The sequence below is a fragment of the Pristis pectinata genome, chromosome 9 (assembly GCF_009764475.1).
Source record: "Pristis pectinata isolate sPriPec2 chromosome 9, sPriPec2.1.pri, whole genome shotgun sequence".
Lineage (NCBI taxonomy): Eukaryota > Metazoa > Chordata > Chondrichthyes > Rhinopristiformes > Pristidae > Pristis > Pristis pectinata.
In genome coordinates this window covers 25,880,213-25,941,160 of record NC_067413.1, presented here as the reverse complement: position 1 = coordinate 25,941,160, position 60,948 = coordinate 25,880,213, and the positions used below count along the sequence as shown (strand labels likewise).

Here is a 60,948-nt window from a genome sequence, read left to right as displayed (position 1 = left end):
GCCACATTTCACTGTTTTGAGTCTTCCTCCAGGATTTTGACGATATTGTTTCCCCTCAGGAATATTTCTATTTCATGTGCCAGGAAGCTGGCTGCACTGCACTTTCTCTGTAGCTGTAACACTTTACTCTGTACTGTTATTGTTTTTACTTGTACTACCTGAATGCACTCTGTACTAACTCAATGTAACTGCACTGTGTAATGAATTGACCTGTACAATCAGTATGCAAGACAAGTTTTTCACTGTACCTCGGTACAAGTGACAATAATAAACCAATACCAATACCAATAAATCTGCTCAGATCTCTTGTGCATGCCAAAGTTTCCACTCAGAGAATTCATTCGCAATCACATTAGATCAATGTCTGGCTACTGTCTCAAGTAGAAACATTGGATGCTTATGGCTAATGTAGTGTTTATAGACTCTTTAGTTCTGCTATTTGCAAAGACAAATAAAAGAAGTAGAGTTAAACAAAACATCCCTTATTGAAAGCAGTAAGCACTCAACTAACATAGTGTCATATGCATGGAAACAGACCCTTTGGCCCAACTGGTCTACGCTGATGGTGTTGCTCAGCCAGCTAGTCCTGTCTGCCTGTGTTTGTCCCATAGCCCTCTAAACCTCTCCTATCCATGTCTTTTAAGTATTGCTAATGTACCCACCTCAACCACTTTTTCTGGCAGCTCATTCCAAATATGCACCATCCTTTGTGTGAAGAAGCTGCCCCAATGTCCCTTTTAAATCTCTCGTCTCTGATGTTAAACCTATGCCCTCTTGTTTTTAGCACCCCCTCCCTGAGAAAAAGACTATGTGCTTTCACCCTGTCTATGCCCCTCATGATCTTATATATCTCCATCAGGTCACCCCTCAATCTCTTATGTTCCAGGGAATAAAGTCCTAGTCTATGCAACCTCTCCTTGTAACTCAGGCCCCCAAGCCCAGGCAACATTCTGGTTAATCTTTTTTGCACTCTTTCTAATTTAATAACATCTTTCCTATAACAGGGCGACCAAAACTGTACACAATACTCCAAGTGAGGCCTCACCAATGTCTTATATAACTGCAACATAACTTCCCAACTCCTATACTTAATGCCTTGATTGATGAAGGCCAGCGTTCCATCAAAAGCTATTTCACATAGTACACTTCCAGATGTGCATCACACTTGTACATCTCGAACATACAACAGTACAGCACAGTACGGGTCCTTTGGCCCACGATGTTGTACCGACCTAAATAAACCTACCCCATGATCAACCTAACCCTTCCCTCCTGCACAGCCCATAACCTTCCATTTTTCTTACATTCATGTGCCTATCTAAGAGTCTTTTAAATGTCTCTGTTGTATCAGCCTCAACCACCATCCCGGCAGTGCGTTCCAAGCACCCACCACTCTCTGTGTAAAAAACCTACCTCTGACATCTCCCCTAAACTTTCCTCATTCACCTCAAATGGATGTCCTTTGGTATTGGCCATTGCCACCCTGCGAAAAGGGTGCTGGCTGTCCACTCTATCTATCCCTCTCATAATCTTATACACCTCGATCAAGTCGCCTATCGTCCTCCGTTGCTCCAAAGAGAAAAGCCTGAGCTCGCTCAACCTTTCCTCATAGGACATGTTCTCTAATCCAGGCAGCATCCTGGTAAATCTCCTCTGCATGCTCTCCAAAGCTTCCACATCCTTCCTATAATGAGGCAACCAGAACTGAACACAGTAGTCTCAGTGTGGTCTAAGCAGAGTTTTGTAGAGCTGCAACATTAACTAGCAGCTCTTGAATTCAGTCCCCTGACTAATGAAGGCCAGTACACCAAATGTCTCCTTAACCACCCTATCAACTTGTGCGGCAACATCTGACTTAATTATGGGAACAGATGCATTTCAGATTACGTCTCACTACACACAATGCTCCTTTTGGAGCATTGCGGGGGAAATAAGACCATCCTGCCCTGGGAGGAACCATCTTTAGTTACTCCTGGGACAACTTTTGTGATGCAGCACTTGGCTGCAACCCTGCTAAGGTTAATCCCAAATTTGTCTTTTATCCTTTGGGCTCAGCATTCATGATCTACTCCACTCACTGATATCACAGATATCTTAACCCTCTGATCCTGCGAGACTTTCCAATGCAGGCCCTGATCTTCACTTCCTTCTCTGATATCCAACTCTGCTCTCTACCCCTACCTCCAGCCTACCTCCTTACTGATCACCATCCCAGGCTCTGATGCCAATAGAGAAACCTCTTCTCTCCCTTCATTCCAATCTTAATTTGCAATGAAACTCAACAGCAGTCTCTCCCAAACCCAATCATTTACCTAAATTCAAGTTCAAGTTTATTGTTATAGGCATACATTCACATGGTATAATTGCCATGAAAATTAGCTCTTTGCAGCAGCAGCATAGTACATTACGAACATGACAAACATAAGTTAAGAAAAACTTAAATTAACAAATAATACCTAAGATAAGATTTCTTTATTAGTCACATGTACATCGAAACACACAGTGAAATGCATCTTTTTGCGTAGAGTGTCCTGGGGGCAGCCTGCAAGTGTTTCCACGCTTCCGGTGCCAACATAGCATGCCCACAACTTCCTAACCCATACGTCTTTGGAATGTGGGAGGAAACTGGAGCACCCAGAGGAAACCCACGCAGACACGGGGAGAATGTACAAACTCCTTGCAGACAGCGGCGGGAATTGAACCCAGGTCACTTGCTCTGTAATAGCATTATGCTAACCACTACACCACCGTGTGTGCCCTAAAGGCTGCCACTGCGGTCAGGGTACATGACAAAAAAAAATGACATTCGTGCAAGTTGAGAGAGAGAAAAAGAAATATAGTCTAAGGTAGTGTTAGGGTTTTTCAAGTTGGTTGAAGAACCTGATGGCAGTGGTGAAGAAACTGTTGTTGAATCTTGAGGTGTGGGTCCTCAGACTCCTGTACCTCCTGCCTGATGGCAGCATCGAGAAGAGGGCATGGCCCGGATGGTGGGGGTTCCTAATGATGGATGTCGTCTTCCTGAGACATCACCTCTTGTACATGTCCTGAGTAGTGGGGAGAGCTGTGCCCATGATGGAACTGGCTGAGTCCACTACTCTCCAAAGCCTCTTGCACTCCTATGCATTGGATTTTCCATACCAGGCCATGATGCGACCAGTCAGAATGCTTTCCACTGTACATCTTTAGATGTTTGTCAGAGTCTTCGAATAACATGCTAAATCTTCTTAAACTTCAAAGAAAGTAGAGATGCTGGTGCACATTCTTCATGGTTCCATCTAACGTACTGGGCCTAGTAGTATCAATAGCATCCCAATCAAAAGCAGCCCAATCCCTCCACTTCCAAACCCCAACCCACTGAGATCTTCATGATGCTGAACGGTAGATTTGTGTGAGAAAGTGCAACCCATTAGGTTTCACAAGATCTTTCAAATGCTGTTCTCCTATTGCAATGAATCTTTCACATTTTCCTTGCACCCTTCCCTCCACCAACAACAATCACTGCCACTCCCCCGTCACCACTCCACATGGACACATGCACATACACATATACCCACACACAGAATAACATCACTAACTATTCAAGGGACTGGACTAATGATTTTTTTTGCAGCGTGGCAACAGGCCCTTCCGGCCCAACGAGTCCGCACCACCCATTTTAAACCCATATTAACCTGCCCGTACGTCTTTGGAATGTGATTCTGAGACTGATTTCAAATCCCAATTTGTCAACAAGAACATTGAATTCAATTAATTAAATTAATCTGGAATTATGAAGCTAATGTTATTAATAATACTTAGAAAACTACAGCAGTTTTGTTAACGACCCATCTGATTCACTGATAACATACAATGCAGTCCTAGCCTGGTCTGAGTAATGTGCCTTCAAACTCACAGCCATGTGATTGATTCTTCATTGTCCTCTGAAGTGGCCAAAGAAGCCATTCAATTCAATGTCAGTTTGAGATGTTAATAAATGCTGGTCTTGCCATTAATATCCTGAACCCATGGAAGAATTGTTTTCAAAAACTGGGTTTAAAATAGTACAGATCCTCCCTGGGTTATGAATGCCTGATTTATCGACACCCAGTACGTATGGACGAGTGTTTGGGAGACTGGTGGGATGGATATAGATGTATTTGCCAGCTCCTGTGGGACTGCAGGCATCTTCTGCCAGATGGGAATAGGGCATTTTCACTGGAAATACTCAGCAAGTCAGGCAGCATCTGTGGAGATAGAAAACGAATTAACATTTCAGATTGATAACCTTTCCATGATATTTTTGAGTATGGTTAATTGTAGGAACAATTACTATAGAAATTTAGAAAAAAGTGCACAATCTAAAGTTTCCCCTGAATTATTATTTTGTAAAATTCCATGGTTTTAACAAAACCTCCTTACTAATTATTTTTTCCACATTAGAAATGTAAAATTCCAGGCTGAGGAATTTTTAGCATAATGGATTCATGTTTAAAAGGAATAAGACTACCTTTATAAATCACTTTCAATCTGCAGTGGACATCCCTCAATATCATTTTATAATAAATACCACATATGTTACGAATGTTATGTTTAGCCACAGAAACAAAAATATTGAAAAAGCTTTTTAAAAGATCATTGGAAGACTGCAAAGCAGTTTGAGGGCTAATCTAATTGAGGTTTGATCAAGCAGGTATGAAGAAATTATTTAATCTGATGCAAAGTAGTGAACGTACTGACATAACCTTAAAATTAGGGTTAGGATGACATCAGGATATATTTCTTCAAACAAAGCTTAGCAGAAATTTGGAAGTCTCTGTCCTAAAATAGCTATGAAAGCAAAAACAATTTAATCATTCATTTTGCTTGATGAAGTTGCTAAGGATATGGATGCTTTGACAGGAAAATGCGTTTGAGGCACAGATCAGCAGACCCAAAGCACTAAATAACCACATGGGACAGGACCTAGGAAAGTAAAAGAGGAAAAAGAGAAACAAAATCCATCATTCCTAAAATTGAACACAATATTCCAGGTGAGGTCGCGCCAAGGAGTCATGCATGTGGCCATATTGCTTTCTTAGTTAATTGTTTATTGAGATAAATTATTCCTATGTGATATCTTTAGAAAAGGAAGCATAAAGTGGAAAAAAAGGAAAACATTTATTGACTTCTGTTGCAGACACACCGGCCCTAACATTTTACCTGCATTTTCTTCTCTTATACAAGAAAGGGAGATAATGTGAGGTGAACATTGACAGAAACATGGAAATGTACCAAAGTAAAAAAAGTACTGGTACAGCTTTAAAAGCATTTAGAGTTTGCTGTGTGGAGAGTGTCAGAAGCCTGAGAATTAGTTACAAAGTTGTAACAGGTCATGTTAATCATCACAGCAGAAAACTGACTGATCTTGCAATGAGGAGCTGATTGGCTCCCCTGTTGTGTATTTGGGGTCTTCTTGGACTGTTTTGTAAGTTATTGCATCAAGTACTGTGGATAGAAGCATCAAGGAAACGTATCTATTTTTCGTGTCAGTCAACTCTCAGCTGAATCATACAATACTGCGACAGTTAACTGTGTAACATAATTGCTTAAGGTCTATAACAACCTTAGACTCTAGACACAAGAGACTGCAGACGCTGGATATGTCCAGATCCCATGCAGGAAGCTGACAAACAAAGTACGCTCCAAGGAATAAAATCCCAGCCTGCTCAATCTCTCCCAATAACTCAAGCCCTCGAGTCCTGGCAACATCCTCGTAAACATTTCTGCACTCTTCCCAGCTTAATGGCATCCTTTCTATAGCAGGGAGATGAAAACTGTGCACAATACCACTGTCAATAGCAGCTGGTGCAGCCTCACCAACACCTTGTACAACTGCAACATAATATCCCAACTCCTATACTCAGTCCTCAGACTGATGAAGGCCAGTGTGCCAAACACCTTCTTCACCACCCTGTCCACCTGTGACCCCATTTTCAGGCAATCATGTACCTGAACTCCAAGGTCCCTCTGTTCTACAACACTCCCCAGAGGCCTACTGTTCATTGTGAAAGTTCTACCCTCATTTGTCTTCCCAAAGTGCAACACCTCGCACTTATCCAAATTACACTCCAATTAATCATAGGTAAATGTTGGTAAGTGACAAAAGAGCCAATGGGCATGTGAGAGATCGTAAGAGGCAGGGGAAATGACACTGATGGGATCTACTCTACTGGAAGCTGGCATAAACAGAATGGGCTGAATAGATAAGTATGGCTGGTGTTGACAACAGGGTGCCTATAACCTCTGCATGGCTACAAATTGACTATAACTCTATGGTAATTGTCCAATGGTTGAATAACGATCCTTGGTGTTATCCTTCTTGGGCTAAGACCGATCCCCAGCATTTTATGGCCTTCAAGATCAGTGTGTGAAGATTTAAAACCAAAAATTCTCTTGTGTATGTCAGCTCTTTGGTCATGTACATTAGCTGTTAAGCCCAACTGTTAATTTACAATTGGTGGGGTTGCTACTAAGTTAAGCACCTGTGTCACCTGAAAATGTAGGTGCTCTGAGTAGTAAGTTTGCAGGTGACACAAAAATTGGCAGAGCTGTGGATAACAAGGAAGGTTTTCAAAGGATACAGCAGCATAGAGATCAGTTGGAAATTTGGGCTGAGAAGTAGCAGATGGAGTTTGTGAGGTGTTGCATTTTGGGAGGCCAAATTCAAGAGGAAAGTACACAGTAAATGGCAGGACCCTTAGGAGCATTGATGTACAGAGGGATCTCGGGATGCAAATCCATAACTCCCTGAAAGTGGCAACTCAAGTGGATAGGCTGGTAATGAAGCCATATAGTACACTTGCCTTCATTGATTGGGACATTGAGTATAAAAGTTGGCAACTCATTTTGCAGCTGTATAAAACATTGGTTAGGCCACATTTGGAGTATTGTGTGCAGTTCTGTTTGCCTCATTACAAGAAGGATGTGGAGGCTTTGCAGAGGGTGCAGAAGAGGTTCACCAGGACAAGATAAGATAAGATCTTTATTAGTCACATGTACATCGAAACACACAGTGAAATGCATCTTTTGCGTAGAGTGTTCTGGGGGCAGCCCACAAGTGTCGCCACGCTTCCGGCGCCAACATAGCATGCCCACAGCTTCCTAACCCATAACTCTTTGGAATGTGGGAGGAAACTGGAGCACTCAGAGGAGACCCACGCAGACACAGGGAGAACATACTTACAGACAGTGGGCGGAATTGAACCCGAGTCGCTGGCGCTGTAATAGCATTATGCTAACCGCTACACTACCGGATGTTGGCTGGATTAGAGAGTATTAGCTATAAAGAGAATTTGTACAAACTTGGATTGTTTTCTCTGGATCATCGGAGGCTGAGGAGCGACCTAATAGAAGTATATAAACTTATAATAGGCATAAGTAGGGTAGATAGTCAGAGTCTTTTTCCAAGAATAGAAATGTCAAATACTAGAGGGCATAAGTCTAAGGTTGGGGGGGGGTGGGGGAGGTTAAAGGAGATTTCTAAGGCAAGTTTTTTTACACAGAAAGTGGTATATGCTTGATATATGCTGCCAGGGGAGACGGTAGACACAAGTGCAATAGCAATGTTTAAGAGGCATTTAGACAGGCACGTGAACTGGTAGGGAATAAAAAGATATGGACTATGTGCAGGCAGATTGGATTACTTTAATTTAGCATCATGAATGGCTCAATGTGGTGGGTCAAAGAGTCTGTTTCTCTGCTGTACTTTTCTATATTTTAACTATTGCAGCATTGTATGAAACATCTTTCAGGAACAGTTGAGACTTGGCCAGAGCTAGCTGATGAGGCAGCATTGGTGGAGAGAAAGACAGTTAATCTCTCAGTTCATTGTCTAGATACCCTGAGAAGATGGTGATAGCCCTCCTAAGTGAGGTAATGCCGCACTATGTTAATGAGGCATAGACAATAAGACTAACATTTCAGAAGTATTTCTAATTCTTTTTTTGTGGGAGGCATCAGCCTAGAACTCTCGGGTTTTGTTATGATACATCCCTTAGCTGAGTAGTCATATGTTTGATTCTTAGATTATTGTGGGTTCAATCATTGCTGTATATTCAAACCATATGAGTTATTCTGACACTACTATGGAATATTGTGGGTGATGCAGAAATGTTGATGACACTCCACTAATCTGTTTACCTTGTTAGTCACAATGAGATCCTGTTGTCTCACGAGGGTGTAAACATACACAAGTTACTATTTTGGGACTAGACCTTTTTTCCCAATTTTATCCCTCAGCCAACCTATTATTTGCCATTGGTGGAACCTTGATGTGTGGAAATTGGCATCTGCATTTCCCTATGTCAAAAGTATTTCATGGCCTGGGAAGTATTTTGTAATGTCCCTAGATCAGACTCCATAATCCTTATGTTGTACATTTATGTAATACTATTAGTTGCCATGTTTCTATTATTAAGCAGCTTGATGGAGGACAACAATTGGAGCTGACAGAACTGTTCACTCCATTAATTCATTGCCTTTAAGACAGGTGGGAAGAAACGCACCGGGAGAATTTACTCTGTTGCTTGCTTGTTAAAGATTCTCCATTGGGGGGCGCTGAGTGCACAGATATTAAAGTCTAGTTTTTCCCCTTCATTGTATTCAATCTGTTGCAAGATTCAAAAGTTAGAAATTCTTGAATTTATAAACCCCTATCATGAATGACTTGAGAATGCCCCACTTTGAAGTGCAGTCACATTTAATATAGCCTACAACTAACATGCATAAAGCAGCTCCTACAAACTGCAATGAGATTATAAGAATAGACTATCTGTTAATTATGTTGATTGATGAATAGAAATTGACCAGGTCAGAGGATAGAACTTTAGTGCTCTACCTCCAAAAATGCAGTGGTATCTTATAAACCACTTAAAAGGGACGGCAGGACATTGGTTTACAGTCTTATCTGAAAGACCATACCTGCAGCATTTCCTTGGTACTGTTTTGAAGTTTTGGCCTAGAATTTGCATGTAGACACAGCCACTTACAAAGTTATACACAGAAAAGGACAAAGATATGTGCATTTGTTTTTAAGGAAATGTACATTCCCTTAAAAACAAACATGCACATGGCACGTAATTACATACAAGTACAAATCTGCACAAACAAATTCTCCTAAGGTCAAGGAAGAAAGAGGAGGGGAGAGGAGCAATTTAGAGAGCATCCTATAAAGTCAAATGGACACCTTCTATGCTGTACAATTCTATAATGTATCTGAATGAGCAGATGAACCAGTGACAAAATAACTTATAAAAGACAATATGTTCCAAAAGAAAAAAGGAATAGAAGATATTGCTCTGTCCTAATTGTTTATATTATCCTTCCAGACATATAAAAAAGACTTAGATTTATATCTGATCTCAACACGTGCCTTGAAATACCTCAATATGCTTTGCATACAAATTGAAATGCTGTGAAGATTGCTATGTAGAAAGCCTAATTAACCCATTGTGTTAAATTCCTAGGTCTTCCATTTCTTCCAGCTTTGATGTAGGGGAGTGATTAGCATATCCAGGAGCTTCTGGATTTAGTTAAATCTGAGGCTACTGAAAATTTTTTTTTAAATCTCTCCAATAATTTCTGTACTTAAGAAGGCATTTGAAGGAAGGTGACTGCAAAAAAGTCTGATATTTATATTATACTGGTGTGTAAGTTGTATTTGGTGCTGGTGAACATGTATTAATGCCTGCATTAAAAATGTACAGACTGGAAATTTGGCCTACTAAATGCCTGAATTAACAGCAGCATCTTATGAATAGTACTTGCCACAGCTTGCACTATTTCACAAAGGAAGCAGTGATTTCACTACACTATGAAAAGTTACTCTTAAATGTTACTGATCTCTGCATTTCCTCATAAAAAGTCCTGCAAACTTTATGACTAAGAGATATCAGAGGAATTTGTCCTTTGCCATATGCACTGGAGGTGCACATATAGTGATGGCTAGGCATTGTAGTATGCTCCCAAAATATTTCTATTTAGTGGAAACAAATTTCCAAGGCACTGTTTATATGTGTATGTGGCTATACTTGTAAGTTATACATGAATATAGTTGATATATAGTCTGTGCATTTAAAATAAGATAAAATAAGATACCTTTATTAGTCAAATGTACATCGAAACACAGTGAAATGCATCCTTTTGCATAGAGTGTTCTGGGGGCAGCCTGCAAGTGTCGCCACATTTCCAGCACCAACATAGCATCCTACGTCCTAACCCGTATGTCTTTAGAATGTGGGAGGAAAGTGGAGCACCCGGAGGAAACACACGCAGACACGGGGAGAACGTACATACTCCTTACAGACAGTGGCCGGAATTGAACCCGGGTCGCTGGCGCTGTAGTAGTGTTATACTAACCACTACATTTATGCCCTTCAGAAATTGTTTATATTAAGTTGCTGAGATCTGGTCTACAGCATCAGTTCCTGAGAAAACCTTTATTGAAGGCCTAGCTATTGAGCTGTCCACAAGGTAAATATTGGACCACATTGGGAAATTGAGTCTCTGCTTATTTATTGAACAAATGGGGTATCATGCACTCACTGAACTGGCATATTGTGGTGAGGCATAGTCAATGTGCCACATTGTAAACTCCAGCCTGGAATTTGCATATCATAGAGGGAATGAAGCTTAAGTGGCTTGGCTGACATTAATTTGCTATCAAGCTTCAACATAGTCTAAACATGCACCTGTTCTGACTTGGCTCAGCCAAACCTTATGTAAGCAGATGATGACTGCTAACTTCAAACATATTTACCTGTCTCTGGATACCCATGTGTATCTGACAAAATTTATGTGCATCCCACAATGTGCATCTGTTTGCTTATCTCTGCTTATCTGTACTTATGAATCTGTTTATGCAATCTGTGCTTACACGGTTGCCTGTATCTGTGTCTTACACAGATGTCTGTGTGTGCATCTCCATATGTATGCGTGTGTGTTTCAGAGAAAAGCATACCAAAAAAAAATTAAAGACGCATTCATGTAGCAGATCTCACAACCTCATCATCCCAAAGTACATTGCAAGCAATGAATGCGGTCTCTATTGACATTTCCTCAACTTTTTGCAGGCCCAAATATCCAGGAGGGAACTCTGAACTTTAGCTGCTAGTGGGAATTGGAGCATGCTGGGCAAAGCCCAAAATTATTGACACAAAATAACATGGTAACTGAAGAAAGCTATTTAGTCTCTCAAGCCTGTTCCATCATCTGATTAGAATTTGGCTGAAATGTGCCTCAGATGCATTTGACTGACTTTGTTCCATTTCTCTTGATTCCCTTATCTAAAACAAACAATCAGTCACAATCTTAAAACTTTTACATGATGCAGCATCCACTGCCTTTTGAGTGCATGAATCCTAGAATCTTGTTAGTCTTTTATGTCGAGAAATCCTTTCTTATTTCAGTTCTGACTGGCTTATCGCCAATTTTAAATTATGTCCCATTGTCCTTGATTTCCCCATCAAAGGATTATAGATTTCTTTTTAGGACTCTGTCTAATCCAATCCCTTTATTGTTACAAGTACAACAGAAGACTGCAGCAATTCCTTTGTTAATTCACTTTAGTAAAAATTCTTAATTAAATTATGCATCCAAAATAAAAACATAGGGAGACCATTACACAGGCCCTCACTTGGGAACTTCTAACATTCTGAAATGCTGGACATGTTTAAACTGAACAATTATCACTTACTTTATCTTCTTGTGTACTTACGTCTCAGAATGTAGACAACACTGCAAAATTCCTATTTGTTGCCAAGCGGTGAGTTCTCAGTATAAACTCGCCATTTGGCCTATCAAGTTTGCTGCAGTTCTTTCACAATCCAATTAGTCACATTACCCTGCCCTTTTTTATATCACCACACATTGTTCTCTTCTGAGTATTTATCTCACACCCTTTTGAAACACATTATTCAATCTCCATTCACCACCATTTCAGGTAACACATTGCAAATTGTAACCATTCTTTATGCAAGGAAAGTTTTTATGTTTATCCCGGTTCTTTTGTTACTCATAATAAAATTTGTTTCTTCTTGGTAGTGACTGCCTCCAGTGGACACTGTTTTCCTTTACTGTATTGTCAAAAGCCTTGATGATTTTAAACAACTTCATCCAATTCCCCCCTGAGCTCTTTGCTCCAAGATGGACAATGCAGAGCTAAACCAATGCAGTATTGAGTTTATAATCAGATCAGCCACGATCTTGCTGGAGGAACTCAGCAGGTCAGGCAGCTTCTATGGAGAGAAATAAACAGTTGACGTTTAGGTTTGAGACCCTTCACGTCGACTGTTTATTTCCCTCTATAGACCTGACCTGCTGAGTTGCTCCAGCATTTTGTGTCTGTTGCCCCAGATTCCAGCATCTGCAGAATCTCCTGTGTCAGCCACGATCTATTAGCCACTCCCTCAGGCAGTGTGTTCCAGGTTCCAACTGAAGGGTTGGAAGGGCTGTTTGACCTACTCTTTTCCCTGATCCCCATATTTGTATGTTTGTAACAATCCTGGCTTCACTAGTCTGTTCATGTAATTCTAATCTCTCAATCATGGAACCTTTCTATTCTAATCCTACAGTTGTCTCCCCAAAGTCCTCAAATCTTTCCTAATGAATAAAGTCCAGAATTCAGAGCATATATTTCCAGTTGAGGTTGCAATACACAGATTAAGAGGATATTGTGGATCGAGGCTTGCAAACAGCAGTTAACATAGAGGAGAAACAAAGGACTTCAGATGCTGGAATCTAGATGAAAAACTCTATGATACTGGAGGATATCAGTTGGCCAGGCAGCATCCGTGGAGAAAAGCAGGCGGTCAACATTTCGGGTCAGGACCCTTCTTCAGGACCTGGAAGAAGGACCTTCAGGGTCCTGAAGAAGGGTCCTGACCCGAAACGTCGACTGCCTGCTTTTCTCCACGGATGCTGCCTGGCCTGCTGAGTTCCTCCAGCATCATCGTGCTTTTCAGCAGTTAACATACAGGCAGTTTCCAGGTTACAACAGGGTTTTATTCCTGACGACTGTTCATAACCCGAACTGTTTGTAAATTGGAAATTAACAAAAACTGCGTCTTGGGGAGATCACTGAAACAGCTACAACGGGAGAAAGGGCAGGTGCAGGAACAACCTCAGCCCTTGGTGCTCCCAGCTCTGCTCAGCTTGACCCAGCCCCCATGTGTTGTGGCTCCGGGGAGGGATGTGGGGGGTGGGAGTGGGTGGGGGTGCAGGGGATGAAGGGTAGGGAGAGAGGTCATGTTGAAATTTGAGATGCCCCATTCGCACCCGGCAGAAGATGCCTGCAGCTGCACAGCAGCCGGCTAATCCATACCCATCCATCCTGCCGGTCTCCCAAATGACTGTTTGTATGTATGTGATGTCCATAAGTCAGGCGCTTATAACCTGGGAAGACCTATAGATGCAGAACTAAAAACAAAAAAAATGCTGGATGTACTCAGTGGGTCAGGCAGCATCTCTGGGAAGAAAGACAGTTAATGTTTGAGGATGTAGATCCTGTTTGACCAAGCATTAAGAATTCTTCGAGGAGGTCGGAGAAAAACTGGAAAGTAAAAAGCCTTTGAGGGGATATACCTAAACTTTCCAAAGGCATTGACAAAGTAATGCAAAATCTGTAAAACTTCAGAATAACTTCATCGAAATGCATTAGAATATCAAAGAATGGCCAAAGACAACAATGTTACAGCTTTATAAAACTTTGGTTAGGCTGCATGTGAAGTATTGCATTGGTCACCCCATTATGGAAAGGATGGAGCGGGTGCTTTGGAGAGGGTGCAGAAGAGGTTTACCAGGATGCTGCCTGAATTAGAGGGCATGTGCTATAAGGAGAGGTTGGACAAACTTGGGTTGTTTTCTCTGGAGCGGCGGAGGCTGAGGGGAGACCTGATAGAGGTTTATAACATTTTGAGAGGCATAGATAGAGTAGACAGCAAATATCTTTTTGCCAGGTTCAAAATATCTAATACTAAGAGTTTATGCATTCAAGATGAGAGGGAGTAAGTTCAAAGGAGATGTGCGGGGCAGGTTTTTTACACACAGAGCATGAGTGCCTAGAATGCGCTGCCAGGGGTTATAGTGGAGGCAAGTACAATAGAGATGTTTAACTTCCTCTTAGATAGGTACATGAATGTGCAGAGAATGGAGGGATATGGACATTGTGTAGGCAGAAGGGACTAGTTTAGATAGGTGTTTCATTACTACTTTAGTTAGTTCAGCACAACATCATGGGCCAAAGAGCCTGTTCCTGTGCTGTACTGTTCTATGTTTTAACAAATACTCACCGGATAAATTGCATCAAGGGGTTGAAATACCGAGTAGGGTAAGACATAACTCAGTATTTGGACTATTGCTGTTTCTAAAGTGGAATTCAGAAACAAAAACAGAAATTGCTGATAATAATTGAGGTCAAGTAACAGCTCCTGAAAGAACAGCAGAGTTAATATTTCAGGACTGTGAATATCTAGAAAATAGGCAATGTGTTAAAAGTTGCAGAGGAGTGATAGAGGAAGAGAGGGAGGAACAAAAGGAATGGTTATGATAGAATGGAGACCAAACGAGAATGGATGATACAGATTGATAGGTGAAGGAGACTTGCTAAAGGCATCTAATCTGTCAGGAGGAGGTGTAAAGAGAGGGAGGACAGGGGAAAGAGAAACAAACAGTAACAGCAAAAATCATATAGAACACAGCAGCTGCTGGAAATCTGAAATAAAAGGAAAGCCCAGCAGGTCAGGCATCATCCACAGAGGGAGAAAAATTGAGTTACATCACAACTGACCAGGGACTGGAAAATAAAAGACTGCCCATGCTGGAAACCTGAAACAGAAAATACTGGTTACACTCAGCAAACCAGGCAGCATTCATGGTGAGAGGAACAGAGCCAATGGCCCAGGTTAATGACAGCCCACTTAGAAAGTTCATCAAGCTGAAATGTCAACCCTGCCCGCCCCCCCTTCCCCACGGGCACTGTCTTACCCAACAGTTCAGAAATGCATTGCAACGTGAACAATTTGCAGATGAGGAGGGAGCTTTAAAATTGTTAAATGGTTTTGATGAAATATCGAATGATAGCAGATAAAACTCCTGCATGCCCTCCAGTGGTAATTTATACTCTTATTATTTCTAGCAGTAATTTATACCCTTGTTATCACTTCTATCCCTCTTGATCTTTCAATAATTTATACTCATACCATCTTTGAGTTTATTTCCTCTTGCTTCATTGTGGCATTTCCTATCTTGATTTTTCTAAGCAACTTACAACATAACTGATTCATGTTAATACTCACTCTCACACTTCTGTAAATTTTTTAAAATCACGAAAAAATTGTTTCCAAGTAATTAGTTCTATGTCATGTTACAGCAAACCCAGTTATGTTTTGTTCCTCTTGGTTGAAACTTGTTGGAACTAGTGTGAATTTAAATACGTACCTGGGATGTCTGTGTTTTACCAGGACCTGTTATAAGGCAGGGAGGTTAAAAGTTGAATGTCACATTTTTCCGTTACTGCTTGTTTGCAAATTTCTCATAATTCTTTTTAACCTGTCCCACTTGGCTATGTATTTAAACATATGATGCTGTTGCCCATGATATTAGTCAGACCCCAGAGGCTGAGAGCTTAAGAGCCATCATGGTTGTAAAATTGAATTCAATAAACCTGGTAATAACGGGTTGGCACCAGAAAATGACCATAAAATCTACATGAATACTGTTAATAATTCACTGATGTCCTTCAGGGAAGTGAACCTGCCCTTCCCATCAAGCCTGGCCTGTTTATACCTCTGATGCCATGGTGGCACAATGGTTAATTTACCCAGAGACCTGGACCCAGAGATTTAGGGATGTGAGTTCAAGTCCCATCATAGAGTCATAGAGAGAAATAGCCCACCATGTTTGCAACCATCAAGCATTTCTTTACACTAATTTTATCTCATTCTTTCCACATTTGGTTAGCGTAATGCTATATGGTGCCAGTGACCCAGGTTCGATTCCAGCTGCTGTCTGTAAGGAGTTTGTACGTTCTCCCCATGTCTGCGTGGGTTTCCTCCGGGTGCTCCGGTTTCCTCTCACATTCCAACAACGTACGGGTTAGGAAGTTGTGGGCATGCTATGTTGGCGCCGGGAGTGTGGTGACACTTGTGGGCTGCCCCAAGAACACTCTATGCAAAAAAGATGCATTTCACTGTGTGTTTCAATGTACATGTGACTAATAAAGATATCTTATCTTATTCTCTCACTCACCTCCACACCAGGGGCAAATTAGAGGCCAATTAGACTACCAACCTGTATTACTTTGGAATGAGGGTGGAAACTGCAGCACCCAGAGGAAACCCTCACTGTCAATGGGAGAACATGTAAACGACAGCACTGGAGATCAGGATTGACCTGGGTCACTGGAGTTTGAGGCAGGAGTTCTACCAGCTATGTCACTGTACGATGGGAAATTTAAATCAAGTTAATTAACAATCCAATTAAAAAAATTAATAAAAAATCCATTAGTCCACTTAATCTAGCCATGAGCAAAAATCAAATGGCTTGGCCTAGCAGCGCATTCAGTTGTATACTCAGTAAGATAAAACCAGACACACCGCCTGCCATTCACCATTGACTATGGCATTTTCTTTCACTTACAACAGAACCCAGTTTCCCTCACCAACAGCTGGAGATTGGGAATGGTGTCCAAATTTTGCCCATGGGCTGGTTGAGCAATTGTTGTACTTACAGATTTGTGCTTTACAGCCAGTGTCCCAGGCTTCTCCATCACAATGCTTGGGTATGCACTGTTCTACTGACTAGTCAAAGAATCACTAGGTAATGCTGAATTCATTACCTTCTCCGGCTGCTCTGTGACAGTGTTAGCTGGGTCTTCCTTTCAAATTCTTATGGTTTGGTACAACTGTGAGGTGCTAGGTCACTTCAAGTCATAGAAATTTAAGGAGGCCTTTCAGCCTGTTGTGTCAATGTTTTCTTAAAGGAAATAAGAAGAAAATTATTGAAATACATAGGTCTGGCAGGATCCATGAAGAGAGAAATTTCACATCTGTCACCTTTCATTACAGCTTTGAATAAGATGCTTAATCACATTTCAAAAGATTATTAAAAGTCAACTATCTAAGCGTGGGGTTGGAGTCACATACATTTGTTGACTTAGGTTGAAGCTACTATCTTGTACACCATTAATCTGATTCTTAATAGGCTGGTAAAGGTAAGATTGGTAATGTTGGATTACATAAACAGCTAAGTATTGAGGGGAAACAAAGGACTGCAGATGCTGGAATCTAGATGCAAAACATGATGATGCTGGAGGAACTCAGCAGGCCAGGCAGCATCTGTGGAGAATAGCAGGTGGTCAACATTTCGGTTCAGGACCTTTCTTCAGGACTGAAGATAGGAAAAGGGGAAGCCCAATATATAGGAGGGAAAAGCAGAGCAGTGAAAGGTGGAAAAAAGAGGGGAGGTGGGGTGGGCACAAGATGGTGATAGGTAGATGCAGGTAAGAGATAATGAAGAGAAGGTGTGGGTTAGGACGGGAGAGCAGATCCATCGGGGGATGGTTCAAAGGTAAGGAGAGAGAAAAAAAGGGCGGGTAGAAAAAAGAAATAGGCTAGGAAAGGGAAGAAAAAAGAGGCATGGTTGGGGGGGGTGTGGGGGGTGCGCAGGGAAAAGGGTGTGGGGATTACTTGAAGTGGGAGCATTCAATGTTCATGCCATTAGGCATGACGAAAAATGAGGTGCTGATCCTTCAGTTTGCACTTGGAATTCTCCTGGCAGTGGAAGAGGCCGAGGACTGTCATATCAGTGATAGTGTGGGAGGGGGAGTTGAAGTGACTGGCAACAGGGAGATCAGTGATAGTGTGGGAGGGGGAGTTGAAGTGAAGTCCCGTTGCCAGTCTCTTCAACTCCCCCTCCCACACTATCACTGATATGACGGTCCTCGGCCTCCTCCACTGCCAGGAGAATTCCAAGCGCAAACTGAAGGAACAGCACCTCATTTTCCATCTTGGAACCTTGAAGCCTAATGGCGTGAACATTGAATTCTCCCACTTTAAGTAATTTCCACACTCGTTTCCTGCTCCCCACACCTCCCCCAACTATGCCTCTTCTTCCCTTTCCTAGCCTATCTCTTTTTTCTACCCACCCTTTTTTTTCCTCTCTCCTTACCTTTGACCCATCCCCCAGTGGATCTGCTCTCCCCTCCTCCCCTGCACCTACCTATCACCACCTCCCATCTTTTGTTCTCTCTCTCTCTCATACACTCTCTCACCCTCTCTCTCTCTCTCTCCCCCCCCCCACCGCCCCCCATAATTGAGCGTCTTGCTGAGCCACTTGAAAAGTCATGAAGAGCCATCAACAGAGAGCTGTGGGTCATCTTGGAACATTTTCTCCAAAAATGTTGTTGCTCTTTATTCCTATGGAGCAACTACCAAGAAATACAACTTGTCTCTAAAATTCATCCTTTACCAATTAAGGTCAAAGTACCCAGTTAAGGTATACCGGATGAGATGTACCCCAGGTTGCTGTGGGAGGCGAGGGAGGAGATTGCGGAGCCTCTGACGATGATCCTTGTGTCGTCCATGGAGACGGGAGAGGTTCCGGAAGATTGGAGGGTTGCGGATGTTGCTCCCTTGTTCAAGAAGGTGAGTAGGGATAGCCCAGGAAATTATAGACCGGTGAGTCTTACCTCAGTGGTTGGTTAGCTGATGGAGAAGATCCTGAGAGGCAGGATTTATGAACATTTGGGGAGGTATAATATGATTAAGAATACTCAGCATGGCTTTGTTAAGGGCAGGTCCTGCCTTACGAGCCTGATTGAATTTTTTGAGGATGTGACTAAGCACATCGATGAAGGGAGAGCAGTAGGTGTAGCGTATATGGATTTCAGCAAGGCATTTGATAAGGTACCCCATGTGAGGCTTATGGAGAAGGTGAGGAGACATGGGATCCAAGGGGACATTGCAGTGTGGATCCAGAACTGCCTTGCCCACAGAAGTAAAAGAGTGGTTGTTGAAGGGCCATATTCTGCATGGAGGTCAGTGACCAGTGGTGTACCTCAGGGATCTGTAGTGGGACCCTTACTATTTGTGATTTTTATAAACGACCTGGATGAGGAAGTGGAGGGGTGGTTTAGTAAGTTTGCGGATGACACGAAGGTTGGGGGTGTTGTGGATAGTTTGGAGGGCTGTCAGAGGTTACAGAGGGACATAGATAGGATGCAGAGTTGGGCTGAGAAGTGGCAGATGCAATTCAACCCAGATAAGTGTGAAGTGGTTCATTTTGGTAGGTCAAATATGTTGGCAGAATATAGTCTTAATGGTAGGACTCTTGGCAGTGTGAAGGATCAGAGGGATCTTGGGGTCCGAGTCCATAGGACGCTCAAAGTGGCTGCACAGGTTGACTCTGTGGTTAAGCAGGCATATGGTGTATTGTCCTTCATCAATCGGGGAATTGAATTTAGGAGCTGTGAGGTATTGTTGCAGCTATATAGGTCCCTGGTCAGACCTCACTTGGAGTATTGTACTCAGTTCTGGTCGCCTCACTACAGGAAAGACGTGGAAACCGTAGAGAGGGTGCAGAGGAGATTTACAAGGATGCTGCCTGGGATGTGGAGCATGCCTTATGAAAGCAGGTTGAGGGAACTCAGCCTTTTCTCCTTGGAGAGACGGAGGATGAGGGGGGACCTGATTGAGGTGTATAAGATGATGAGAGGTATTGATAGGGTAGAAAGTCAGAGGCTTTTCCCCAGGGCTGAATTGGTGGCCACAAGAGGACATGGGTTTAAGGTGCTGGGGAGTAGATATAGAGGAGATGTCAGGGGTAAGTTTTTTACTCAGAGAGTGGTGAGTGCGTGGAATGGGCTGCCGGAAACGGTGGTGGAGGCTGATATGATAGGGTCTTTCAAGAGAGTGTTAGATAGGTACATGGAGCTGAGTAAAATAGAGGGCTATGGGTAAGCCTAGTAATTTCTAGGGTAGGGACATGTTCGGCACAGCTTTGTGGGCCAAAGGGCCTGAATTGTGCTGTAATTGTTCTATGTTCTATCTATGTTCTATGTTCTTTGTAGTTTTAACCAGTGTTTTAACCATCTTCCTTAAAAAAAAAGTGGACATTTTTTTCCCCCAAACATAATGGGACATTCTTTGTCCTAGTCCCTGGCCTCTGGAGACTTAATGGATTGTCTATCAAAATAACTTTGAAATTGCCCATATTTGGTGATGTAACTAGTGCTTCTCTAATGCAGATTTCTTTCTTTATGAAAAAAAAGGCATGTGTTGTACATAAACCAAAGCATGTTCTTTTTGCTCTCATGGCACTCTGGCAATGAGCAAAGGAGTGCTTCTCAGTTCATTATAACACTGGTGCTTCTTCTTACATTGCTTTACATTGGCAGGGATAAACTGCCAGTTTCCATTGTAGCCTTCAAGAAGGAATTGGATAAATATATAGAGCAAGGAAAAATTTGCAAAACCAAGGAGGAAGGGCCAGGGGTGGAATTAGCATGTTGCTCTCATAAAGAACCAGAGCTGCTATGATGGGCCAAATGGCCTTCTTGGTGCTATGACTATTCTAATTCGATGTGCAAATTGACTGTTGTGTTTTTCTTCAGTGTTTTACAGTGTTTTGCAATGTTCCCAGGTGGTGAAAAACAACATGGAAAGAATTGCAGTATTGGGGAAATCCTGTCCTTTAACTTTCTGCAGCTGCACCAATCGTTCTCCCGATAAACTTGGAAAAACTGGCGTCTCTTTTTTCTCATTGTATGGCCCACTTACCCTCATGTTTGCCAATCTTCACACGATCTTCCTTCAATAGGTTTGTAGCTGATTGCAGTTTGCAATTTCAATAATGGCATTAGTCATTATTAAACATGCTGATAATGGATAATCCTTTACAAAAGGATTCGACACTGATGCGATGACAGTGGTGGGGAGTGGGGAAAACGTGCTATCATAGTACCTAGATACAAATATCCCAAAGGTTCTGTGCTGTGCTGGTATCCAAAATGTTGAACAATCAAACAAAATGTTTGGAGCAATAAGTGAACTCTGCACCCTCTGACTGAGAACCAGGAATGAAAAAACAACAAGATGCTGAAGGAACTCAGCAGGCCAGGCAGCATCTGTGGAGAAAAACAGTCAACGGTTCAGGTCAGGACCCTTCTTCAGGACTGGAGATAGGAAAAGGAGAAGCCCAATATACAGGGGGGAGAAACAGAGCAGTGATAGGTGGACAAAAGAGGGGAAGTGGGGTGGGCACAAGGTGGTGATAGGTAGATGCAGGTAAAAGGTCGTGACAGGCAGGTGTGGAGGAGGAGGGGAGAGTAGATCTACTTTTACTAATGCTACCATTAAACAAAGGCCCTGCAGATGGACATGAAAATTCTAGAACATTACTTGAAGCTGTCTAAGATCTGGTCAAAGTTGGCCTAGCAAGAGCAAAAAGAAAATTCCATGGTTCTTACTACTGATCTTACAGGTCTGGTTCTTACTACTAATCATCCAGACCAGTAAGTTGTTCAGGCTCAACAGCTACCCTTACTTCCAAAGTAAACTGAGTCAGAATCAAAGAGAGATACCACACAGAAACTTGGCTCAGCTTCAAAGGGCAGGTTTACCAGTCTCAGAGCTGGAAAATCCAAGGGAGTCTGTGCTGCCCAACTAGATGTCATGAATCATCCACAGCCCCATGTGTTCTGGGGTTGGAGTAGGAAGCTACACTTTAGCCTGTGTCCAACAGTCTCAGACGTCTGTCTGGATAAGTGGCTGCAACTCTGCAGAGTCAAACAGATCTGCCCCTTGGTCCTTGGAAAGGCAAGGATTGATTAGGGATAGTCAGCATGACTTTGTGCTTGGAAAATTGTGTCTCACCAGTTTGATTATTTTTGAAGAGGTGCCCAAGAGGATTGACGAGGGCAGGGTAGTAGACACCATCTACATGGACTTTAGCAAGGCCTTTGACAAGGTCCCAAATGGTAGGCTGGTTCAGAAGGTGAGATCATATTGTAACCAGGGTGAGCTAGCACGCTGGATACAAAATTGTCTTGTTGGAAGGAGTCAGAGGGTGGTAATGGAGGGTTTTTCAGATCAGAGGTCTGTGACCAGTGATGTGCTGCAGAGATTGTTGCTTGGTCTGTTGTTGTTTGCCATCTATTATTAACACTTTGGATGAGCCTGTAGTTGGCATGGTTAGTAAGCTTGCAGATGACACAAAAAATTGTGGTAGACAGCGAAGAACGCTATCTCAGATTACAGAAGGATCTAGATCAACTGGGCAGGTGGGCCAAGAATTTAACTTGGACAAGTACAAAGTGACGTCACCAAAGGCTCTTGCAAATTTCTCTAGATGTACGGTGGAGAGCATTCTGACTGGTTGCATCACAGCCTGGCGTGGAGGGTCCAATGCACAGGATTGCAAGAGGCTGAAGACGGTTGTAGACTCAGCCAGCTCCATCACGGGCACAACCCTCCCCACCATCAAGGACGTCTTCAAGAGGCAGTGCCACAAGGTGGCAGCATCCATCACTAAGGACCCTCACCATCTGGGATATGCCCTCTTCTCGTTACAACCATCAGGGAGGAGGTACAGGAGCCTGAAGTCCCACATTCAATGATTCAGAAACAGTTTCTTCCCCTCCACCATCAGATTTCCAACTGGTCCATGAACACCATCGTTATTCCTTTTTTGCACTATTTATTTATTTTGTAATTTAGTGGTAATTTTGTCTCAGCACCGTAGTTCTGCTGCAAAACAACTGATTTCATCTTATATAAGACAGTGATAATATACTTGATTCTGAAGTGTTGCATTTTGGGAAGTTAAACCAGGGCAGGACTTGTATAGTAAATGACAGGGCCCTGCAGAGTGTTGTAGAACAGAGAGACCCAAGGATACAAGTACATAGCTCCCTTGAAGTGCAACATAAGTAGACAGGATGGTGGAGGTGTTTGGCACACTTGCCTTCATTAGTCAGGGCACTGAGTACAAAAATTGGGACATCATGTTACAGCTGTATGAAACATTGGTGAGACCACACTCGGAGTATTGTGTGCAGTTCTGGTTGCCTGGCTATTGGAAAAATGTCATTAAGCTGGAAAGGCTGCAGAACAGATTCACCAGGAAGTTACCAGGACTGGAAGAATTGAGTTACAAGGAGAGCATGGCAAGATTGTGGCTTTTTTTTCCCTAGAGCATAGGCAGCCGAGCGGGTGACCTTATAGAGGTACATCAAAATCATGAGGGCAGAGAAGATGAATGGTCACAGTCTTTTTCCCAGGGTAGTGGAGTCTAAAACTAGCGGGCATAGGTTGAAGGCAGGATTTAAAGGGGAACTGAGGGGCAGGTTTTTCCACCCAGGAAGTGGTGGATATATGGAATGAGCTGCCAGAGAAACAATTACAATGCTTAAAAGATATTTGGACAGGTACATGGATTGGAAATGTTTAGTGGGATATGGGACAAACACAGGCAAATGGGACTAGTTCAGGTAGGCAACTTGGTTGGCATGGATGATTTGGGCCAAAGGGCCTATTTCCCTACTGTACAACTCTATGACTCTATAAACAGGCCTTTTTGGTCGATCAAGTCCGCGATGACCATCAAGCACCCATTTAAGCTAATTTTACATTAATCCTATTTTGTTTCCCCTCCTCCCCCCCCCCCACCAATTCTCAACTCCCTACAGATTCTACTACCCCCCAGCACAATTTACAGTGGCCAAATAACCTACCTACGTGCACACAGTGTTGGAGGAACTCAGCAGGTCAGGCAACATCAATGGAGGGAAACAAACAGTCGACATTTCTGGCCGAGACTCTTCATCAGGACCCCTATCAGTCCTGATGAAGGGTCTTGGCCCAAAATGTCTATTCATTTCCCTCCAGAGATGCTGCCTGAGCTGCTGAGTTCCCCCAGCATTTTCTGTACATTGCTCCAGATTTCCAGCATCTGCACTCTCTCTTGTGAACCTACCTATGTGCATGTCTTTAGGATGTGGGAGGAAACCAGAGCATCCCTGGACTAAAATCTTCCTCTGGAAAGCTGTCTCAGCTGATTGTCAAGACCCAGCACAGAGCTCAAGAGGTCAGCTGCACACCCAAAGTACCTTTGATAGTGGATAAAACCCCACTCCCAGGCTCACTGACTGTCAAAGCTGTCCTGACATTTACTAACAAATAATGAAAACACACTCAGGAACCATTAAAAATTAACACACAAAAAAATTAAACAAATTAACTAAATGAAATCAAATAAGTCAACTTTGCTACCTCCTGGCAACCACTTATTCATTTCAATGGAACCATTGTTCTAACTTGGCTCAGCTTCAAAGGCTGGGTTTACCAGTCTCAGAGCTGGGAAATGCAAGGAAGTCCGTGCTGCACAGATGGACTCTGTGAATCATCCACTGGTCACATATGTGCTGGGGTTGGAGTGAGAAGCTGCACTTTAGCCTGCGTCTGGCTGTCTCAAACCTCTGCTGGGTAACTGGTTGCAACTCTGCAAAATCAAATAGTTCTGCCCCTTGGTCTTGTTGGGACCTGCTATTAACCAGGATTGGATTAGACTGTATCTACCTCTCCCAGTACACAAATTCCCCATGAAGATGTTCAAGAGTCAATCCCATCTCTAACCCAATGCTTTCTGAAGGGAAGATAAAATGGAAGGAAGAATCATTGTTTCTTGCATATACAGTTCTTTTATTATTTAAAAGTATGATGAAAATGGCTTCATACGGCTTGGATGAATAGCATGTAATTCACCAACATATTTTACAGATTAAGCTAAATGCATGTGTTCATTTAAAAATAATCATTGTACCATTCTGCAAAATTATTGAAGTCTAATATATAATTTACATATTGAAGGCAAATGGGAGATGTACAGACAAATCAATACATAACATTATCTCAGTCTTGTAATAAATACCAATTTTCATTTTTTTTCTATGTACAAACAAGCAAAAAAATGAATCATACAATGGAGTGACATTTAACTTATTTACAGATTTCTAGTGCCTTTGAGAAGGAACAGAATTGAATTTCTCAGACACATGCAAATGAAAAGAGAAACAAAAATAAATAGTTCTTTTTTTTAAGGGCAGTACAGCTGCATGTTGCGTGGTCCAGGATACTTATGCAGAGAAACTTTATGGGGGGGCAGGGGAAAATGTCATTGAGTTGGCCACAAAGCCCTCTTCTGACATTAGAACACTCCCTTCTCCTAAATGAACTGAAATGCCAAGGGAATATGGATGACTATTGTTGTAAATGAAATTACCTAGGAAATAAATAAGCTACTTTGCACAAGCATGTAGATGATTCCAACTCACCTACAAACTTTTTAATTAGTTTTTCCTAATGTTATCCATTATCCCTTTAAATGGGAAATTGAATATGTGTCCACTTTTAAGATGTCAATACAAGTTTTGTTTTAAGTAATTCAGAGTAAGTAAAGCTAAAAGACAAGAAAAATGGGAAAGAGAGCTAAAGTCATCACCTATGACCAATGAATAGGGAATTATTTAACTAAACTCTGCTGATTTTAATAGAAGTTAGGTAGAAATGACAAATGTGTTACTTGTTTATGAACAATTAACCCTATTGAACAATTCTTGCTACTTTGGTTAAAATAGAATACAGGGTGACTCTGTGGATATTCATAAAGCACTTGTAGTGGGAATGAGCCAATTGTTATCCCTACTCCACAAGTTAGCTTGTCACTTTCAAAATTTGAGAGAAGGTCTACTACACACACCACCAGTTAACTTTCAAACTGACTAGTCTATTAGTTTCAAAAGTACCAGGGAGACAGAGCATAGAAAAAAGGGAAAAATTGAACATTTAAGAATCCTATCAGGAGCGAGTTCTTTGGAAGATAATTCAGTAGCATTAATTTTAATAAATCCTTGCCAGCTTGGGTTGTTCCAACTTTTGGTTCTTATTGTTAGTATCCTAATTTTCCCCTCTGCTAATAAAATGTTTATAGTTCCTCTGCATATTTGGGCAGGGCTGAACCATGTATGCCACTTCCTCACAGAATTTCAATAAATTATATACTGTAAAGCTTAACAAAAAATTAGCTACTTCGCGGAATTTTTTTAAATAATTAAAGATTTTAAATCGCTAGCACCTTTAGAGCTACAAACTTCAAGCCAAAAAATACAGCCTAAAACACTAAATGTTTGAATGCAATCCACATAATTTTTCCTTAAAAAAATGACTTCCTACCAGAAGGTACTTTTCAAATCTTAAAACACCCTCATTTGTGGAGATCTTGGAGAAAAGCCGAGAACTCATGATAAGTATTTAGCTTGACTGGAGCAATACTGTCACTAGGATTTGGGAGGAAATGTTTGCACCAGAAGACACTCAGGCAACAGTAAAGGTTTTGCCTTTGTGAACTTGGCTTGTGTGTGGACACTATTAGGCTGTGGAAAACATTAGGAAGAAGTCTGGCCCTAATGACTACAGGACCATTTTGAGGTGATGAATTAAGGTGGTGTGGTAGAAAAAAAAGTGCATGGTCACAACTGCAACATGCAGCTGGTTATATGCAATTTTGTTCTCTTTTGCAGGTGGGACTCAAGACTAGTGACAGTGCTGCTCAAGCAAACACTTAGCTATTATAACAGTGTCATGATCAGAGGGATCAGTGCTACGGAAAGGCTGTATTGCACTTCCATTGTTTCATTATTAAACCACAGTGCTTCTTGCAGTACTGCATGTACAAAAATAAATAAATACAGAAGTACAAAATAAATAAAAACTGCACACGTAATACTCTAGGTCCAGTATTACAAAAAAAATTACTCATTAACCTCCTGTTATTTAAGACCTTGTCTCAGGTTGGCTTTATCAATGTACTTTGCACTTGCAAATCATGATTTGTTGGGCTCAGCTGTAGTTAAGACTTTGCATAGTAAGTCAGTTCATTTGTGAATTAACCCTTTGCCATTCAAAGTGTCTATCTTTTGCAGATATATAATAGAGGCTGTGAATATCGGAAAAACAGTACTAAAAACACAAAATGCTAAAAATGCAAAGCAGATCAATCAGTGTGTGTAAGTCAAGTCATTGTTAAACTGTGAAATCCTTCATTGAAGGCTTACATCTAAAATTCATGTCAACAGATCTCCAGTGCACTTTCAGCATTTTCTGTTTTCATGTGCTGGATCCGAAATATATAAATTAATTGTACTGCAATCTCTTCTCGTCTGAGAATGCAGAGGTTCAATCCTATTCCATTATGAAATGTGAAAAGAATCCACTTATTATATTTGTTTATTTCAAAAATATCCAAGTTCTATTCATCCAGTGAATGAGACAGGAGATGAGCAACCAACAGATTGCTGGCCAGAGAGAAGTTGCCTAAAACAATAAATTTGAAGGTTGGCACAGTTTCAGTGCTCTTGGCACTTGATGTAACCAGCATTATAGTAGAGGTATATATACACCACAGCATTAGATTTACAGTGAGAAGTTGCCACATCTATTTTTGGTAATGGTCTCTAACCATCTTGAAGTCAAATTGCAATCTTTACCTTTAATAGCTGGATTCAAATGTGTAGGGTTAGGAATTGTAGCCCTGAAGGGAAATCAAAACCTGATCAATAAAAATTTCTGCTATGCCCTTACACCTTAGTGTAATTTCTACTAGCACTGTAGTGAACCATGAATTTCTTAGTCCAGTTCTAACCATGCCAGCTCATCTAGCCTGTGGACCTCATTAAACCTTCCTATGTCCCCTTCACCAATTTGGATGGAGCTTAACACACACACATATCTCTTTTCACCAAGATATAGTTTATCTGCTCCATTTCTCCTTTTGAATCTCTGTCAAATTTTGACTCAATGCACCTGTGAAACACCTTTGATGTTTTCAATGTTGAAGGCACTACATAAATGCAAGTCGTGTCATTGGAACCACTTCAATCTATACTGTCACTGCACCATCTCAGTTACAGCTCTCACCATGAGATAAAAAGGAGTACTTTTTCACCTAGAAAAGTAATTTTTTCCTGGTCACTAATTACTAAATCCAAAGCAGGTGTGAGACAATGTATATGCATGAACAAGGCTTCTCTCAAACATCTATCTTTAAGTAGTATGATGGGAGATCCCAAAAAATAGTTTAGTGTACAAATGTATTGTTGCTGAATCAGACACACTGGAAATGTTCCAGGTTCAATAGCTGGTTTATTACATACCCAATCTCAGCCAGGGTGAGGGCAACTGCTCTGATGCTTCTATGGGCTTCAGACTCAGTGGTTGGTATGAAATCAGCCAAGGCACCCACTCCCAATGGTGACACCTTCACTGGAAAGAACAGTTGTGTAGCAGCAAGCATCAGGCTTGTCTAGCTAAACCACTTTCCATGATTTCATGAAACAGGCACTGGAATGAGATTACAAAGATCTAGCAGCAACATGGAACCATTGTCTAGAATGGGCCACTGACTTCAGAATCGAAAGCAGATGCAGGAGTAACAAAAGATGGCACATAGTTTAGGAAAGGTGAATGGGGCTGATGATAGCAATGGTGACACTTTGAACAGGGCTGGTCACAAAGACATTATTATTGTCCAAATAATTTTATCTGTCAGATAACCATTGATAAGAAGCCAAACAAGTAGACTTCTTCCATTTTTTCTTTAATTGTCACCTGCCTCATTCTTCACTAAAGTACCACTGATATTTGGCATTGATGAGTCACGATTCCAATGCCCAAATACCTTTCAGGTTTCAACAATATCTAGTTCTCTCAAAAAAAATTACCACCAACTGATGGTCAGGAGTCTTTCTCCCACTTGTCCAAGTTGAAAAATATTTTTGCCGTTTGTAGCCTCTCACATTCCAAGGTGAATATAATTGAGGGCTAATTAGTGGAGAAAGATTCCCTGACATTTTAATTGTGTCCCGTTCCCCCTCCCCACATCTGCCCCCAAATACATCAATTATTTCATTAAGATATCTTTCAGATATCTTTTAAAAGAACTGAAGGATTTTGGAACCAGTCATTTCCATAATTCAAAGTCAAACCTTCACAGTTTCCATGATGGAGGTTTTGATGGCTTCTTCAAGGTGCTGACTGTCAGGGAAAGGTTTAGGAGGCTCTGGGAATGAGTCTGCTGTGATTGGCTCAGCTAGACCAATAAGAGACTCCAGGAAACAGCTACCAGGGTCAGTAGCCTGGGAGAAACTAGGAAACCCAGGGAACTGAAATTGGAGTGTTGGACAATTATCTATACTTTCGTAGTCTTTCTGTGGGTTATGAAATGATCCGTAGTTGAATTCTGAGAATGACTGGAAAAACTCGAAAGAGTCAGTTGACAGGCTGAGGTCAGTGTAGCTTTTTGAGCCCTGCTCTGGGCAGTGAGGAGGAGGATAGACCTGGTTGTTGCCCTGCATTGGAGCTATATCACCCAGGGGGAAACTCCCCTCTTGATTGGCATTCTCATCCAAAGTGGACAAGTGATTAGTGTAAAACTCAGCATTGAACTTGCAGTTTTCCATGCCACTGTGTTGGTCACCAGTCTCACAGAAAAAATCAGAAGGGCTAAAGTAGGGAAATCCATCCCGGTTGTCGGTATCATTACCACACTCATTGTCAGAATCATTAAAGTGGAGTATCCGAGCTAGTCCGTCATCATCTATGTCTGCAGTTTGGTGAGACTGTGGTCCATTATCCAAGAAACGGTCATCAGCTCCCTCATCTGCCTCCTCACTGTAATTTGATGAAGTAAAGTCAGTCATGTCACTGCTACAGCTGTTTTCCTCGCTGTCATCAGACTCCTCGCTGTACTGAAAGGCTGGCGTTACAGAGGCACTTCTGTCTTGGAACACGTTTTTGTCTGCTGAGTAACCATAATGCTGAGAATTCTCCAAGAGCAGTGTCTCTGATTCTTCATTCTTATTTGCACTGTTTACTTGCCGTGTCTCCAAGTCCAGCTTCATGATGGTGTGGATGAAGTGCGTCTGTACTCTAGCAGAGTTGAACTCTATCCTACCCATCGTATTACCACAACCATCCTTTGTACATCCACAGGGAAAGGACATGCGATCCATCTGTTGCAACACAAAAGTACACAGAATTATTATTTAGAAACATCCACTGAGATAAAAACGAGAGTAGGCAATTCAGGCTCTCGAGTTTGTTTTGACATTCAGTAACCATTACTTATCTATACCTTAACGGTTCCATCTTGATTCATGCTAGACAAGGATAGAAATGGAGCCATCAAATTCTATTAAAACCAAATTCTAAATATGTTCTCTCATGTCCAATTCTTCCTTGAAGGTGCTGCATTAGTTTCCATGGTGCCTGTCCAATTAGATGTCTTCATAGAACAGTACAGCACAGGAACAGGCCCTTTAGCCCATGATGTCTGTGCTAAACATGATGACAATTTAAACCGCACAACTGCCTGAACATGATCTATATCTCTCCATTCCCTCTCTGTTCAGCTGCCTGTCCAAATGCCTCTTAACTACTGCTATTGTATCTACTTCCACTGCCTCTCATGGCGGAACGTTCCAGGCACTGACCACTCTCTGTGGGGGAAAAGAAACTTGCTTCATAGATATTCTTTAAAGTCTTCCCCTCTCACCTTAAAGGTATGCAATCTTGTACTTGATATTTCTACCCTGGGAAAAAGACTGAGTAACTACCTTATCTGTGCCTCTCTTCCTATCTATTCTCCCCAATGATACCTTTTCCTTCTCTTATTTTGTGAACTGTAGAACAGCTGATGCAATCTAATGCTCTTTTGGAGGAGACACCTGATGGGACCATGGTTGGTCATCTCAATGAAGCCAAGTATTTTAAACAAGTCAAGGAACACAGGAAGGTAGCATACAGGTAAAGGAAATAATTAGGAATACAAATAAATGGTCTTTATTGCAAGAAGGATGGAGTACAAAGGTGGGGGGGGGGGGGGGGTTCTTGCAACATACCTTGAGCACTGCATTTTGGTTTAGTTTCCTTATAGGGACAGACATAATTTCTTTGTAGCTGGTGCAGAAAAGATTTGCTAAATTGATTCCTGGGATGAAGGGTTGCCTTTTAAGGAAAGACTGGGCTAGATTAAAACTATACACCTTAGTTAGAAGAGGAGGAGTGATCTCATTGAAACATAAAAGATTTTGATGGGTGCTTGACCAGGATTGAAAGTTTCCTCTAGTGGGAGAATCTAGAACATTGCCCCAAACAGGGAAGAGGAAGATTTTTTTTTAAATCTTTGCGGATTTCACCTGTGTGGAATTCTCTACCCAGGACACCTCTGCAATATTCAGTGCAAGATTATTGGACACACAAGAGACTGCAGTTGCTGGAATCTGGAGCAATCTGTTGGAGGAACTCAGGGGGTTGAGCAGCATTTGTGGGGTGGGGGGGTGGAATTGTCAACGAAGATTTTTGGAATATCGAGGAATAAGGGGTTAAGGGGATCAGGTATGGGGAGCTGACACCAAGATCAAACCAACCATGATCTTACAAATGGCAGAGCAGGCTCAAGAGACCGAATAACCTTCTCCTGATCCTTCTACCAGTTCTTATGCTTTTAACTATCATCAAGCATCTTTGCTCCTGGAAGGCAAGGAAGGAAAAAGCTGAATCTGTAAAGAAAGAAACTGAGGAATAATGTTGCCAATTCCTCTCTGTATGACACACAAAAATATATGAATTGATTTGTGGGATATCTGAAGTAAAAATTCGAGTTAAAAGTCATCATTTTCAATGACTCATTATGACGGTTGTTACATGTTCTTGAAGCAGTGAATGGTAGGAGTAGAAATTGTACCTTGGTGTGATGCAGATTCATTACTTTGCTCTCTCTAAACCATATAGATGGAAAGGAAATTCAGACAATCCACCTTACCGTGGACAGTTGGTCTGTTCATTTATAATGACAAGGCACTGCAGAGGTGCACAACGCATTACCAGAAGCCATGAAGACTTCAAATTCAGAATAAAACTTTAGTCTATACAAAATATGTTACCCAGGTAACAGTAGTGTAGTGATTATTTACTGGCTCAATAATATGGAGAGTCTAAGATCAAACAGTAATTTAATAATTTGGACTCAGTTTAAAACAAATTATGGAAAAGGCTGGCATCAATAAAAGTGAGCAAAGACATGATCCTAATTGTTTCACTTATGTCCTTTAGGGAAGGAAAGTTCCTGTCCTTACCAGGTCTGGCCTGTGCGTCACTCCAGTTTCATTCCAACCTATTTGATTACTTACTAGTCTTTCAAGTGGTCAAATTAAGCACTCAGTGATATCACATTACTGTAAAGATATCAATCTTTTAGGAGACTTGTTAAAACACGAGGAGAACTATTTCACTGATAAACCAGTGGGTAAAGCTTTTACATTGGCCTTACCAATGAAAGTATAAGTATGCATGTGTACAACATGCGTCTAAGAATGGCTGTTAATGTTATTCTGCAGGAAAATGCAATTCATTTGCACTGAGCAAATTCAGACAACCACCAATAAGATGAATGGTCAATCTAGATTGAAGAAAATGATTGCACTGCTGGAAATCTGAAACAAAAACTCAGCAGATCAGGCGGCATCTTTAAAGAAAGAAGCAGAGTTAATAGAGGGTCATGTACCCAAAATGCTGACTCTGTTTCTCTTTATAGAAACTGCCTGAGCTGCTGAATGTTTCCATCATTTTCTGTTTCAGACCGGCCAATCTATTTTTGCTGTACCATGTTGGCTAAGGCAGCAGAATTCTTTACTCTCTTTTAAAAGTTGGGCCACAAAATCTTTTAGGAGACCCATTCAAACAGAAGGAGCACTGTTTCAGTTAAACACGTAGGCAACACACCCAGTAAGTACTATACACTATTAACAGCTCTGCACTGGGTTATTCCTCAGGCCTCTGGATTAGGGAGTGAAACCACAAACTTCCAAGTCAGAAGTAATGCTATTACTCAGGCAAGGCACTTAAATGCATTTTGAAATAGACCAAAACTCCCACTTCTGCAGGAAGCAACAGAAAACATTCTGTGCATGCTGTAAACACTTTGCTTAATGAAGAATTGTCTAATTTGAAAAGCTTTTGATTGTTCTCAATGGAAATCCATGAAGTTAGAATAATCAACATCACAGCTTGTTTGATTTGTCATAATGGATTTCAAACAGCAGAGGAAAAGAAAGTTTTTTTTAAATCCAATTTACAATCTCAGGTTTTGTGTTAGTTAAGCTTATTTTGCAGCATTCATCTCCATTTCAAAAATGGAAACATTATACTGGGATTGAATATGGTCAAGGCTGGCATTTCACTACAGTATTGTGAGGCGAGGAGCACTTTGCAAGAGACCTTATAATTCATTGTCTATTCAACTAATCATTAAAAGATCTCATGGCACTGTGGGAGTTGTACTTACTGAACAATCTTCACTTAAGATTGATTAGGCCAAAACAAGTCTACACAGACCTACATAGGAAGAGATAAGGCAGCAAATCTCTTCAGCACGTTCCACCAATCCATTAGATCACAGTTGATCTATACCTCAAGTGCAACTACATCTTACTATATCTTGTAGATTTTTGCTGTGTATAAAATTTGCTCAGGTAATCAATCTTCAGGTCATTGTATAAACAGTTTAAAACGTTTTAGAGGCTTGATGACATACACATAGTCACGGTCTTTTGCAAACCTATAATTGCGATGCAATTTACGTTCAAACCAACAGAGACATTTGCTACATAGTGGTAATAAATAAAAAAAACTTCCAAGCCACCAATAGTGAAATGGATTTTTTTTTAAAAACTGTCTATTAAAATAAAGAGCTACTGTTGCAAGCCATATAGTGTTCAGTAAACACCGGATATGTCTGATCTTCCACTCTTGTCTCCACAAAATTAAACATTTCAGATCTGGAACACAGAGGGACTGGTGTGCAGTTCAATAAAATATGCCAGACATTAACAGGAGAGGTCATGCATGTTGATAAATCTAGAGTATCATGGGCTATTTAATTTTATTCATGTCTTAATTGTTGGAAGTGAAGCTGACCCTACCCTGCCATTCAGGTTGTCTTTCTTAACACAAATTGTAAGAGTTACTATGAAATCAATGCCTGTTTTACAAGCACTGATTCCCATTTACTACCGCATAATTAAGATTCTGGCTTTATAGCAAGCGTAGGAAAGCTCAAATAGGTTTTTTTCTGGAGCCACCAAGTTTGCTGAGTTAGCAGTCTGACTCTCTACTGGGAATGAAAGGGGAAAAACAATACTAGTCTTTCTTGAAGGCCAAATATTGATGGATGCATTCAACAAAAATAATTCTAGGTGCACAATGGTGATGCCCCCCGTTAGATTGAGGTTGAACTTCACAGTTGAGCTTCTTTTTAGAGATGGTTGATAACAGTCAAGGAGATTGAAGTACCGCAAGAGCATTGTGACAGGTCAAGAGACAGACACTGAGTCAGGACAAGTGATTTGGTTGCCATCACAACCAAACGCAATAGTGTTCGGCTTTGATTTAAAAATGGATGGAACATGGGAGCAAAGCCTTAAAACAGCAGTTGATAACTGGCAATTCTATTGGAGGAAACCAAACAGTAATGCAACACAAGTAAACATACAGGGCTCTTGAGTACAAGGTAAGGAATTACAATCTGCCACTAACTTACTTGGCATTTAATTCCAGCCAGGCTACAGCTACAAGTCTCTGGCTCACAGAAACCCTTGCAGTCACAACCACAGTCCTCACGCGACATCCTGATTGCATTCAGCTCTCGCTTTTCCTCGCGGTCAATCTTCTTAACTCCAGCTGCTTTTAGCATTGTGTGCCGTTTCTTGGCTGGGTATGGCTGTGGAAAGAAACTGCTGTCTAGCTCCACCTCGCCGACATCGATATCATCATCCGAAATGTCATCAACAGTGAGCCGGTCAGCCTCTTCAGAGTCAGCAGTCCCATTCTTAGTCAACTGTCATGTGCAGGGAAGGAAAGTTCTGTTATTTTATAACATTTAAACAGTGAATTAACAATTTTCCTATAGTGGTACGTTACGACTGAGTATCAAAACTCACAGTGCAAGAGAGTACAGGTGACACCTGCGTTACAGTCATTAAGGAAATTCGCCCTTACAGAATTCACAACCCAAAAATTTGAAATACAGAAAAAAATTTGGTCTTAAGGAATGTGTGTGAAAAAAATAAACATATCAACAACACAAGTTTTATTTTTCTTCAACTTGTGTGTCTTGATGCATGTGCAGGCGATTATGTTACAGAAAAATCATGACATGGACTGTTTTCTAGGAATGCAACCACCAAAGCCCACACCCCTCCCCATAACATTGGGGGGGTGGGGGGGGGGGGTCGCCTGTACTTGGAGACATGTGGCTAGAGACAAATTCCAAAGCTCCATACACTATTTCCATCTAGCACTTTTGTGACAAGCGTCAGCTCTGAAGTAATTTGTACTGATATCAGAATTTCTACATACAAGAGATGGAGGGAGATGTATCAAGTGAAATTCAAATTCTCAAAGTGATGCGTGTTGTTGGGATTTGCAAGTACCTAACTTCTGGATTATTAATCCAAACCTCTACCTTACTAACCCACTTACAAAATCCCAATTTTTTTGTACCTGTAGCCTTAGTGAATTCAGCTTCTGTTCTTTCAAGAGTTCCTTGATTTTCTCAGAGCGAACTTGCTCCTGTTCTTTGGCAAACTCTGCCAGTGTGTACTGCTGGCATGAGCTGTGCTTGCTGGCCATGCCCAAGGTGCAGCCACCCTGGCTCGGAACGCTGGTGAACCCCTGACACCGTGCAAAATAGAACACAACGACACGATCAAATTGGACATGGTTCTTTCTTGTGCGTTTAGCTCTCTTCAGGATGGGGACTGCTGGAAAAATAAAGGGAAAAAGGAAGATGCAAAATTAATAAGGGTTTTATCATCCAATAGATCACAATATAAAAATACTCTCACTAACTTTACTTAGTGTACGAGAAGAAATAAGATCAAAGTGCATTTGAATCGTGACCCCTGGTGCAATGTAAGGAAACAAACTGGTCAATCTCTGCATTAGTAAGATCATTGCATAATAATCGACTAGATGATCTGTTTATTATGCTGGTCGAGAGATAACTGTTAGGCAGAAATCTGGGGAGGAAATGCCGAGAGCATCTGCAGCATCTTATGTCAACCCACGAGGGGAAATTGGTCTGTTGACTTGCGTAAGCTGGCATTTCTGATAGCAATGCACACCCACAGTGCTGCCCTGAAGTATTAGCCTCTTCTATGGAGGGGTACTTGAAGTGGTGTCCTACTGACACTCGGTGAGAATGCTATCTGAGGCAAAACTGAAAAACAATTTCCCCCACGGAAGTGCAAGTCTTTCCTGTCTCCTTAACTGTTAAGCTTGACAATGAGCTTGAGTGTCAGGATGTGGGAGTTGGGCGAGGTGGGTGGGGGGCAGTTATTGAATATATATATATATGTATTATGGCTGTGCTTTATTTCAAAACCTGCTCACTGTCATTGTCTGCTGTGAGAATGTGCCCATACATGTGCTTTCATAATCGGTGCTTGTTGATGCTCTACAAATGATGGTAGTTCACCAGGATAAGATAAAGAATAGTCATTTCCTATAATAAACCAATGGCAAGAAACAAAAATGAAAAACAAGAATCAACACAACAGAAAAACTTCGTGGTTTCAACATTTTCCTTTATTTAAAAAAAACACCAATGGGAAAGAAAAGGAAACAATTACCCTAGACATGAGGAGCCTCAGCACATGACTTAATGCTGAGAAAAAGCCAAACTGCAGTTACATTTCCTGACAGTTTTGTTTTAAGGAACTCTCACGCCATATTGTCTATTGAAAACGAATTGCACACATCAGTGCTATTTTAAGCAGATTATTAGGTTAAAGGCCCATCATTAAAAATGCCATTGGCACAACTACTTTTCTGTGGCACTAACACAACATGGTCCGTGACGTTTGTACACTGCTAGATTAACCATTGATTCTTACACTCTGATTCTACACAATACAGCATACAGAGGGCTCACAGCCCACACTACACACGGCACATACAGATCCTCCCCAGGTTACAGCAGAGTTCTGTTCCCTTGAACTGTTCGTAACCCGAACAGATTGCAGAATGCAGCCGTGACCACAGTTCCCACACGGCAGAAGACGCCTGCTGCCTCCTAGTAGCCAGCAAATCCATCCCGCCAGTCTCCCGAATGCTTGATCGTATGAGGCTGTATGCAAGTCTGGTGTTCGTAAACTGGGGAGGACTTGTATACTGTTGCTCCCTCTTCATCCTGATTGGCTAGGTTTTCAAGTGCAAGGCCAAATGCTTCAATCCTATCTTTAGCAACCTCACATTGAGTGCACCCTCATGTTTCTCCTGCTTAAACCAGTTAACAGTGCAGATTTTTCTACTAATCCATGGCCAAATTGTTTATTTACTTACTGGGAGTAATTGCCATAATGAATTTCTAACCTTGGATATACTAGCAGACACCTTCATAGAGGGAAGGAAACAGAACTGATGCACAGAACAAATTTCTACCATTTAAAGCGAGAGTAATACAGACAATATTCATCAGAAATCATGGGCTTTAACTGCTTGAAAAGTTGTATCAGCATACCTGCCCTGGTCTCACTGCTCATGGAGCAGTGAAGAACATCACCAAAATGGGAATCGTAGTATCTAACTGTGAATTATTTGGCGAGATATCCTCTAGTTCTCAGCCTTTCCAGCAACGGGAATGGTCTCTCTTTATATATTTTAGGCAATTCATGAATTTTAACACACATTAAATCAACCTTCCAATCTTCTCTGTTCCAAGGAGAACACTAGGGAAGCTAGATAAAGAGAAAAAGAACGTGATGGGGCGGAAGACAGGTGGGGAAAGGATCATGTGGTCTTGTTCTACTGGTGGCCGATTTCTGTGCCACGAGTATCACGTAAACTAATGTCTTCACAATCATTTCGTACGCTAAGCATTTTTATTATTTAATGCCACAACTCGTTAAGGTTGAAGTGGGTAGGAGATAATTTGATTTTATGATAATGCTGATCTGGAGGAGGAGAATTGTTAATGAGGTAAACAACTCAAGAGTTTAAAAGATCCCATGAATAGTTGAAGACATGATACAGAGGACATACAGTACAGTCCAGGATACAAATATTTTGCAATGAGCTCCCTAATATTGAATAGGAATTTACTTACGGGTAAAAGGTGTTGAGGGGAAAGCTGCAGTACGTCTAGTTGCCCATGTTTCACCACAACAGTTGTCATCATCAGAGTCCCAGCTCGAGGACGAAGAACAAGATGCTGCGGAGGATGAAGAAGAGGACGAGTTGGAGGTTGACGAAGGAGAAGATGAAGAGTAACAAGGATCACCCTCCACTTCTTCAAACTTTCGTTTCAGAAGTCCACTCATGGCAAAATGTGGTTTGGTCACACTTCTGCTTAAAAACAAAATCAAGAAAAGAAAAATGACATTCAAGTTCTTTTTACAATTTTATTTTAATGCTTTGGCAAAATTTGTATTTAAGAATAACCTTCTCAAAGACACTGTGTAGTGATCACTTGCACCATAAGACTTAAGATCTGAATTCAATGATGTATTCTATATTTAAGAACAGGCCTTTGAGGGACACTTTGACATTTAGCAATTTGTGCCTTTAAATGGGAAACCAAAGAGGGTGGGGAAGTGAATTAAGCAAAACATGGGAGGCAAGTTCTCATTCTGCTTTCACTGTTGAATAACCCTCTTCATTCAACAGAGGGGATAGTAGGTCATTGCTAATGTTATTAAATAAGTAAGCTAGTGGTCAGAACTAATAACCAAGAGAATGCCTGTTTAAATTCCACAAAGGCAGTTTGATAAAGTGCATTTTATAAAATACCAGGAGATGAAAAGCTGGTATCAGCCAAAAAGTGGATATCAATGCTATTGCACTGTTTACAACCCCAGTTGATTCACTAATTGCATTTAGGAAAGAAAACGTGCCAGTTTTACCTAGTCCTGTACACACGCGACTTCAATCCTGCGCAAACTCGCCCACAGCAACCCACTTAATGATATCAAATTGCTACTTTGAAAGATGGCTGGCTGACAGGATAGCAAGGCATGGGCACTAATTGCAGCTTCACCAACGGTGTTCATATCCACAAATGAATAAAAAAAACACTGCATAGCCATGAAGTAGCCAAGGTACAGTATTCTACATAGGAGAGATTGGGTATGGAATGAAAGGAGCAGGCTTCATACAGGCCCATTATCTTGAAGGCTGAAGGAAACAAAAAGCTAGCAGTAATATTATATCCATGATGAATTTTAAAATGCCTAATTTTTCTGGTAAGAAACTGTTTCTATTTGCTGAAAGAAAATTCCTATTGCTGACATGCCAGCAGATTTCAATATCATTCAAATTCCCTAATCCTAACAAAATAAAAATTACATTTTAAACCATTTTCTTTGCATTCACTAATTTCCCTGTTTTCCTGAGTGAAAGAATGCACTGTGTAAGGAGCTGTGGTACTGGCACAAGGTTCTATGTTCAATATAGTCAGATAGGGAAGCCCAAATTAGAGTAGCAACAAATTACAAATAATGGGGGACGTTGATTGAGGATGTTGGATTTAGCTGTTGCCTCCTCAATAAGGATGGGAAATGTTCGCAGATTTGTTTTAAAGCTCTCATCAGCCAAAAGGATGGTGAACTCAGCTCAAGTGTTCTATCCATGGCTGAGATCAGTCATGGACCATATCTGTGATCTTTGTTTTCATATCAGGCAGTAAGGCAGAGAATTTATATTTTTAGTTTTTTTTTAAATGATCTCAGAATGTGACAATGTGTCTTCCACTTAAAGTGTTACTTCTGAAGTTTTTGCAGTAAAATAGAATGCAGCATCTGATTCACACACAGCAATGTCCTACAAAGGAACAACCAGATAACATGGTGCATTTGACAGATAAATATCAGCCAGGCTAATGGTTCAAATAATACCTTGGGATATTTTCCATCCTTGGAAGGTGTTATGGAGCTTCATTTTATTTCATACAAAAAAATACTGCCCAGCAGTGCAGAATTTAGTACTACATCAAAGAGGCAGTCATGGTTGTGCATCCTAGTTACTGGACTGAGTCTTGAACCAAAGCCTTATTAAGCAGAGGCCAAGTGTTCACCACTGAGCTACAACCAATACCTTCCAAAACACCATTAGAGATGTTACTAAAATAAGAGTAAAATCTCATTTCAATTCCCAGCCAAATGAAATGGTGCTCAATATTTCTTTTGTCAGAATCTATATTAATTACACCATTGGCTCTCAGTAATGATCAAGAATGCAAATGGACCAATTAATAATAAAAAGAAAAATTAAACAGGCTGCTGTTTGAGAACTGAAGCAAAACATCTACTCAATCTGCAATCTCTATTATCCTGCTACATGCCTGACAGGGAAAGAAATCACAAGGCGGCACTAAGTCATTCAGACTAAAAGATCCCAGGGTCATTTTTTGATGTGTGCTGAATTAGTTCTCATCGGGAGAGGAGGGGAGGGATTGATGGCCAGAAGTTGAGGGCATGTACAACTGTCTTACTGTCTAAGAGTTTGGATAAGAAGAAAAAACAGCCCAAGGTCTTGGTCAGTTTATGGTGCTCAGTGGAATCATGGTTGATATGGCTGTGATTGTTCCCTGTAACTGAACAGCGAGGATTTAATGCACAGGTATCAAACAAGAACAGTTGATACTAACGTGAGTCAGCTTCCAAGAAGGGAACCAAGCAGATAAAGGAACTGAAGCCATAAAGAAGATTGGTAAACTGGTCATTTCAGATAAATCAGGTATGGCCTTCGCTTCAGGTTGTTTTGTTGATTTGTTGCAGAAAGAGAGGTAGCAGGTGTAAGGCAGCGAGATTGTGCCTGCATGCCTTTCATTACCCAAAGCATATTAACAGTTAATCACATAATGTAGACCTGTGAAATCTACAGGCCAAACGATCTGGGTGTGCAGCTTCCCTATCTCTTAATGGACAATGGTTACAGCCTTTCCACAATCAACTTTCCTTCTTGATACCAGCACACATTTGATCAGATTTATTGATTTCAGCTAGGTTACAGGCCTGTAACTAAATAACTGAGAGAAAGGGATGCTTCCTTATACCACTGTAGCCTATATGCTGAAAACTTTCTCAATACCATTAGATGGGAAAGTCTTGGATTTGACCATAAGTTTAGCAGTGCAGCAAGTCATATCATGGAAATGTATATTGGACTCTACAGGAACCTGGATGTGCAGAGGGTAATCTGAGAATCAGTACACATAAACACAGCTTACTCAGTGGAGTCACTGCGGGGCTAAGAATTTACTACACATGACTCAGTAGAGTACACTTGCAATAATGTAACCAGATGACTTGTATTCCCTTTACCAGAGTGATTCTGCAACCTTTGCAGCAAGCATGTGGGTGGAAATGCCTGTCAATGAAAGCACATCTAATCTATTACTGCAAGATCTTACTATGATTCATGCCCTGTGTATGTGACAAAATTTACTAAAGCAAAATTAAACACGAGCCTACTAATGATGTGATGATCACGACAGAAAGGGCTCAATGAATGTTCAGAGGGAAGTGTGATAAAAGTTGTGCATTCATATGAATGTCACAATATTCATGAAACACATGATATTCCTCTGAAAGTCAATGATCTTAAGATTTTTAATAGACTTCTGAAATGGCTCATTGAGTGCGAATGTCAAGAGACAATGATCCACCAATGTATCATATGCTTTGCACACACTAATCTCAATGTCATCCACACCAATGAGTAATAAGTACTTATGCCGTGGCAAAGGCAAATGACATTTCCCCTCCTTACAGAGCAAGCAGCAATTCAAAGCCCTAAGAGGTGATCCTGGGGATGCTTTAAATCTGTGGCTTAAGCAGCACCTTGGAAGCTTGCCTGATAAAACTATGGAACATGAACACTTGTGGAAATCAACTTCGGAGTCACACGAGTAGATAGAAACACTTACACAGTGGCGATGCCTGTTGGTCTACTCAGATGGCGTAGACTGGCCCGAAATTGGTCTGCCCTATGACACAATTAGTACATTGATACAATACGGCTCAAAAACCAAGACACCATTTGCTATGCTTATTACAATCACCGACACTGGAAATTGTACAATATAAATGTTCAGCACAGAATTCATCTGGTTTGGCAAAAAAACACAAGTGAATATTTTGCCAGTTCCAGTGCAAATAGTGCAAACTATTTCACACCTCTTTCAACGTGTTTACTGTAACATAATATATTTTGGCTAACTGGTAGCACTCTTAAATTGGACAAGAGATTGTAGCTTAGCAAGTAGAGCTGCTACCTACCGGGTCCAGCAACCCAGGTTGCTCTCCCCACCCCTCTTCCCGCTGCAGGTGTTTCAGTTTCCTCCTACAGATATGTGGGTTGGTTCACAGAACATAGAACAGTACAGCACAAGAACAGGGCCTTTGGCCCATGATGACTGTGCCAACCACAATGCCAATCCAAACTAATCTCATCTGCCTGCACATGGTCTATATCCCTCCATTCCCTGCCTGTTCATGAGCCTGCCTAAATGCCTCTTAAATGTTGGTAGGTTAATTAGGGACTGTAAATTGTCCATAACATGTTGGTGAGTGGTAGAACCTAGGGAGGAGCTGATGCAAATGTGGAGAGAATAAGTTACAGGGAGTATTATTGGGAAATGCGAGTGCTCTGTGAGCCAGTGTCAACTTGAAAGGCCAAAATAACCTCCTTCTACAACCTGAGGAAAAATGGAAGAAGATTAAACTGAGCCCCATTTGCCTATGTGGATACTTAGCATTAAGCAAGTATCTTGAACTATATTTAACCCCCAAACCAATACTACTGAACTTTATCCAGTTCTTTTTAAAAAATCACATTTCTGTTTATGAGAACACTCAGTGCACAATTAGCTGCTTATGTTGCCAACATTGTAACAGTGACCATATTTCAAAAGGACCTTATTAACTGTAAAATATTTAGTGAAGTATTAGTTGTGAAAGGCACTTTTTTTTAAATACAATTCCTTTCCTTCACTGTTATAGCTCATTTGTCATTGGCAGTGAGAATGGTTAATCACTGGAATCATTTTGTGCTTGACTGGCTATAGACGTCCCACTTACAAATCCCAGACAAAATACCCAGAACTGTTCCAGTACGTGTTATCATGCAGCTACTGGCAGCCTTTGCTGTTGCCTGGCAACACAAGGGCTGGGACAACCGGGAAAATTCACTCTGTCACTGATCAGTCATTACAGAGCTCAGCACGTGATTAGCATTCTACGAACAGTGCTGCTTTGGTGTTTTACAATAGTACTTGGGAGTTAATTGTACTCAAACACCTGGCCAGCTTCCAGAGTAATAAAGACAGGACTAGATTCAACAAGGTGATCTGCCTTATTGTTAATGCCTTAATGCAACCACTGCATCAGAATATTAAACCATAAAGATGTGGATGAATAAGTAAATGAAATCCTTCTGCAATTTTTGGGGCATCCATACTTAATAAAGCTATTCAAGGGCAAAACTGGCACTGTAAAATCTTCTTCCAACTGAAAGATTATTCTCTGCCACATGGGATCCAAGGACTGTGCACCAGATGTGGGTGTATGATCAAAGACTGAGCAGCTTTGGTTTTGCATTATCGCTCCCCTCAATAACTAATCCCCAACCTGACGCAATCCTGACGCAGCGTTTCGACCCAAACCGTCGATTTTCCTTTCCTCCCACAGATGCTGCTTGACCCACTGAGTTTCTCCAGCAGATAATTTGCTATTTTGAGAAGAGTCCTTTCTTGTAATGCCTTTATATTGTTCCTGTGACTACCCTAAGTGATAATAACTTACTAAAGAGCTCAAAATAGCCTCCAGTAAAAAGACAGAACTCACTTTAGTTTAGGAAGAACTGTCTTCCTGCTAGCTTCCTCCACCCACAACTTTCAGGTGGAGATAGTCTGAGAACTCACACTAACCAATGGAGTTTATTTTGTGGCAGCATAAGTGTAATGAAAGAGATTAAAGAAGGGTTTTGTTGGTGGAATAGACTTAAAAACTGACCAGCAAACATCGACCCAAACTACTGTCTGCATTTACATGTATGGCCACTTAAGTTCAGATGAGTCAGGATAAAAAAATTTGAATGCATATGGCAAATATACAAGATAATAGGCCATTCAGATGTTGTTGATTCCCTTCTTTGGAATTATTCCATTATTAAATATTTGCAGGATTTACAGGACATTGTTCTCTCTTTAATTTCTCAGAACTGATACAAATGGATTTGGAATGAGTTAATGTACGACATCAAGGATTAATTAACCTAGTAACAATCTCAGAAAGCAATAGGCAGCAAGATGTTGAGCTGACATCAAGCTAATATTTTATATGCTGCTTCAGAACAACTTTATTACTCTCATGTAACACAATTATGAATGTGGTAATTCCGTGGAAAAACAAAGGAAAAGCTTGCATATATACAGCAACTTTTATGACTACACGACTTCTCATAGGGCTTTTAGCTAAGGAAGAACATTTATTGTAGTTATGATTTTAATGTTGGAAAACATGGCAGGCAATCTGTACACAGAATGCAGTGAGATAGTGACAAAATAGCATTCCATTTTTTATTTTAAAGTAAAAAAAAGTGTTGATGGATAAACATTGGCCTTCACTAGGGGAAGCACCCCAACCTTCTAAAGCTGTGTCCCTTTGAAATAGCTAATTGGGTCTCATTTCAATCTTTCATTTGCAAGATAGCTCCTTCAAAAATGCAACACTTATTGCACAGGAGTGTCAGTGCAGGACTATGCTGTGGAAGATCAAGTGGAGATAGCTGGGACTTTTCTTGAAGACGATCACTGCTTGGCTAATTTGATGGAAACTCAGCCTGCCATTTGTCAGCCCAAATCTAAAATTTAAATAGGTCAAAGTGACATGAAAATGTTCACCGTCAGGGAACTTACAAATTTAGTATAACATCATAAAAATGAACAACAGCATTCTTACCTTTATGATGCAGGGAAAATTAATGAACAACTGATTGGAACAAGGATGCTGTCCTAAAAGAACATTAGCTGTACTAGCTGTCATGATGGGTTTTGATTGTAACTGCTGCCTTGTGAGTCAAACCTTTTGAACGTGACCACCAGCGTAGTTTTGTTTTACCTTGATTCAACTTAAGCCCCTTGGTGCTATACTTGCTTAAACACAGACTTTGTGCTGAGGTTACTCACTCTTGCCTGTTCTCTGTTCTTCAACTCTATGTTAGAATCAATGATGGAAAAATGGTGCAAATAGTTTTAGTGGAAACCAAAATGAATGTCAGCAAACAGATTTTGGGTGAGTAGTTGTTGATGACACCACTGATTATTCCTTTCATCACTGAAGATTGGTGGAAGGTGGTACAGTGCTAACTGTACTACTAGGCTTCGCTATGGGATTAAAGTCAGTCTTTGTGCAAGACACTAGCCTTCTAATAACCTAAAAGCATTTAACTCATTGCTCTTGTTCTATACAGAGCATATCTTAGGAGTCAGGAGCCAAGACAGAGAATCAATGTAAAATGTAGACTATCAATAGGAATTTTTTCCAGAGTATCATTTTTCCCTCTAAAAGAAATGCTAACATTTTTATGTTTTATTTGACACTAAGTTACAACTGGGATAGGGCAATTCCCTCTGGTAATGTTGGCAGTCAGTCTTTTCCTTCCTGGCCTTAATCCAAAACAGATGGAGCCTCTTGCTTCAGATTCTATGGCTTGTGGCATATAGGTACCTCACTGTGGAAAATAACAACTGACTGCCAGATCTGTACACAAATTTTCCATATGCAATCCCCAAATCAAAAATCTTTTCTAAAATAAGGGCTTCCCAACCTTAACAGTTAGATTAAATTCAGCACCCTTAAGTTACAAGATAGGCATAATAAATTGTTCCACAGACACTGCCCTCTGGTGGAATAAACTGCAACATCTGTAACCTAGCAAATACAGGACAAAAAAATTGCTTTCTACCCTGACTCGACTGCCAAAGAACATTCTGTTCCTTGGCTCCATTTAAACTGTCTGTTTTAGTAAAAATAAACAGTGGAACAGATAGAACCCACAGGAATTTTCTGCTGGCTCTATGACTCCCACTCAGCCTGGAACAGTGCATTACAAGTATTGCACCCAGATGGGTTTGATATTTCCTTTGTATGAAGGGGGAGGTGGCACAGCAAGGGAGAAGAGTACAAAGCAGTGAAACTTTAAAAGGCCATGACCAATTTGGATCTACTCTTGCTTTAACAAGGAAAGAGCACTGACTTTTATTATGAACTGCATCACACCCTCAAGACATCTCATAGCATAGTCAATAATTAGCTTGCTGAAGCCATCCACAACTATGTAAACAAACACTAAATGGCACAGTGAGATCCCACATACAGCCAATGAGATAAATGTCCTACAAATCAAATTTTTATGGTGGTGTTGGTTAAACCAAAAATTCGTGGAAATCTTCTTGCACATTTGCCAGCAACAGTCAAACAATGTCTTGGTTTAAAGTTGCTTCAGACACCTCCTCTGCCAAAACCTCAATTATGTACTTAAATCTCTGGGGTGGGCCTTAAAAATTAATTCATCAAGAGGGAAGGTGACTTAAAGGCCATTTCTGAGCAGCTACACCAATGAGATCATCTTCCCACTATTTTAGTGCAGGAAGCCACTTCAACTTTAAGTCTCACCAGTTCTGGTGAAAAGCAAGGTACAATTGTGTGTGGAATAGGTTCTCAGTCAGGGGTGGTGGTGGAAAACTGACAGCACCCCCGAATGAGGCAGAAAGCATACAAGGAATCAAAACATGGAAAACAGGAGTAGGAGTACGCCATTGGCCCTTTGAGCCAGCTCTACCACTGAATACGATCATGCTACTCATCCAAAATTCAGTCCTCTGTTCCTGAGTGTTCCAGCATCCGCAGAATCTAGTGTCTCTGTTCCTGCTTTCTCCCTATAACTCTAGAAGTGTGCATTTTTCTATGAGACCCCTCAGCCTTTACTATATATGCTTATCATGAAAATGGACAGGTATAAAAGAACCTGAAAGAATTCACTCTCGAAAGTAGTCAACTCATGGGCATCACATATGTGAAAGATTCTTCCAACAGAACATCTGGCTGCAACAGAAACCTTTCCTCTCAAATTACTGGATTATGAAGCTTAGAGGAAAGAAAATTGATTAACTCAAACCCAAAGTAATGGAAAAGGGTCAAGGAAATCTACTGCTTGCACATATTGTTCCAGAACAGTAATAAACCTTAGGGTTCTGAATGACAGTGATACACTGCTTGAAGTTATCCGTGTTCTAAGATACATTGCAGGCTTGAATTACAGTCCTTACCATATGTTTTCCAACATAAATGCCAACTACATTAGAAGTAATTAAGTGAAAAGCCTGTCTCTATTATAAAAATCCTTTGCAGTGTGTATGGGGAATAGCGAAGAGCAACCCTTAAAGAAACCCCTCCCAACTCTTCAGATCTAACCATGCCTTGCAACAAACACTCCTGCACCTCAGGGCGGTCTATCCTAGTGACAGCATTAAGAATAGCTCTTTTGCCTTCTCTCCTCATATCCTACCACCCCATCCTATAAACACAAGGCCTTTAAACAGTATTATTACAGTTAAGATAAAGCAGGGGTCCATCTTTCACATTTGTCAACGTACATTTCTTCTTTCCCACCTGATTCTATCCAATGCCGAGGAGACACCTTTCACCTTAAAGAAACTCCTCGTGTTTGGCTTTGATTGTAATTTGCATTAATTTCCTGACTGGAATTCAAAAGCATGCCCGGTGTAAAGCTACTTTTCTTTGTGTGCAATGCCTCAAATGAGCTTCAGCACAATTTAAGATTGTAAACTTGTACATATATGCATAAATCAAGCTGAGTTTATGCAGGTGTTTCTCCATTCCCCTCATTTTATCATACTTCCCTCTTTCCTTACTTGCTACAATTTGCCTTGACAGATTCCCCCTCGTAGCACACAATCATCAATCAGGAGGCAATAGACTACAGGGTTAAATCCAATAGTCTATCAGTTTCTGCTTACTTAAGCTTCTGTTCCATCCCAAGGTAAACCTGCTCCCCTCAAATGGAGAACCTCACATCCTTATAAATACGTTATCTATAAATGCACAACTTTACACTGTCTCTTCCTTCTCCCCTTCGTACTTCATTGTGCATAGACTGATGGAAACTTTTAATCTGTCTTCAGCTAATGCTCATATTTTCTAGAGGTGAGAGTTTGGAATTGCTAGTAGAGGAAGGAAGAATGGAAAACCAAAGCAACCATAAAAAGGAAATCTCATTGAACGTAGGGCAATAAAGTCAACCGGATTATAATTCTGTACAGCAATTAAGAAAATGATCCAGAATATACATCCTATACATCCTTCATTTCTTAATCCTCACCTTAACCTATCACCTGTCTGGCTCCTAAGATTTGGAGTTTCTGTCCCAACCCCAATGATACTGATTAAATCCTTCCTCTTTAACCAGCATTTGATCATCTGTCTTAATATTTTTGTCACTTTAATTTGTTCCTCTTGGGATAAACTACACTGGGAAACAGCTTGGGATAAACTACGCTGAAAACACAGTATAAACACAAAGTTGCTGTTAATCAGAAGAATACATTTAAAATGAACTGCATGCAAGCAGAGGGTAGAAACTGCCAACAACTGCACTTTTAAGATTAGAAGAGTGTGGTAGTTAATGAGGAGCTTTCCCAGTTATTGGATGTACCTGTAAATGTGAAACCAAACCATTACATTTATGGCATGATAGGAGATGTGCAAACTGAATAACACTAGAGTTATACCTGGTCTGTTAATCGCACAAGGCAGGACTATAATGAAAGGGTTACAACAGTCAGTCAGTCAATTAAGTCATGCTAGATCAAGGCAGAGAATGAAATTACTTAATAACAAAAGACATTTTAGTGTCCCAAGTGTCTAATAGGGAATTGGAACTGTAGAAGTATTTATTTGAGCATGGTGTCCAGAACCCTCAGCTCCACTCTTTCTGAAACCCGAGTTCCTATCAGCTGCAGAAGCTTTGTGAAGGTGTGGCTGTACAAGTAGATAAACCTGTTTCTCCCTGCACATGGAAGCTCACTGCCAGACAGCGATACATTTGCTGTCAGGTCTCAGAATTGAAATACTTGGTCAAAAGGAAAGCTGATTTTTATATCATGCACCTGCACTGTGTGACACAAAAATAAATGCCAGTCTGGAAAAAGATCCCCAAGTAGTAGAAAAATATACTTCTAGAGAGAGAAAAACAAAAATCTGTATGTCAGATGATTAATTTTATAGTTTACCACCTTCAAATAGCTTCATAAATCACCTGCCTTTATGGTACCTAGCATACATTTTTCATTAAAAAGAACACAATGGGAAAAGCACAGTAGCCTGCAAACATACCATGCCAAGGGCAATATGTTCTATTACTGTAAACACAATTACAGAACCATAAACCTGAAGTGGTTGGGAAATTTACTGTGGTTTTAATAAAACTGCAAATGATGCACAATGCATGTGCTACATCACAATTGAAAAACTTAGAATTCTCTGAATACTTCCGTGACATGCTGAGCCATACAGAGCAGGAAGGACTTGGATTCTATCTCCTAAGAATTTAGTGTGATGCAGAAATACTTTGGATCGTGTTGCTGGCACTGAGTTCACTGCATCAATGAAGATGGAAATAAAAATAATTGTAAAGCTATATGGACAAGATTGTACATCTGCAGATACTTTGAATTCACATCTTTCATACTAATCAAGCTCTCTCAGATGAATTCTTGTTGATCAGAGGGAAATGATCCTTCCGAATGTTTCTTAATGCTATTTCTAACGCCAATTAAAAACAGAGCTTCACAAAGCCAGAAGTGCTTGCTTAATACGGAACTTTCTTGTAACTCAGAAACTTTACACATAACAGGTCTCTTCCACTGGCAAGTAATCTTTACTCACATGTGGGCTGCTTACATTGCTAGCAATCTTGTCATTTAATGTCCATTCCCTAAAAGCTGTCTAAGAGTCGATGTTAGAGTAGGTCTGCAATCGCATGCAGCCCAGGTGGGCAAGGACAATAGGTTTCTTTACCTGAACAACATTTGAGTTTTCATAACTATCAGATAGCTTTAAATTTCCCAGCTTTTTAAACTTGTATTTAAAATAAAATGAACATGAATTACATTCATTGGAATATTAGTGGGATAACATTACCACTATACCACTTGTATTAACAAGCTCCCATTTTCTTTTGCACCTTATCTCAAAAAGGCAGCTAATACATGAAAGTGGTAACAAGTTACACATTGTTAAGCTACCATGTCATACAATGACGTTCTGAAAAAGAAAATGTGACAAGATCCTGGAATAAGCAACCAATAGCTTGATGCAGACCCAAATGCCTTTCAAAAAAAATGAACACACTTAGCAACAGAAGAGAACGTGAAAGGCAATTAAAAGGAAACTTTATGTTGTGCCTCCTATTGTTATGGTCAGCAGATTTCATCCCCTCGATCTCTGCCAAAAACTGCACACTTTCGTTCCTACTGCACAACAAAATGACTCTCTTGTTAAGGCAGCTGGCTCCGAACCAACCAGCACGAGACTTCAGTTCCTTTCTACCCTCCTCGTTCCAGCTGCATGCACCAAATGAGAAAAAAAGGCCAAATTTAGAAGGAAATATAAAAGCAATTTGTTTCTTAAAAAAAAGGGCAATGGAGATTGTAAGAGGAAGGGGGCATTCAAGAAGTGAGGAGGAGTTGGTGGAGAGAAAAGGAGTGGGAGGGTGGTTGAGGAATGCACAGTATCTCTACTGAAACAGATTGAACAGTGCTCCTGGGATTAATAACTATCATGTTCTACTGCTGATTAATTATTTACTCAGGCCAAACTGTAATTACAGCTGTTTCTCACAAGGTGCCACAAACACATCTTACAAACTACCATGAGCTCTACCCACTGCCCTATATTTAAGGGCAAATACTTTCCCAGCTCACTTCTTTTGCTATATTTAGAACAGATTGCATCTGAAGTCAGTCTCAATAAACGTGCATCCGTCACTCTGCTGAAATGCTACTGACACCAAGCACTACCAGAAACCACACAAAGTCCAGCAGCCTGAAAACAGATAAAGTCCCAGATGCTTCACACGGGCAGAAGGAAAGACACAAAAACATATGGATAAGCAAGATGAGAAATACTGGTACAGTTGACCACTCACTCAGATGAAGAAGTCATTTTACAGAGGGTCAACAGAGAATGATACACTTTGAGAGGGATTTCCAGAGTATAGGGCTTAGGTGTTAATGAAGGGTTGTTGACTGAAGTAGGGGTGATTTATAAAGGAACAATCCAGGAAAGAGTCCAAGAAGGATAAATGGGTGGAAAGGGCGTAAAGGAAGACTGCAGTTGAGGCCCAAATCTTCATGGACTTCAACATGGCCAGCTGAGGCAATCTCCATTACACCTTCAGTGTGCCTCTAACTCAGTTACTAGCACTTGTCAATTTGGTTAAGAATACAAACTCTTTTCCCAGGAATTTGAACCCTCAAGTTACTGTAATTTTCAATTCAAGCAAAGGTTTCTAATTTTGCAGCAAGCTTCTTCCACAAGTGACTTTCACAATGAAAGTATCAGTGCCAGTTTTAAGATTACAGGGCAAAGGGAACTCCAAAGCTTTCCAAATTTTTTTGGGTAAACACAGGCCACATCCAGCACTTTCTCCATCAGTCCCATACTTTCCATTTCATTAGTGACAAAGTCCATGACATTTGTTCCAATATTCTGGAACTCTTTTCCTTAACCCCTTTAATTTTGCTTCAAAATCTCCATTTCCATTCAAGCCTCTGCTTCGCCTCTTCTTCCTCTTCCCCCCCTAATTTCCAAGTCCTCATCCCCTCAGCGAGGCACCCAGGGCCACTTTACAAAAAAATCGGAACTGAAAGGCACAAATAAGAAAAGTGCCATAGTTATTTTTTGGTGATTGAATTAGTCAAGAGGATAAATTGGAAAAACTGTAAATTTTGCACAGGAAAATTTTAAGATGTGCAGGAGCTGAAAATGCTACAACACAATCCAACCTCCTCCTCCAACAATAAAGAACAAATTTACCTCAATAAAAAAAATCTGTAAAGGATGTTGGATTGAAGTGATGAAATGGATGTGGATTAGGGTGTTGGGAAAAAGGAAATTCTGAAGGGGAAAAAAGAACAGACCAGCCAACCTGCAGAAGTGAACTCAAGAGACAGAAAAATTCACAGTGATTTGTTAATTTTCACAGTGGAACTGATTCAGCCTTAAGAGCAGACACAGCGTGGAACTTAAGTCTCTTCAAGACTGATCATTATCTCCCATCACTGTTGACTGAGGCGGCTTAATTAACCTCCTTTGAAGTCAACCTTTCAAATACCTCCGCATTACACAGGCAGAAAACACAAAACTTACACAATCAGAAACATGTTTGTGAAGATATTATAGGAAAAATGATCAGAGCACCTAGTTAGAGATCAGATGATCACCATTGTTTACTAATTACTTGAGAGGCAAGAGGGCTTGTTTTCAATTTACAAGGAAATGTGCACTCTTAGAATATAGGATATTAGCAACAATATTATTTATTCAGTCTATTCCCTCAAAATACACTAGTTAAAGTATGTAATGTGGGTTCCTCAATTGGAAATACAAAATTGGAATGTGCATTGCAGTAAGTATTCAGTTCAAGTCACTGGTCTTCTCAACAAAATGTAATTAGGACAGTGCATGTGTGTAAAATTAAATGCACTCCAACGTGTGTGAAATGAAATGCTGGTAGCGAGGGTACATGCATATGACTCTGCTATACTGTGCAGTACTTCCACTCAGCATAAACTCAGACATCCTACTACTCCAGGTTACTAAGGCAACATATTTTTCTGTCTAGCAACTCGCAGGAACAGTCTGAACCTACTGAATAAGCACTTTTTGGAACAAGAACAAAATTACATTCACTGTGTTCCAGACACAAATAAATATGTTTTTTGAAAAACAGATATGCAGACATTTAAAGATATAAATATACATTCATTCCACAGCTACTTCACGTTAAAGCAACACTGTAACACCATATTTGACAAGTAGTGCTCATACATACCATCCAAGTGGACTATCTAACTCCGCCAGGCAGATTGCATACCAGAAATTCTATGAAATCTTATAACATAAGCGAAAAAAACTTACCTCTTGAGAATTTTCAGGGCTTGATGACCACCATTAATTTGAAGGGAAATAGAAGACAAGGTCTTTGAAAATATAATTTAAAAATGGTAGACTGAGAGTCCTTTTTTGATATATAAATACTGGTTTTATGTTCTCATGTTGGGTAGATGTGGCCGTGGTTTAAGGGTAACTGGGGGAGGGTGTAGGGTATTGAGAGTTGGTGATCCCTGAACCTTAACGGGAATGGAGGGGAGGGAGGGAGGGAAGGAGGGGGGGAGAGGCTGGAGCTGCCGGCGGCGCCTAGGAGCCGCGGCTTCTGCCGGTTGCTCTAATCGCTGCCGAGACGGTGGCGCGACCGCTGCTGCTCCTGCCGGGGACCGAGTGACGAGGAGCTGCCGCTGTGGCTGCGAGCGCACTGGAGGGGACGGAGCTACAGCTCTAGCCTCGCCACTGACTGGCTCCGACTGAAGTGACTCAGTCCCCCCCAGGCTCGCTCGCTCACACTCCTTGCTTTCGCCACCCAGCGGAAAAAAAAGACTTACTGCGAAATTGACGCACATTCTGACAACCTCCAGCCCACTGCTTCCTGTTTCCAGTAAAACATTTTTTTCTTCCGTCTCCAACCAAGTCATACTTTATTTTTAAATAATGCATGATTGTGCAATATTTATCACATATCAAGGTGAGGAAAACCGTAGCGTAAAAAAATCCGAATTATTTTAAAATTAAACGGAGGCAAATCTAACAGGATTTTTCTTAGAAGTTTTTGAGCCTGGGTGAGTGTAGCTGGCAAACGCTAAAAAAGCCCCACACTATTCACGACAAAGCTGTCCACTTCAGGTTTGACTTACACCCCATCCAGCGCCCCGAACACTCTCCCCAGCACTGTCACTGCATGCCTGCTGTGAGGAGCCTCCACAAGGATGTACTACAGCAAAACAAGAAACAAAGTTTCATAAATTTCACCACAAATTTTCAACCTGCTCTCCAATTTACTTGGACTATCTCTGACACCTGTCTCTCCTTCCTGGATCTTTCCGTCTCCATCTCAGGAGATTCCTTATCCACTGACATCTTCCATAAACCCACTGACACCCACAGCTACTACTTCGATTACAGCTCCTCCCACCCTGTCTCTTGTAAGGACACTATTCCATTTCTCTCAGTTTCTCCCCCTGTGCCGCATCTGCTCCCGTGATGAGGCTTTCCACTCCAGGACATCCGAGATGTCCAACTTCTTTACTAACCGCGGCTTCCCCCCTACTGTGGTTGAGAGAGCTCGCACCCGCATCTCTGCCGTTTCCTGCACCTCTGCTCTCATCCCAGTCCTCCCAGACCTGACAGGGCTATGGTCCCCCTTGTCCTCACATTTCATCCTACCAGCCTACGTACCAACACATAATTCTCTGCCACTTCTGCCATCTGCAACGGGACCACACTACCAAGCATATCTTCCCCTCCCCACCCATTTCTGCCTTTCGCAGGGACCGCTCTCTCTGTAACTCTCTAGTTCACTCCTCCCCCCACCCATCCCACTCCCACGCCGGGAATGTTCCACTGCCCCTGTCATAGGTGCAAACACCTGCCCCTACACCACCTCCATCACCTCCATCCAGGGACCCAAACAGTCCTTTCAGGTGAGACAGAGATTCACCTGCACCTCTCTTCATATCATCTACTGCATTCGGTGCTCCAAGTGTGGCCTCCTCTACATTGGTGAGACTAAACACAGACTAGGTGACCATTTCACAGAACACCTGTGCTCTGTCCATAACTGTGATCTACATCTCCCCATTGCCAGTTACTTCAACTCCCCCTCCCACACTATCACTGATAGTGACAGTCCTCGGCCTCCTCCACTGCCAGGAGAATTCCAAGCGCAAACTGGAGGAACAGCACCTCATTTTCCGTCTTGGAATCTTGCAGCCTAATGGCGTGAACATTGAATTCTCCCACTTTAAGTAATCCCCACACCCACCCCCAATCATTGCCTATTTTCTTCCCTTTCCTAGCCTATCTGCCCCCTTTTTCCCTCCTTACCTCTGATCCAACCCCCGGTGGATCTGCTCTCCCCTCCTCCCCTGCACCTGCCTATCACTATCTCTTACCTGTATCTACCTATCACCACCTTGTGCCCACCCCACCTCCCCTCTTTTGTCACCTTTCACTGCTCTGGTTTTCTCTCCCATATGTTGGGCTTCGCCCTTTCCTATCTTCAGTCCTGAAGAAGGATCCTGACCTGAAACATTGACCATCTGCTTTTCTCCACGGATCTGCCTGGCCTGCTGTGTTCCTCCATCATCATAGTGTTTTTCTACTGCAGCAAAAAGCCTTCCTTGACCGTACCTTTCAAACCCAAGACCTCAACTGCCTTGATGGTTGTAGCAGTAATCTTACGGTCACCCCACCTACAAGTTCCTTTCCAAGTCACACACCACCCCGACTTGGAAGTATATTGCCGACCATTCATCACCACACGTCTAAACTGCTTGAACTCCCTAGCTAAGATCTATGGAATTTCCTTTACCATAAAGGCTGAAACAGCTCGGGATGGTAGCTCAGCAACAACTTCCCATAGGGGGTTGGGGATGGACACTAAATGCCTTTCCAATGCCCCCATCCACTAATAAATGAATAAAGAAAGCAATATCAAATTCTTTTGGGTATACAAAGCTCTTTATTTCTATTTCCTTCCTCCACCTCACACAAAACATGGCACCAAACCTCAGATTAAAGTCTCTGCCACCTGTCATGTTTTGCCACAGCCTTTATTTGACAAACACAACCAATAGCTTGTCAGAACTTGGCTCTGATCCAACAAATAGAGGCACTCACTCTTATGCGTGTCTCCTCTGACATCATCAATGTTCAAGAGAAAAGGTTTCTTTTTCCTCTAACGCACTGAGGAAATGTGATGCAGTCTCTGTCAATCTCTTGTGTCAGATTACACAACACTGAGGTAACAGAACTGAAACGGTGGCTGATATATAAACTTTGTGCTTTTGATGTACAGATTATCCAATTCCACTGCACAGGGAATTACGCTTATGTTCTACCCATTTAGCTGAAGTGTTTTCATTTGTTCAATTTTCGCTGTATCAATAGCCCAATGTAAATTCCTATGACAAATTCCACAGATTTTTACACAGCAGGAAATGAATCATAGCATTTTACAGCATGTCATGTGGACATTTGCCCCATCCTGGTTTTTTTTAAAGACATGTATCATGGACAAAGCTGCCTTTTACTTGTTGCCCTTGAATGGCTCCAGTTTTTGTCGTGAGTCTGGCAACTCCCCACCACAATTATGTAGGGAGTTGCCAGATTTTTGAACCAGAACTAATAAAAGAATAGTGATATTTGTCCAAGACAATACAACGTGTGAGTTTGGAGTGGTGGTAACTTTGGTAAAGGTATTCCCTTCACCTCTCTTAGGTTTCTCAGTTATTTAACGAGTTCCAGTCATCTGCCCTTTCCCATTGAGTCTGAAATGCCTCCTTTTCAAGCATCCATATAACCTTGGAGACAAAAGAGACTGCAGATGCTGGAATCTGGAGCAACAAACAATCTGCTGGAAGAACTCAGCAGGTCGAGCAGCATCTGTGGGAGGAAAGGAATTGTCGATGTTTCAGTCCAGGACTGAGAGTGCAGAGGTGAGATGGCCAGTATAACGAGGAGAAGGAGAGTAGTGAGAAAGAATGCCAAGGCAATTGGTGGACCGAGGAGGGGTATAAGATGACAGACAAGTAGTGCCAGGTCGGGGAGGGGAGCAGGGGTGGAGTTGGGAGACAGTAGCAGGTGAATGATGGGTGGAGGCAGACAAAAAGAGAGAGGAAAAAGGGTGAAAAAATAGATGGAGTAAGGTGGGGGCAGGGGACTGTGAAGATAGGAGACAATTGCTGGAGGGAGATAAGCAGGAACACAAAGCACTACTAAATTCTGGTAAGTAAAGAGGTGAGAATCGGAACCATTAGGGAGAGGTAAACGGGAGTCAGAACCAAATGGGGAGGCGGAGGATGGAGGAGGGTAGACCTGTGTGTGAAGGGGGTGGATGGAGCCAGGAGGCAGAGAGGGATGAAGATGGGTGAAGGGGGGCTGGGGGATGTGTGGAAAGGGGGACAAAAATGGGAGGACTGGAGGAGGATCAGAAGAAGAGGGAGATGGGGAAAAGGGAGGGGAAAGGGGGGAAAAAGGGGGTTATCTGAAATTGAAAAATTTAATGTTCATGACATTGGGTTGCAGAATACCCAGGTAAAATATAAGAAGTTGTTCCTCCAGTTTGTGTTGGGCTTCCTTGGCTAAGGATGGACAGGTCAGTGTGGAAATGAGAAGAGGAGTTGAAATGGTGGGCAACTAGGAGCTTGAGATGGCCATTGCGGACTGAGTGTAGGTGTTTTGCGAAAGTTGCCCAGTCTGCGCTTGATCTCCATATAACTTTGAATGCTTTTCTGTCGCTATTATCCTTTCTGATAGCACATTTAAGTTTCTTAAAAACTTGGTGTGTGAAAACGTTATGCCTCCCCTCTAGTCTCTGGCTTGACTATTATATTGTTATTAAAAAGCCCCATCAAAAGATCAAACATATTTAAACATATTGAGCAACATTGATCAGAAACCTATCTCAAGATTGGAAAACTGCAGTTTTGTTTTCATTTTACACCTGTCTTCAAAGACATTTGTTTCAAGGATGCACAAGCAGGCATGTGATACCCAGCTAGGAATACTCTGATGCCATTAACAAAATCAGAAAACATGCAAGAATGGTAATCGTAACCAACGTCATTTGGTGACTTTAATGTAGAAAACAACTCAAGGTGAAATCAGAAACCAAAGCTGAGCCATAAATCTCCTAAGGATCTAAGAGAAGGAAAACGAGATAAGAGGCAGAAAGTGCAAGTTCTAAATGGCTGAAAGCAATGCCACAAATGGTGGGCAAAAGCTGACGTGCAAGAGGCCAGACTAAGAAGATTATATATGTCTTAGGGGTTGCAACCTGTGGGAGGTAATACAGAAAGGTAGGTTTGTGGTCTAAAGCAATTTAAGAGTAGAGTATGTTAACTTTGTGACACTGGGGGACTTGTCATTTTAAGTTCATGGGCTCAGGAATATTTGCAGGAATGGTTTACACATCAAACCTTTAGCAAATTGGTAATACCTGGTCAACCATATGGTAAACTAAACTTTATGTCTTTTGCACTATTAATGGCAAGAGAGATCTGAGATATCGGAGGTCCTGACCTGTTACTGACTTGATGACTTCCACTATTGGCCAAGTGAAAGTTCAGTAGCACTTCCCTGCCACTTCTCTTCAAGGAATGTCAAATTTGAAGGGTCTGCCTGGGTCCTCTTTCCCAGTTCTGATGAAGGGTCTTCGACCTGAAATGTTGTCTCTGCTTTTATAACAGAAGTTCACTACATTAGTTAGGAGCACTAATGCCTCTGGTTCAGAAGATTGTGGTAAATAATTGAGGCTGCCTGGTTTGTGCAGTGCTGAGGGAGTTGTGCACTGTTAAATGTTCAGTCTTTTAGTAAGTTTGTGAGTGAGGCTTTATCTTCCCTCTTATGTGAACATAAAATATCGGAAGACACTGTTTGAAGAAGAGGAGTTTTCCTCATACTTTGGTCCATGTTAACCCCTCAACTAACATCATTAAAGTAACAGTGGGCTTGCTCAGTTATTTCAATTCCATTAATGGCACTTTGCACCATGCATTATTTTGTTCCAGTCTTTCATACATTTTTAAAGTAATTGCACTTCAAAGTATCTAATTGGATGTAAAGCACTTTGAGATGTCTAAAACAGTAATAGGTACTATATAAATGTAAAATTCCTTTGTTTATAACATAATACATAGCTGCTGATAGATTGGAGCAGTCTTCTGCATGTACAAAAATGCTAAGCAAATATTTTCTATTGTAATGTTGCATAATCAGGCAGTACATCTACTGATGATAAAGATCCATTATGCCCTTTCATTCCTCCATGCTTCAGTTCTCCTCATTATCCAGTGTCAGAATCCCTTGCATCATGCAGAAAATGTAAGAGCAGAAGGGAATTGGACATGGGTAGTAACAGCTGTTGTTCATTGTTGAAATTAACTGACACAGAGGCTGGGACCAGTTAATTATGTAGGTCTAGTAGACTTATACACAAAGGTCATATACTTTCCTAGAATTTGTACGTTTCAGTCTAAGAAAGAATAAATTTACAAATATATATGTCACGTTTTCACAAACTTTCAGACTTCCATTATCATAGATGACATGAACTCAACACATCAGAGGAACAGGTCCTCGTCTTCCAACCCAGGGAACCTTCTAGATTCAACTCTTAAGTTGAAAAATTTTGATAAGTTGCATTTCTGACATACTATTTGAAATTTCCTGCATTTACTTCATGTTCCTTTGGCAATTTTGGGTAAGCAATCTGCATTTACACCTTTTCTGAATGATCTTTTGTTTCTTTACTTGTCACATAACCACCTTCTTTCACCTTACACTGTCTCCCCATTTGTCATTTAATCTTTCTTACCTTCCACCCTAACACTTCCCTTTGGTTCTTTCTGTCCCCTGCAACATCACTGCAGTTTAAACTTGTTTCATCTCTATCTATTCATTGGTCTGATAAAAGGACATTGATCTGAAATGTTAACTCTGTTTCTCCCGCCACATATACTGCATAAATTGCTGAGTATTTTCATTTTTTCCTGTTTTTTTAAATCAGAGCCAATGAAATATTTTCGAAGTATGACCATTGTTGTAATAGAGAGAATGCAGCAATCAGTTTGTACAAGGTCCCTTAACAGCGATGACATGTCGATGCTGGTTTGCTGTCAACTAAATTGTTTTAGGAAATGATGGATAAGTATTGGTCAAGATATTGGGAAATCTCTTCTGTTATTTGAAATAGTGTCAAGAAGGGATGGGAACTGGAATGATAAGGCTGAGGAAGGGGAAAACAGTAGTAAATCAAAGATAGCTTGCAGTAAAGAGGACAGGAACGACAGGCAGGTGATGGGGCAAATTTGCAACCAGTGGGATGAGTTGCAGTGCAATAGAGTTGCAGTGCAATCAAAGCAGAAAGTACCAAATACTGGACTTAAAGTATTATACTTAAATGCACGCAGCATAAGAAATAAAGTGAATGATCTTGAAATACAGCTACAGATTGGCAGGTATGATGTTGTGAACATCAGTGAGACGCAGCTAAAGGATGGATGTCTTTGGGAGCTGAATGTCCAAGTATACACGTTGTATCGGAAGATAGGCAGGTAGGCAGAGGGGGTCGCGTGGCTTTGCTGGTAAGTAATAATATTAAATCATTAGAAAGAGGTGACACAGGATCGGAAGGTGTAGAATCTTTATGGTTTGAGAAATCGCAAGGGTAAAAGGACCCTGATGGCAGTTATATATGGGCCTCCAAACAGCTGCCGTGATGTGGACTACAAATTACAACAGGAAGTAGAAAAGGCTTGTCAGAAGGGCAATGTTATGATAATCGTGGGGGATTTTAACATGCAAGTGGATTGGGAAAATCAGGTTGGTACTGGATCTCAAGAGAGAGAATTTGTAGAATGTCTACGAGATGGCTTTTTAGAACAGCTTGTTGGTGAGCTCACTGGGGG

At 41.2% G+C, this 60,948-nt stretch overlaps 1 protein-coding gene across 3 annotated transcripts; it reads right to left on the bottom strand.

The window, feature by feature from the left end:
* Positions 1-24,692: 24,692 nt before the first annotated feature.
* Positions 24,693-53,826, bottom strand: csrnp1b (cysteine-serine-rich nuclear protein 1b). 3 transcript variants are annotated; one of them, XM_052023398.1, is made up of 5 exons: positions 53,345-53,826; positions 38,230-38,468; positions 35,625-35,881; positions 34,663-34,959; positions 24,693-30,076 (listed from the first exon to the last, which is right to left on the bottom strand). In XM_052023398.1, the coding sequence occupies exons 2-5, from the start codon at positions 38,441-38,443 to the stop codon at positions 29,045-29,047; spliced, it is 1,800 nt and encodes a 599-aa protein (XP_051879358.1). In that variant the 5' UTR covers positions 38,444-38,468; positions 53,345-53,826; the 3' UTR covers positions 24,693-29,044. The 3 variants fall into 3 exon arrangements, with proteins under 3 accessions (XP_051879358.1, XP_051879357.1, XP_051879356.1); XM_052023397.1 differs by having other exon boundaries at positions 35,625-35,884; positions 38,230-38,471; positions 53,345-53,825; XM_052023396.1 differs by having other exon boundaries at positions 35,625-35,884; positions 53,345-53,824.
* Positions 53,827-60,948: the final 7,122 nt, after the last annotated feature.

Coding starts and splice junctions, on each gene's coding strand:
- csrnp1b (XM_052023397.1), bottom strand. CDS start 38,443: ATGAGTGGACTTCTGAAACGAAAGTTTGAAGAAGTGGAGGGTGATCCT. Junction 34,960..35,624: donor TGAATTCACTAAGGCTACAG/GTACAAAAAAAT, acceptor TGCACATGACAG/TTGACTAAGAATGGGACTGC. Junction 30,077..34,662: donor TGGCTGGAATTAAATGCCAA/GTAAGTTAGTGG, acceptor GTGTTGCAACAG/ATGGATCGCATGTCCTTTCC.